This window comes from Stegastes partitus, unplaced genomic scaffold (genome assembly GCF_000690725.1).
Source record: "Stegastes partitus isolate 25-593 unplaced genomic scaffold, Stegastes_partitus-1.0.2 Scaffold1903, whole genome shotgun sequence".
NCBI classification, from domain to species: domain Eukaryota; kingdom Metazoa; phylum Chordata; class Actinopteri; family Pomacentridae; genus Stegastes; species Stegastes partitus.
In genome coordinates, this window is record NW_007579634.1 from 1 (window position 1) to 52,789 (window position 52,789).

Below are 52,789 nucleotides of genomic sequence, written 5' to 3' on the forward strand. Positions count from 1 at the left end.
CGAGCAGTTCCAATAGGGTCTTCGCACCCTTTTGGGTGCTCGGACCCTAATTATACGTCTATAGAACTAGAGCTGTTAATCGAAGAGAGTGAAGAATTAATCAAGTGTGCAACACAAACACAAGCCCTGCGTGTTCTAAAACAATAATAAGTGGGTGTTAATAGCCAGACAGGCAGCTATTGCAGACTCCAAATCAAGTTAATGAATCTATTGCAGGCAAGGTCATACCAGTGCTGTGAATCATGCTGCTACTGCTGCTGTAAACATTTTTGTGTGACCTGATGTTTTACTCCCATCTAGTGGGCAAAGTAGAGAATGTAACTGCTATCTGTAAAGGAAATATATAGTATTTGGCATTAATGCAGCAGCGTGTCATAAATCCAAACCTCAAAATGAGTAAATCACCGAGTCTTCTCCTTACTGCATTTAATAAATGTGCAATCAATTACCAAATCTGTCACTTTACATTCAAAACTGTTAAATATTTTCTGGTTGCAGCTTTACAAAAGTGAGGATTTGCTTCTTTTATGTGAAAAATATCTAATAAGACTCACATTTTTAACATTTCAAAGAAGCAGATTAGTCAATAATAATTAAAATCCCTGATAAATTTCAAAGCTTTTGCTAAAATTGATATGCTCATATACAACCTTATTGTCGGGCTTGTGACCCATAAGGCTTGTAACACCAAATGAACACAACTGAGATATATTTAACTAATAAAGTCCTTGAGAAAGTGAATCTCAATTTGCCACGTTTCAAGAAAAAGGCAGAAAACTACATCAAAATATAGACATTTATTTGGACCTAACAGAAAACAAAAACAGTCAGCTCTTGGTACAACACAGCTGTTCCATTTTAATTACATGTGAACCTAAATAGTGTCGGTCAAAAGGACACGCTGCATGGGCCGCAGCGAAAGCACAGAGACGTGACTCGTCTTTATTCATGAATGTCTAAACTGTAACTTGATTCAGATGCTTGACTCAGAAATGCATCATGGGAACAAAGCAAAACAAGGTCAACGCAGGAAGACACACTGCTACAAAGGTGTGTTATATCAGGTTACATGCCTCAGAGCAGCTTTAGCCAGTGTCCTACATATACATATATATACAGTAGCCATTTACTTGTTACAAATCTTTTTTTGTTCAGTCAATGTGTTAATTCTGTTGCCATAACTTTAAAGAGTCTCTCCCTTTAAATAATACACATATTTTCCCACGTCTGCAGCAGTGTTTTGAACTATTCAACTCCTTAAATCTACTCCTCAGGGACTTGCAGGAAACGGGTCTACAGTAGACCTCTTTCCTTCCTCTGGCTTCAGTATTGACCCAAACAGTCATAGTGCACATCTGAGTGTACAATAGAATCTGCTGTACTCACTCGTGAAGATGAACAAAACACTAATGGCTACATCTAAGAAACAGACCTATAGTATACAGAGCATTCTCATAGTAATTGGTTTTAATTCAGTTGTTTTATTTATATCAAGGCTCTCAGGACCTTGCTGGTTTTCTATTCAGCTATTTTGGTCACCAGGTCTCCCAGTGGAATAAAAGGTCCAAATTTGATGATAAGAAAGAAAACCAGCAGTTTTTTTTTACAAAGAACTAAAAACTGAAGGCAAGGATTTCCAACTTTGGAAATCCCAGCTGCTCTACTCGTACCTGATTTACACCCAGTTAAGCTAATCTAAACCTAACAGCATCTCAAAGAGTACAAGTGAGTAAAACTGGCAGTTATAGAGGTGTGTAGTAGAGGGATATGTTCAAGGCAGGTATTTGCTTTTTGCCCCATTAAAGGTAGAAATAAACTGGTTTACAAAACACGCTACGCAACTATGTTAGTGTATTTCAACTACCTGATTCATCCGGAGCTCTGCACAGATTACAAAGAGGAGGGAGTAGTCAAGGGCTTATTAGAACAGTTCCACGCCTCCTAATGGAAGATTCAAGAGTCTGTCTAAAGCAGCTGACTCTTCCCTGTTAGAAGGAGCTACAATCTCCTTGAAAAAGCACTTAATGAGTCCCGCTGATTGCTCACAGAAGAGCACTTAATCTGGCTGCCCTGACAACATGCCCCCATTTTATCTATCTCATGCTTACCCAATGGTGCCCACTATACAATTACAGCAAGCATAAAGGTTTGCTGTCCTGCTAGAAGCTAAAAACTACACTAGATTCCACCAAAGTTCTCCCTTTTATAAAAACAAATGTGACCGACAGCTTTCTTGTAAACAAACAACACGTACGCTTAGCATCTGATGCAGTTTGTATCAACAAGGATGTGCTTTATATTCAGTATGATCTGCTTTGTCCATGTGCATGTAAATTAGTGGAATATTGTTAATACATGTGCATGAAATAATCAAAGCGTTGTTTTATTCATACAAATGTTGCTGCATAGCACTACTAATGATCACAAAAATGTTTCTGAGAAAGTTAAAAGATGTGATTATAAAGTGGAAATGCTGCACAAAAGAGCTTTGATGCAAAGAGGCAAAAAGAAAGGCACTTCAGTGGTCAGCTCTAAGCGTGGCTTGTAAAGGAAAACAATGACAAGGTTCTTGAAGTGTCGTCTTTCTAGCTTTTCCTGGATGGAAATGTCCCCTCATTAGGTGCCACACAAGTGTTCCCCTGAGAAACCTCTCGTGTCCCACAAAAACAGCTGCCAAACACTTTCATCATGGAGACTGAGCCCTTGTTTTAGAGTCTGCAAACAGTTCATTGTCAGCTTTAAACAGTAGAACAGTAATCAACTGTCAATCAACCCTCAGTTTACCTGAAAAACAATTGCATCACTATGATGGGAGGCACATAGTATTGCTACATCTTTGATTAATCATTTTGTCTATGTACTTAAAAAAACAATGATTTTAAATGCCAAAAATACCTATTATGGTCTTCTACAACTAAATATTACAACTTGAAATTGCTTGTTTTGTCCATAACCCAAAGATATTTATTTTAAAACAGATTATCAACAAAGAAGAGAAGCACAAAATAACAGTTGAGGATCCTAAATGGTGATTATTTGGGATTTTTAGTTTAACATGGTTTCATCAAACTAGTTAACTATGTGACTAATAGATCAATCTACTACTCAGAAGTCCTATAGGATAGCACATCATTTCCTTGAATATATCCCTTTGCCACAAAGTAGTATAATCATCTAAAAGATCTATTTATAAGAAACTCAATAACTACTTTAAAAAGCAACACACATCAGACAAAAATCCCTAACTGTTCAAGTGCTTTACAACTGTACACACATAGCTGTATAATAAACACGGCAGCAAAAGAAAAGCATTTACAGTTTGGTCACAACAAATGGGAAAAACAATATCTTTAACAGTCATCAACAGAATGTTATAGCAACAGTTTAGTAGTGCAGTTCTGCCATTGGTATCTGCCATGACTGAGGAGTGTACACACTGGGTTTGAAAATGGTGGCTACTTTCTGTGTAACAGCCTGTGCTTCGTTGTTGTAGATTTAAATACATCCTTTCTGTCACACAGTGCTCAAGACACTTTTACATACGTTTTCCAAATATCATTACAGGTTAAAATGGGTAAATAAATGTGCAGACAGCATGAACCCAGGGGACTATGTTGAGAAGGCCTCTTATATAACAGTGACAGTGTATGCATCATCAAGAATGCACACAGCGAAAACACGCAGTAACATGTCTGATTATAAAAATAAATAGAATCAATCACACTGGTTTGTACATTCAGTAACATTTCAGTAATTTACCCTTTTCTGTTTGTCACATAAGCAGTTTTGCCATCAGAACAGGAAGGGGGAGGTTCCGCGACTCGTGGGTCCATCGGCCAAAAGCGTCTTGTTAATCTAGAACCAAACACACAGCGCTATTAATTTATTTATATCAGGACCCCAGTTGACATATGAACAAGCTTAACTTTCATGTCTTTTAATACGCTGCTGTGATATCACTGTTGTTACAGTGGAGTTAGAGAGGAAGAAGTTTTGTTCTGTTTCTAGGTGTGTCTGTCTTGGGTTAAGACACAGAGACATGGGGGAAATTCCAAATGTACGTATTTGTAGAAAGGTAAGATGCAATCGAAACCACATTCCTACAATGAAACCGTGATAAGTTGAAGCAAGGCTGACCTGTGCATATGAAGTAACGCCTTCACTTCCTTAAAGCAGCTGTGCCAATATGTAGCAATGGATTGTGGTGTGCGAGTTGTTAGTTGTGATTAACCCACAGAGAATTATCACTTAATTCTGCAGTTCCCCTCACCTCTGTGGACAGTTTTTGACATTTAGCTCTTTGTTTGGTTGTATGACCCACACCTCTATTGTTTTGGTTCACTCTCATGACTCCTGTGCCGTGTTTTTATGCCACAACAGGCAGCTGTTTTCAGTAAAAACCTCTAAAACCCCCCACTATATGATACTAACTCAGCAACAAACAGCTAGCTGGTTAACATAACAAACTATTTAGCAGCTCACGGTAGGGCCACAATCAAAACCTAAAAGGAGTGTAAATATTGGACTTACATTACACATGTAACTATACAAAGTAATGATAATGTTGCATCACATCCGCCGAATCTATAAATCAGCCAACAGTTGTTTCAGATTTATTGTAATGGGGAGCAGCATTCCACATTTTAAGCTGATATAATGAACTTAATAGCAAAGTTAACAAATGTGTCATTAACTTTTTCTGCTGTTTGGTGACAAGCAGTTACTGTACAGTAGGGATGATAGAACTTTTTACTCAAACAGCAACACAGATGACTGTAACGAGAGTAATCAGAAACAGTAAAAATTGCCAGAAGATTAAGACAACTAGCTCAAAGTTGCTATAAATCTCCGTAGAGTTGAGGGGAACTGAAGAGTCGGGATATTTTGTTTGTCCCTTTCACATACAAGTGGCCATGTGAGTTATTAAAGTATAGATATTGATTGTAGCTACTTTAATGCTTGAAATTTACATCTGAGCTTTACTTTCTCTTGAGCCAAGATAAAGTCATCACTCACTTGGAAGCGGTTCCACCTCCATGGCTTTTGACACACCCAGTCCAGACTGCTGTTTGGGTCGGGCCCCCAGCTCCTGGACATCTCTGGTTGGATTTTGGTTCTCATCCAGAGGTTTCTTCTCCTCCTTCTCCCCCTCCACTGGTTTGTAGTGGCCCCCCTCCTCTGCCACCACCTTCTCCACCTTCTCCATTAAGCGTCCTACCTGGGGATGCTCCCCAAATATGCAGTTGTTGATAACAAAGTACCTGCGCTTACATTTCTCCAGCACCCACTGCAGCTCTTTGCCCTCCCTCCGAATATACCTCTCGATGGAAATGCTCCGCAATACCTCAGCCCAGGTGAACACCACAATCGTTTGCCTCCACACATCTTCCCCAAAGAGGCTGACATGCTCCTCAATGCGAGCACGGTCCAACTCTGTGAACATGCCAACTGGGATGCAAAGCAAAAAGGCATGTGGACCTGGAGGACAAAGAGAGGCTCCCCTGACTATCTCCTGTTTGTAGCTAGGGGGGGTATCCTGGGCAGAGAACCAGCCTGGAGTGTCCACCACAGTCACCTGCCGACCCTGCACCTCCGTCTGCCTCGTGACACAGAACTCGGCCGCTCGTTCCAAGCGAAACTCCTCTCGGCCTATGATGGTGTTGCCTGTTAAGCTCTTCCCCGGCCACCTCCAGCCCACCACCACCAGACGGATTTCAGGCAGACGGTTGGCTATCTTGGCTGCAGCTGCTGCCTTTTTGGCCTCCTCTTCCGATCCAGAAGCATTTGTGGCTGCAATAAGTGAACCAGTGAGTCAGTGTTAGCATGCAGGACAGTGTCAAAGTATTTTTTCACACCTTTTTCACAGAGGTCATATCCAAGGCTGAAGAATGAATAATTTTCTACTAGAAATCGCAGTTTGAAACAAAGCAACTGGCAAATTGTAACAGCTGCAATTTAGGATATACAGTATGCAACTGGTCAGGTTTATTATCATTACGTTATTTAACTTGATTGCAGGACATGCAACACTTGATGCTGCTCCTGAGCCATGAATGACCTACCTGTTTTAATGTCAGAGATTGTTTACTGAAAGGCCCTCATGCTTTCTTATTAGTATTAATTATATTTTTATCATTACTACTTCATCTATTTGACATCAGAGTACCAGCTTTTGTAATAACTCTTCTATCGCCTGTGAAATTTAAAATATGTAATAAATGAATATTTAAAGCTAAGCTTTATACCTTAAAGGTCACACCCTTGTATTAAAAAACAAAGCAATTCATATTTTTAAAGTGTCTCATGTTGTAATCATCCATCACGTACTAAATCTATGTCACAACAAATACTGAACCAAAGCTTAAAAAGATTATATTGCAAAACCAGTTTCCTAAGTCATGTTCTCAGTATTGTATTGGTTTTGTTTTTTAATTTGTGGGCCTGAAATTTAGTAGTTTACGATTTATGATTTAAGGATGCACAAGGTTTACAGACGGATGTAAGAATTTGCCTGTTTTTTTTCTTGTAGGAATAATTAATTCGTATTTAAAGCACGTTTTTCTATAAATATAAACTGTTAAATCAATCTATTTTTGTCTAATCTGCTTGCTGTATTTCTGTGTTGTCTACTTTTGTATTAGTTGCTTATTGTTTATTGCTTTTATCCCGTGAAGCGTCTTTGAGTTCTTGAAAAGCGCTATACAAATAAAATGAATTGTTATTATTATTATCCAACTTTAGATTTGCGGAAAACTTAACAATATTGATTGGTTTGTGTAGTAATTAAGTTAATTGGACAATCTGGTCAAATGTTTTACTTTAATCCATCAAGGTAACTTCTTCAAGAGAACGACTTTCTGACGCCACTAAAGCGGAAAACGAGTTTCCACAGTAGCTACGCATAACCTCTCAGAAAAGTCACATGACGGTATATATCTAATAGCTTATAACTGTGTAATTAAAACTGAAATATGCTTTATTAGTTTTTGCTTCCTCTTTATGACAGCAGCTACGTATGAAACGTGTCAAAATCCGGTTCACAGCCTCGGAACTGGCTGCTAACTTTATGCTAACTTTATTAGCCCCGGAAACGCCTCCTATTTGTTTGTGAATTTACAAAGTTTTAAAGTAATAATACAATTACTGCCTCACCTGCCGTCTCAGTTGGTTTATTCGCCTCCATACTCCGTTTTATTCCCGGTGTTGGTCTTTCTTGGGTCCTGTGTGACTTCGGGCGGCTCGTTAGCCGGAGGACTTCCTACTGATGACAGAAGTTCTTCTTCTGCTGCTGCTCGTGTTTGCGGCAGACTGAAGCTCAGTGGAGGCGCGGTGCTGCCCCCCGCAGGTCATTTGGTGGAACTCCATTTTCACAGTTAAATTCTTACGTGGAGTACAGGGTGGTGGAAAAACTTAACTATATAATTTGTTGCTTCACGATGTTCCACGTTGAGTATTGATTTCAACTAGTGAGCTGGTCCTCCAGTTTCTGACTGCTCTGCTAACATGAGACTTCTCTCTTTGTGATGGTTCAGATCTATTTCCCATCAGGGTGCTTGACAAACATCACCAGCATATGATTCAGTGCGCAGTGACCAAGTCTTAGTCTAATAATGATGTCAGAAGTAACCAGGTAACCTTGCAAAGAACATGCATCCAGAAAAATTCTTATCTAAAGCCCATAAAACAAACTGTCAAAGATAATAATACACAAGAACAGCACATAAATACAACAATTAAAGACCCTGTTTACTGAAGATCAAGATTTTTAAAACATTTTTTTCTTTTTATATGCCAGCAGATGTATAAGCAGTTAATGCCATTACTGAGCATTTCCACAATAATAATTTTATTTGTATAGCACCTTTAAGAAAACCAATTCACAAAGTGCTTTGACAGATACAATATAAAATACAGTTAAAATATCAGACAGGACAGGGCAAACACAGGTAAAAACCAAATAATAAATAGATAACGCATGCAAACACATGTAAATACACACCATAAAATATGAAAATGTACAGAATGGATATCTAGTTTAAAGACTGGTTAAAAGGACAACATCACACAACAGGGTTAAGAGAGAAGCTGAAGAGAAAACCAAGGATAAAAATAGATTAAGATCAGGAGGTTAGAAGGAGTTACTACAAGCAATAAAAAAAAGAAAATAAATGGATTAAAGGGCAGAGAGTGATAAAAGAGAACTTTACTTGAAGACGAGTCTATAAAAGTGGGTTTTAAGAAGTGATTTAAAATAAGTTATTGATTCAGCGAGGCTTATCTCCTCAGGCAGGTCGTTCCAAAGCTGAGGGACCCTGACAGAGAAGGCCTGGTCATAGTAGTTTCTAAAACATGGATTCATACAGTCAGTGTTTCAAACCTAAGCAGTCCCTCCTGTCAGGGTGGCACTTTCTGTATCATTAGTCTTCTTCAGAATCAATTAATGGTTGTGATGCAATATTTATCTGACTACCACATTCACTAAATTATTCTAAATTAGGCTACACACTTGGAAAGAACATGTATGAGCAGAGTCAGTGATCTTAGGGCTACTTGTAGGTTTATTGCACACTACGTAGTACAACAAGAGAGGCTGCTCTCAAGAGCAACTCAAATTTGTCACAGAACATATTCAATTAAAATTCTTTACACAACATGCATCAAAGGCTCAATGTATGGTAATGTCCCTTCATGTTTAGAAGCTGCAAGTTATGTTCATTTTAAAACTTCATGCATTCTCTGTTTAGTCCATCTTGTGTCCAAACATTGTGGACTTTCACAGCATCGTTTGAGCAGCACAACGACCCAGTGGGGCTTACAAAACAGTCCTATCAAAGATATCTTGGACAGTTCTTACATGAATCCTTCTTTTGATTATCTGCTACCACTATGTTCACCTTATGTAATTATATATTTCTTTTTTAAGGTATTTTTTGTGCATTTTGCCTTTATTCAAGTGAAGTTGTGGAGAAAAGAAGGGGACTGACATGCAGCAAATCATGCCAAGGGCCGTCCAGTATCTACATTCTATCTCTTCTATCTCCATTATAAAGGATAGACAGTCGGATAATATTATTCAAAATTAGCACACAGACACAGTGAGATAACATGCAAGGGACAGTTTTATTGCTGGACAGTTTTAAAGCGACGTATTTACAACATTAATGTAAAATCAGAAATTATTTACAGCTGCATGATACAGTTCTGAACTGTGCTATAAAAGCATCAGTCGTATCCTTGTTACACTTTAGGTCTATGAAAAGCAGTGCACTCTGTACAAGTTACTTCAGAATGATTAGAGGAGAAAAAGGGAAAAGAAAATAAGAGACACGTGGAAACATTAAATGTAAAATGCAGTTTCTTGATTCCTTCACTTAGAGTTTTTAATTTAATGATAAATATAAAGATAAGTGACAAGCTTATAAGAAAAAAGCTTATTTTAAATGGCATTATGCTCTTCATTTCCCTAAAAACCTTCCACTACAATATAAAAAGTAAAAAAGAGAAAGAGATCTTCATATAGTTTTGTGTTACTTTCTCTAGAGACCATTTCATTGTACTTAAATCGCCCACGATTCCAGCATACGCATGTCGTTTTCTTCTTCTGCCTTTCTCCTGGTTGCTGGAAAAAAAAAAAGTAGGAAGCAATTAAATAATACTGTTAAATTATGGTGGAATATTTGTCAGGGTTGAGTTTCTGCTCTAATATTGATGGTAGAACCAAGTATTTTCTTCAAATATGTTGTGCTTGGCTCAGACGTAGCACCTTTTATTCTGAAAAAAATAGCCCCTTTTCAAATTTGGATTTTAAAAAATATTTATCCTTTATTTAGTTGTAGAATTTTTGCTGCATACTTAGAGGTCTTCCTTCCTCTTCTACACAAGAGTCTATCTTATCTTAAACAAGCTTTTGTTTACTCTAAGTTTAGATATATATTTGTGACTGTCTTTGTGTACAAATCCTTATCATAGGTATTTCTTTGATGTGCAAACTAGCAATATGAAACATAAAATAATGAATATTACATAAAATAAACATAAAAAAAAGTGGAGTTTATAAGTATTCTTGCTTTTCTGCTGGTATTTTTGTCAGTACCAACTACATGTCAAAAAAATATCATACATGTATGTTGTAGGTATGATTGTTAAACTGTGTTTTTTTTTATATTTTGAAATATGTACAGTCATAGGTGGAAAAATTGACCTGTTCTTTAATGTTTTAGAACCCTGCAGCATTGTGGACTTACTTGCGCGCTGACTGGGCCGTGATGAAGGCAGCTTGGCACTGGGAACGCTGGGCAGCCCGCCCATGCTCTTCATGTTCTCCTCCATCTCCTGCTGCTCCAACTCCTCCAGCTCTGCCAGCAGCTCATCCTGAAAAAACACATCCGGCAAACAGGAACTAGATTAGCAGGTGACGCACAAGAAGCGTATTTTAAAATCTGTGCAAAAAAAAAAAAAGGAAAATAAATTGATTGCACAATATCAACATGAACAGGCAGAGATGCTCAAAGCAGCGACCTCATCAAATGTCTCGCCGAAAGGCCTGGAGATGGCTTCGCTGATCTCCTGGGCCACGTCCTGCTGCTCTGTGATGTCAGCCATCAGATCGTCTATCTTGTCAACGTCCCTGAGAGTGAGAGGGGAGACAGAAAACAGATGCAACATCACTGTAAACACTTTTTTCCCCTCACATAAAGCAATGACTTTCTTGTTTTTGTCAATATTTGGTTGCTATAAAAAAAAAAAAAAAGATGGAAGCGATTAACTTTAAATGGTAGAAAATTATCACAGTGAAGAAGGTGCAGTGTGCACACTAAGCTGAGACAAAACAGGAGAGACTGTCTACACATGAACATATTTCGTCTCCAAACACTGTTATAATATGTTCATATTTTAGGATTCTTTGTATTGAATTATGTCATGCGACAGCTGCAGATAAGTATTATTAACATTTATTAATCTTATGTTTTGGTCATGTGTTTCACCTTTCTCCCTTTCAAAATGATAATTAAAAATGAATTTTAAATTAATTTGTGTTGCACACTGTTGTTCAAAAACCAAAATCATCAGTGTGCAGTTCAACAGGAGGAACTTCTGGTAGATAAACACAACCATGCTGCTGTTACCTCTGGTAGAAAAGCCATCGTTTTACCAAAGTTTCAATCCCTATTCATCTCTTGTAGCGTCTTACATGTTCTCATGGACCTTCTTCATGGCCTTGGCAGCATAGCCCATGTTCTTCAGCACCTCCGTGTTGGTGTGCGAGTTCTCCAGAGCTTCTCTCTGAAACTCGATGGTGGAGAGCGTCCCGTCGATCTGGGTGAGCTGCTGCTCCAGACGCTTCTTCCTCTTCAAGGCCTGCAGAGCAGCTGAAACACAACAGTTAGAGTTTAACTGTGTTCGACTCTTTCTGATAATTTAACGTCTGTCATTGCTCCGGTTGAGACGTATTGGGTGTGCACAGACAAAACATACCTGGTTCCTCCCTTCACATGGCAAAGTTTATTTTTAGTCAGAGGTGATTCAACAAGCAATGCAGCTAAGCAAACACTTCATACTGGCTCCTACTGTAGGTTTCCTGTGAGGCTTTAATAAGATGCTTTTGGTTTGTTGTTACAAATCTGTGACTTTCTGCTGTGGTCAGAACTTAATTTGTTCAGTGGGAGACACCTTATAAATAATCCATGTAGGCTAATAATCTTAGAGGGTGTTTATCCAGGCGTTATTTAACATCTTTAAACCCTGTCTGCAGCTCAACCTGGTTTTTGTGAAACAGGCTGCTTAAGGTCTGTATACAAATATGGATGTCAGGCTCATCAGCTGAGGTGACATAAGTTTATCCTGTTGTTTTGTTATTAAAATGACTGAAACTAATGATTGTTTCACTACAAATTAACCTGCTGATTATTTTCTTGGTTAATCGATCAGTTGTTGGCTGTAAAATGTCAAAAAAAATATTGATCAGTGTTTCCCAAAGCCCATGACGTCATCCTCCAGCGTCTCGTTTGTCCACAACCCAAACATATTCAGTTTACTGTAGCACAGGAGGAAAGAAACCAGAAAACATCCACTTTTAGGGAGCTGTAATCAGAGTATTTAGACTTTTTAAAACTTAAAAATACACTCACATGTATTAATCAGTTGTCAATTAATTTAATAGATGACAAGTAATCAATTATTTGACCTATCATGGCAGTTGTAATTAATAATAAAAGTATCTTCCAAACATAACTCTTTAATTTCGATCACAGCTGATTAGTTTTGTGTACATCAAAGCTTTTGTCATTTGACACATCAGCCTGAAACACTTGTGGTCAAGAAGTGTGACAACCAGGAAATAAACTGAGAAGTAGGTTCGTTATAAAACAAAGATAAGAGACAGAACAGATTAGATTTGTTTTACCAAAAAAAAAGTGTCGTCATTGTCCTCCATGTCCTCCATTTCCATGGTAATAAAACAAAACAAAACATAATGTCATGTATGAATATTTATTATTAAGTGCTCTTTTAGGAATAAGACATGGGCTGTCTGTTTACATGACGACTGAATACAGGAATGCTAAATTAAAAGGAAATAGTCCCAAACTATGACTTTTCAGGGGGTTAAGAACCTCATTTAATAAGTAAAATGAGTTTTGCTCAGATTTTTTGCCTCAGAATGATTAAAACAGAGACCAGGTCGCTCGGTGAGCCGCTGGAGGCCTACTGGTTCAGCGCCCAGCCTGGACTCCTTCCAGCAGGTGCACCTGTTTTTCAGACGGACAGAAAAACGTACCTCTCTTGTTTTTAGTGCCGTGCTTCTTGGCTATCGCTATTTCTTGCTCTATCCTCTTCTCCAAGTAGTCCTGCTTCTTCGTCAGCATTTCCTCGGTTTCCCGGAGTTTGTGGATGGCCTCCTGGGGTGAAGGGCCTCCCCGGGACCGGTGGTGTTTGGACTTGGATCCGGAGCTCCCCTTGAAAAAGTTCGGAAATTTGCTCATTTTTGCAATTTTCGTAGTAAACTGCGCACGGAACTAGAAAACGCGAAGTTTTAACAGCCGTCCAACTTCAGAATCACTACAGGCGGGTGTGAAACGAGCAGATTTTCCAGCTCGACGGCTTTCAGCTTTCAATTCAAACCAGCCAGTGAACGCACCTTTCACCACACCTTCCACCATTACCTGCGTGACGAGTGGATACCTGACCCCCTCCCTCTGTCACTTCTCCGCCCGGGCCTCTTTTCTCACTTTACTGCATTTAAAATACAATAATAAACTTCCTGAGACTAAACTTTCGTGTGATAAATTATGGCAGTGTTTATTTTATTATTTTATTTTTTTTATTTTGCAGTTTTGTAGATAAAATTAATTTTAAAAAATATATATTATCAAATAATTTTTAAAAATCAATTCACATCTTTATTTTAATCTGAAAAGTCAGATAAATCTTATCACATGATTAAATTGAAACGAAAAAATCTAGGTCACGTGATTCACTTCTGGGGTCAAAGTTCGTGTTGACATGATCGGCTGATTCACGGGGAGCTAATGGCTGAATTAGACATTGGGAAACACTGTCAGATCGACTCCTGCAGTCTGAAAGGTCTGTTGATCTTTCGTCCCAGTTACAATAAATAGAGCTGTTGATGTGGGACACTAATCTGACGTTTCTCTGGATGTGAAACTCGCTAGCGTCTCAGTAGCATTGTTAGCATGACAGCTAGCTTAGTTTCTATTGATAAGCAACTGTTAGCTTGCTACGTTAGCTAGCAAGCTAACTGCTAACTATGTATGTGAGTTTTGTGTAACACCAATGTTCAGTCGGTTGAGACGGCCTCTGTAAATCTACAAACATGTATCGTGAAAAAAATCATCTCGACTTCTTACTTAGTTATCCTGTGAACCAGTTTGATTCAGTTCAAAGTTTCAGAAACTAGTTTTAATGAATCAGCAGCACAGAGATGCTTTGGTAGCAGCCTGTTTCTACTATAACTGCATCTCAGACCTTACTCTGTTATTGTCAGTCTTAATGAAATATTCCACTGAACAGAATAGATAAACTGTAATGCCTAAGGATAATATTACGATGACAACTTAACATCCTCAATACACAGATGTACAAAATCAAAACCACTGATAAATCAGACAAGTTGTGAATCTGTACATGATTATTGCCTCAAAAGAATTTAAGTGAAACTCATTCTGTATAATCATTGTGCTATTTTCAGTCTGTAGTATTTTTTTTTATTTTTTTATTTTTATTTTTTATCAAGCTCTCCACATAAATCAACTCAAGGGAAAATGGAAACAAGTGTCTCAATTCAAAACCAATCCTAGATGTTGTCGCCTGTGTTGATTCTGGTTTTTACAATGAATTAATTTGCTTGTCATGTTGTTCTTATAGATTTTCTTCCGTTTGTTTGTGATTCCTGCAGTGGTGTTTTCTGGTAAGAAACTTTAACTTCCCACTTCAAGTGATTTCAAAAGTGAAAGAAGACATTGAACCCCTTAACTTACAGTCACAGAGTATTTAATAGACACTGTGCAGTATGTCATCAAAAGAGAGATAAACAAAAAATAAATAAAATACATAATCAAAATCTGAAATACTTTATTTACAGCACTACAAATATAAATAGAAATGCCAAAGATATATTTAAGAACAGTACCTCGTTTAGTTTTCAAATTTAATTCAAGAATTCAAGAAGCCTAAATAATTATACACTCCATTATAATTGTCCAACATTGAGTATTAATGTTTTTCGAACAAAATATCGAACAGTATGAATGGATAAACTTATGTGACAGTAAATGGAACGTTTCAGCTTTTGAACTGTTGGTGAGACAAATTAGAAGATTTGTTATCTTGGGAATAAGAATACTATGATGATGATCACTATTTTTTACAATTTTGTTTACTTAACAATTCATTTAAAAGCTAATTGTCTGAATAATAGACTATTAAACTATTGCTTCTGAAATCTCGTGGAGGTAAAGTATGACGTAAAAATAAGAAATACTTTAGAAACCTGTCTCATAGCTGTACAGTGAAGCGCGTACAGTGTAAAAGTTTGGTTTGTTGTTTTACACCTCTGATCATTCTAGGTATGTTTGTTGTGTCTTTTTAAATTTTAATTTTTAATCTATTTTTTTGTTTAATCTCTTACAGTCTTGAACACAGAAGCAGAGAGGCTCACTCATGTTCAGAGGTAGGCTCACTGTTGACATAATGTGCTGATTGTCTTTCTTTGATAAGATTAGGACAACTACTGATCAAGTTCCTCAACCTTGTAAACATATAACAGCTGTGTTTTATTTTCATTTTACTTTTTTCTGCAGGAGCCAGTAAAAAGGGAATCCCGACCTACAGGCGGACCAACAAGTTATCCGTGCTCGTTTGAAGACTGCAAAGGAAAAGAGTTGTTACCAGTTATCTGTCCGCAGTGTGAAAAACATTTCTGCTTAGCGTAGGTCTACCTTTCTCTGTTTTAATGACACAGTGTGTGATGAGCTGGACTGTGCTCATGTGGACTAACACTATGCTCATAATTAATCACTGGAACAGATCAACTGAATTACTTTTGTTTGTCTTACAGCCATCGTCATCAAGATGATCACAAGTGTGAGAAGCTGGAGGTCCAAAAGCCTCGAATGGCAGCAACCAAAGAGCTGGTGCAAAAGATTGTAGGTCAGTGAAAGTAGTTTGTATCTTGTCAAGCTGCCAACAGACAACACCTACTCTGTCGTTCCTCTTTCAGCCACATGGGATCAGTATTAAGCAAATCGCTGTCATCTCTGTCATAAGTCATGTTCACCTTTCAGATTGAACCAACTTGCATTTGGATTGTTTTGATGACTCTCTTTTGAATGTTTAGAGTCAAAGGATGGATCCAAAAAGAAAGGACGCAGAGGAGCAAAGAACAGTGCAACTGCAGCTAAGGTAGCACTAATGAAGCTGAAGCTGCATGCTGCAGGAGACAAAGGATTGCCACAGGTAATCTAGCTGTCATGGCTTTTGTTTGAAACATTTACTGCCATCCTAGCTTCTTAAAATTAACATAATTACATGACATAATGGATGTATTATTGTTTTGTCCAACTGTTGTTTTTTTGACTTTCCAGACAGAGAGAACATATTTCCAGGTGTATCTTCCTAAAGAATCTAAAGACTCCAGCCAGCCCATGTTTTTCTGTTCCAAATGGACTGTGGGGAAAGTAGTGGATTATGCAGCCTCTCTAGCCAGCCTCAAGAACAACAACAATGTGCTGACAGCTAAGGTAACCGACCAGGAGGAGAGTTAAAGATTATCACAAGAACGTCTAATTGCACATTTACAGCTACCACTAAACAGTTGAATTGCTTCCTCGACCTCTCACTGTGCTTTGTCCTTTCTTGACTTACCCTTTAATCAGCATTTCTATCAACCGTAAAGCTCACCTGTTTATCGTAGAAGAGTTTTCTCTTTATCTTGGTATAGATCAAACCTGAAATGCTGACGATAAGTACAAACACTTTCCTGTCTGCACCATGTCACAGCATCAAAGAGATCTCTGCTCACAGGAAGTGATTTGTATGATAATGTCTCATGTCGGTTTTACAGCAGTCACCTAAAATTGAACACTGAATAATGTTGCAATGCATATTTTCCTGTTTTTTATGACCAATAATGTGTGGTCTCTTAGTGATACTTTAATCTTTCTTCTACACAAAAATGAAGTCTTATCTGCTTCCTCCTTTTCTGCTTCTGCTTTCTGTGTCCTTTTAAACTGTTGTTTCTGTTTCTATATTTAAAAAAAAAAAAAAAAAAAGATTTCAGCTTAAATGCATCTAGAAAAACTGCACAGTGTGGTTTCTATGTTTTAATGTTACATCTTTGTTCTCTCCATTTGCAGAAGCTGCGACTGTGTCACCCTCAGACAGGCGAGGCTCTCCGGATGGATGACACCCTTCTCTCTCAGCTGGCTCACCCAGAGGCTCCTCTGTATAATGGGGGTAACGTGATCCTGGAGTACCTGGACAATGAGTGTACAGGTCTGGAGGATGTTTCTGAGTATGTGACACAGACCTGACCAATAAGCTCCACCCACTGTGTGGATGGTTGCTGTGTGCAGTTTGTATTTATGTCAATAAAAAGATGTTTTAAAATGTTGGAGTTGGGTTGTGCATGCATGAAGTTCAGTTAGAGGAAAACGTGGTGAAGGATTTAGGTTGCGTTTTGAGTTGGACAAATGACACATAACAGCTGATCCACATGTGACTTATACAGCTGGACTATAAACTTATCTTAATTATGGTTTATGCGACCCAGGTGGGACTTGAACCCACAATCCCCAGCTCCGGAGGCTGATGCCTTATCCATTAGGCCACTGGGCCAATACACAGTAACTGAACATATTTTTTCATCACATCATTATGCTGTTGCTAGGCACTTGGGGGCAAAGTAGGTCTTCTATTCTAATTCTATCTTGTGCAATCCTCTGCAGCAGATTGCACCACAAAATCAGTATTAAATGCAGAAAACAATGAGAAAACAGAAAATTAGCCCATGTTGTAAAAGAAATAGATATAAAATAATTCAAGTGACTGTTGGTAGGCAGAGGTCAGGCTAATATATATATTTAGGCAAAATATTGTTGTGTGTTAAGTCATGTCTATCGGTGCTGGAATCAGAAACGATGAACAGTGAGTATAAACATTTTAAATGCACTAAAATTAAACTCTGAATTTGCTGTTCTTGCTCAGCAGTTGTGGTTTGTCTTCACATAGCTTTGGCCTGGGGATTGAGCAAATCTTAGCCAATCGCGGTCGTTGATAGTTATATTGACAGGTGCGGACAGCCAATGACAAGAGAACGCATTTAAAAGTGGGCGGGCACATCAGTAAGCGTATATAAATAAAAAGGGGCTTGGCTATTCCGTACAGTAGATTCCGTTGTTTTGATGAGAATAGATGTGTTGTTGAGGTAATCGTCGATTCGCAGCAACCGTAACCCGTTCTGACATATTATTACGTATTTATCAGGTAGCTCTTCGCTGCTTTTTTGATCGAGTCGCTCGGAAAAAAGCGACTTGATCCTGCTGATACCGATCGCTTTGTAAAATCAGGTCGAAAGGGATGCCGCTGCAGACAGACTCCGACGGACGCCAGCAGTCTTTGGATTTAATCTCATCGCATTTAATCGGCAAGAGCAGCTTTTCTATAAATTTAAAAAGCCTCAGAATAACTCATTCTCGACCGAGTGCTTGTGAACGATGCTTAAGCTTGAGTGCGAATTAAACGCGCAGCTGTGAAGCGACGACAGGAGCGTTAGTAGTCAACAGAGCTAACCGCTAACTCGGCTAACGTTAGCTGGTCAACAACAAAGCGCGGCTCGTTAATCTCCGGTAACCAGTTCGTTAAAGAGGCCGAGTGTCTAACGGTACGGACGACTGCCCGACTTTTGAACCGGCTGTTTTCTGCCTGTGCTGACAATATTGCTCGGTAAGTGAGTTATTGTACCGACTCTGAACCAGGAAGACGGTTAGTTAAGTTGGTCAGGGTGGGGGAGGGGCGGCTGTTTCTGACAGAGGAAATTGTGTTTTGATCAAAAAATTGTCCTCACGGGGCGCTGCAGCCGCACATAGTTAAATAATTATGTTTAGACCGTTATTTACATGTTTTTATGCATGTTATTATTAATTTACTGACTATCTGGTTTTAACGGCAGCTGCACCGAGCAAACATGTCAAACTGCTAAGTAACCGTTGCCATGGTGCCCTTTGTACGGACCTGGCTGTCAGTTTTTTGTCAATTTGTTAGCAAATTAGTAAACTTAACTTTTGAGTTTTCAGTTTTAATTAGTATTTTACCTTATATTTTTGCAATATTTTATATAATAACATAAGTTAGATATTATGTCCGAACTTAGTTTTTAAACCTCGCAAGTAAGTTAATAATACTGTAGGATCGATATTAACCTTATTACTTAATTTAATGAGATATATTAGTATTTTACATAATATTGTAGGCTCTTAACTGCAATTTGTAACTTACTCAGGCAGCTCAGGACATAGTCCTGCAGGGTCTTGACCTTTATCTTTGAACTTGTTTGGTGTTAGGTTTATCAGACAGCCCTTTGCTTTAAAGGTGCTAAACAAACAATGGTGACTTGACTAATATTGACAGATTATATTTTGCATTTTTGCAGCTCTTGCCTTGTTTAAACTGTACTAAATATTGTTCTGTTGCTTCTGGGTATCCTGCTTTTTCTTTGCACTGTGTAAAGCCTTCTTTGTAAACATGCAATATAAATAAAGCTATTATTGACAAGCTATTTCTTCTCCTACTCTCACGGTATAGAAGCAGAGTAAGGCAGACCGCTGACATAGAAGCCGACGTTTAGTCCTAGTATGAATGATCTTACAATATCTATGTGTTTGCATTTTGTTTTTTTAACAGACAGCAATGAAACTGTTGGAAAACTCCAGCTTTGAAGCCCTCAGCTCTCGGCTGTGTGTTGAAACCGGAGAGTCTCGCATCCTTGGCAGGTAAGGCCAGATTCCAACAACTCACTGTAGCCATCACTGTTGCCTTTATACACTCATAGACATTTAGTTTCTGTTGTGTAATAGGGCTACATAATGTTGAAAACCACTGATAATGACATAATTTGTTTTTGTGCAATATTAAAAAAAATACAGCACTTTTCACCAGAGGACTTGTGTAACTCTATTTGGACTATATTTGTCTCTCTGCCAGGAATAAAAAATAATTTAAAAACAGCTGAAACATTTTTTTTTTTTGGAACCCTTCGCATATGCTGCAAGTCTCAAATTTGGACTGCATGCACATCTGGTTTTGCAATACTGATTTAAATTATTACTTGTGTTTTCTCATGAAGGGCCAGCGATTGCAACACACTGTTTTTTTTAGTTGGTGTCATCTCGTCTGCAGCCAAAGTTTTTTCCGTGTGACTGACAGTGTGTGTCTTTTTGCAATCAGACTTTTTGTGTCTTACAGTCGGCTGCACTTGAACACAAAACAAGCTGCAGCTGTAGGTGTTGTGTTTTTGCACTGACATCTTCAAAACACAGACACATCCCAGTAGCCCCCAGCAGTGGGGCACACATAGATCACCTCTAGAGATAAATGTGAACTATTTGCTTTGCTGCTTCTTTTGCAGAGCAGACTTACAGGCTCAACAGGAACACCAGCTGTACTTCAGACTTTGTGTTTACGACATTATGACATTTACTTTCTCCTCCCAACATAGGCATTGATTGTGTTACATTAATGCACGGCTTTGAAACGGATTAATATGATCCTCTTGCACTTTTCAAGTTGTTTACATGAAACACAGTGGTTATGTTGCACAGGCTCTGGTGATTAATATCCACTTTCCTGTACATTCTCCACAGCTGTCTCGCTCAAATAACTGTAAATATTTTGATTACTTTCACAATACATTAGATTTACTACACTTTTTATTTTTCTTGGAACTCTTTTCTACTGTTTTGCACCTAAACACCATGTCTGTATGCATGTGAAAGCCTTCTTGACCACAAAACGGATTCTTATTCTGAAGTAAACCCGCTGCAGTAGAAAGCGTTTAGTCTAAGAGACATTTCCTTTTACAGTAAAAGGTTCGACTGGTGTGATGTCATGGATAGAGGGCAGGTTCAGAGTATACCGACTGCTCATAAACAGGGTAGTAGAGCAAACAACCCCCTGCGTGTTATGCAACATCATGATAACAGGTTGCTTCACTAAAGGCCTACTTTCAGGGCTTGTACTGATAGTTAATAGACGTCTGACGGTGCTTTTTTTTTCTTGTTTTAGGTTATGTAAAGCTCACAGCAGGACATGCAGATACAGTGTAGTTACATAAAGGCCAGTGGGCTGTGGAGCTATGCAGCCCAGTCTGGGTGCAGGGTTTGAAGTGTGGGTGGTGAAACTGAGCTTCTGTCTTGGTTGTGACCTAGAGTGACGCAGATCACTGTGTCCTCTCGCACCACTCCGGTTATTTTGGAGGCTGTTGTGAAGTGCTTATTGGTGTATGTGTACATACACACGGACATAGTGATACCAGCTGAGTGCTGCTAGAGCTGCCAAGGCTGCTGGTGTTTAGGCTGCTTAGTGGATTAGTGAGGCAGCCCATCACGGCAGCAGGACTTCAGCTAAGAATGTACCCACCGGGCTTTTAGCGGGTTTATGGTATTCTCTGAAGACATGCAGAAATGAAATTAGGCAGCATAAAACATTTCTTCCTTGCTGCACAAATGTTGCGTCTCAAGTTCCGAAATGAAAGAACACAGCTGGTGTTCTGTAGTAATAAATAAACAGTGTGGGAATAGCTGCAGTACAGTACAACACAAATATGTAAGCAGGCTGCGGTTGGAGTTGTGTACAGGTTTAAAAATAGGGAAGTGTTCATAATCTTCTCTCAGCTCCCCTCATGTGGTTGCGCTCAGTGTTTTGTCGGCACATCAGCTGTGTTGTGTATGAAATACCGGTGGCAGCTATTTCCACTGCAGCGTCCTCTGATGTCCCTAAAATTAGACCAGGAGCGTCTTGATAGTCTGTCCTGAGTTGCACAACCTTTGCTCTTGTATAACCTTTGGGAGGTCGAGGGGGAAAAACAAACAACTGCCCACCACCCCGCTGTGCTCACATATCTGTATGAGCAGCATCTGACCCAGAAACATGAAGGAACTCGGAGGAAATTTTAGCACCGACTTGGCAGGTGTTTGCACTGATATGGCCTCTGGTGGAAACACATGGGCTCTCTTGTCTAACAGAGTTATGAGTTGGCTTGCAGTCAGGTTTTCTGTACTGAATCCTTAAATTATGTCGGATCCAATCAGAAATGTATATTTTATTTTGCCAAAAAACACAAACATGGCCAAGAATATACTGCTTCTCCTTGTCTTGGCACCACAGGACCTTGAATATTTCACATTTTTGATGGTTGCACCAAACAAGACTTTTTGTATTACTCATTTTTCACTTTGTTTTATAGGAGCATAATTGTTTATGTGATCTATATCTATTTGTGTCCTATTGAGTTTGAATTTGATTTTAGAGAGGTGGTCAATGGTTTTAAATAGTTGATGCACTGAAATTCCCTTAAGTGGCCCTTAGCTCTTATGTCGTGGTCTTTTTAAGCCTGAAGGACTCTTAAAAGTAATTTTTAAATGCTTCAGCTAACGTTGTTCCTCCCATCATTATGTTTACATGCAGATGACTGTTTTTAACCTCAGACTCTTTCTGCCCTGCAGGATTGAGAGCTACTCCTGTAAGATGGCAGGAGATGATAAACACATGTTCAAGCAGTTCTGCCAGGAGGGGGAGCCCCATGTCCTGGAGGCCCTCTCCCCCCCTCAGTCCACCAGCGCCACCAGCCCTTCACAGTGAGTACTGCAGCACAGTCCCAGTAGTTGATGTACATGTAAGACTGTGTGTTAAACTGTGTTGTTCTGTGCAGGCTGGGGAAGAGCAGTGAGGACGGAGAAAACCCTCTGAGTGACAAGTGTTGCAGGAAGACTCTTTTCTACCTCATCACCACGCTCAACGAGTCCTTCAGGCCCGACTACGACTTCAGCGCGGCGCGCGCTCACGAGTTCAGCCGAGAGCCCAGTCTCAACTGGGTCAGTATGTCGCTCTGCAGCCGCGCCTGAATAAGGAATAATGGGGTTTGTTGAGCGACTAATTGACCATGATTTCTCCCCAGGTGGCTAATGCGGTAAACAGCAGCCTGTTCTCGGCTGTCGGAGAAGAGTTCAACTCTCTGGGCCCCGAGCTGTGGAACGCCATCGACCAGGAGATCAACCTGCAGAGCTGTGACATTTACAGGTAGCTGGTAACAGAGTTTATCATGCAGAGAGTCCCTGTGGTGTCGAGTGAGTCTAAATTAAGAACAATTTGTGTTTTAGCTACAACCCTGATCTGGACTCAGACCCTTTCGGTGAAGAGGGGAGTCTCTGGTCCTTCAACTATTTCTTCTACAACAAGAAACTGAAGAGGATTGTATTCTTCACATGTCGCTCTGTCAGGTCAGTAACAGCACTACTACAACTCACAATGATGAATATGTGTTTTTTAAATAGATACGATAAATACACCCTTTATAGGTGCATTATAGAATATTTGAGTTATACCAGCACATACTTTGTAAGTGACGACAGAAAGAGGTCGGATCATTAAAAAATGTTTCCTCCCTGCAGCGTCTTGAGTGGATATGGCCGTGGTTGTCTTGACAATGAGTTGGACATGGAGCTGGATGATGAAGAGGAGATGGATGGCTTCACTGAGGACAGGTTAGACTGCTCATTTGACGTCAGCTTTTCTTGATTTACTGCTTTAACCCTCATCCAGACATTATTTGACATACAAAGACTACCGTTTGCAGAATGCAATACTGTGAGTAACAGTCATCGCAAAATGTTAATTTCTTTTCAAAACATTAATTAAAGTCATCTGGGGGAAAAGAAGACATATTACAAAGGTTTTAGGGAAGTTGTTTTGTTTCCATATTGTGTAAAACAAAAATACTTAATACTTATCCCAACGACCTTCCACATTAGTACCTCAAAGCCTATTTACTGCACTTTTGATTTTAGTATCACGTTGCCTACAACAATTACAAAAGCAGGAATTAAAACAGAAGCGAACACAGATTGATTGAAGTCAGTCGGACCGAATTGACAAAATTGTGAGAAAGTGGAGTGATGGAATAAAAGTACTCAGAGATATGACCAAAAAAAAAAACCTGTGGGAACCCCAGATGGTAAAAATTAGGTTAAAGAAATTCAACGTATTCTGCAGATTTCTGTGCACATGCAGCTTTTCTGTGAAGAATGTGCCGTTTATACTCGTCTCCTCCTCTTCTTGCAGGTTTCCCAGAGCCCTGTGTGTGTAGATGACGTCGGACACACCTCGGCCAAAGAGCATCCAGGCTTTTCCTGCTCCCATTCTTCGCTCCATCTACCTTTTTTTCTTTTTTTAATCTTAATTTTGTGAGATTTTGCTGCCTCATCCAAAGCCATTTTCACACTTTTAGACTAATGCATGTTTGACGCCTTTTCTCTGCCGGCGGTGAACGGTGTGCCGTGAGGTGGCGGACGTTTTGTAAAGACCCCCGCGGTAACGTCAAGCTCCTTCATTCATTTCTCCGGTATGATTTCTGACCCTGAGCTTGACGCCCTGACAGCAACAGCTTCTCCGCACCCGCCATGTTTTAAAGAGACCGCTTCATGGACGCTTTAGAAGAAGAAGAAGGTCTCGTTACGGAGGAGAAACAAAGACTGCAAATGATGTCATGGAGAGGAGTCCAGGTAACACCAGCATCGATGAAAACCGACACAAGTTTCTAAAACTCTCCCCTGGAGCCGGTTGAGACGGACTGATCAGCTGAGAGCTCATCTGTTCCTCATCGTTTGCTACTTTTGTGTTACTCTTAATGTGTGACAGTGACGTTACTGTGAGAACTTTTTTTTTTTGAACTCTTAAAAAAAACAACTTTGCATTTATTACTGAAACTTGTTATTGAATCTGTTGAATGCGAGCGCTCGTCTGTACTTGTCGGACAGGAGGGCGCGGCCGAGGAGAGCAGTGCTCCTGGCATCTGGGTTGCAGCTTAGAAAACATATCAGCTTTTGTCAGACGTTCACTATTATACAGTTTCATTGTATGTGTCGTCTAAATCCAGTATTTTTTTTTCTCGTCCCCAGTTCAAATCTCCCCTCATTCCTGAACGTGTGTCTTGACAGTGTTTTTCTTTGCTCATTACCTCGATGCAAAGGCTTCATTGAAAAGTGAATGTATAGTACAGTTTAGAGTAAAAAAAAGAAAAACATTCAAAAAAATTCTTTTTAGAAATGAAGCTCCTTTTTACGTTCCTTTCAAAGTAGATCGGAGTCCTGTGTCTTTTATCGACTGCTCTGTGCTTCGTTTGATCGGCCAATATATCGCAGATGTGAATAAACTCGTGTTTGGTTCAGAGATGTTTTGGTTCTTGTCTTTAAAAATGATAAAAATCAAGAGTAATCAGTTGAGGGAAGCATGCAGGCACATCTAGAACTTTAACTCAGACGTACTGATAAGGAGGCTCAAAGTTCAAAACAAGCCTTTATTGAAAACAAAACTGAAGTACAGTACAGGACCCAGACTAGACATCACCACACACACTATATGACCAGTTCTCTTGCTTTGTGAGCTCAAGGTAAAAGCTGTAAACCTTAATGCTGCGAAGAAGTCTGGCGGCTGCACGCTTCGCCTGCTTCCTGTTTGTGTAAAAAGACCTCGCCCCCCAAACTACGAACAAAATGTTCCAGAGACCCAGCGGCACTCCCACACCAAGATGGACGCCAGTTTTCTCATCTCTGCTATGAAACTCATGCACATCCTCCTTTTTTTTTTCTTTTTGGCCACTATAGATCTTGTAGAAGGTATACAAGGTTTCAAAGTGACACGTGCATAGATCTGTTAGCAAGTTCAAGGAATTCTTCTACCAGGTTACAGAGGGAGACGAAGGTGAAAGTCATGGGCAGATTTTGAACACATGCGGTCCTCCAGAACAGCTCTGTTAAGGCTGAGGATCAAGTATTTTAACTGTACCACGGCCAGATCTTTCTGAGTTAGCGTCGTCGTTATGCTACCAAACCGCTGAACGCTCAGGTCCGACAGGTTTAAGAGTAACAACATCCCGTAAATGTGTGGCACCTGATTGGCGGTGGCTTATTCCGATGTCTGTTTAAAAAGTACAAAACGTTTAAAGAGGAATATGGCGCCAAAATGGCTGCAGAAAATTAATAAAAAGGAGGCGGAGGCAAATCAGAGACCATCTGTTAATACAAAATGGGTCGAGATCGCAACCTGCCCCCGATGGAAAACAAGTCTATAAAGCGAAAATAAAATTAAATAAAAGTCATAACGCATCATTTAGAAAACATAGTGTTTACATTTAAAATACTGTTATTAAAACTGAGCTTTGTACTTGCATCTGAAATAACGTCGTAGGGTTAATTTAAAATTTATTTTCAGAGGTTAGATGAAGGTAAATTTCGCATGCCGACACTCTGAATCGACACCATTTGGCTCAATAACATACAAGTACAGGCTCACAGTTATTAAAAATAGGATTTCGTACTTTTACCACATTTCATTACGGCACCAATATAAGTCCTAGAGTGAGAAATACCACCGACAGTGTAGCTTATGAAACTGAAAACGGATGTAACAGATATCAATAGCTGTGCTGAGAATGAAAACGGAAAAACAACAAAACAATCATGAGAACATATCCTTGTAAAATCATTGTGCGGAGTAACAACTTAGTGCCACGACTTCCACTGAAACTGCTTTTACAAATACTGCTTGTAATCCCTTTGTTTGTCGAATTTTACCTGAACAAACTTATACAAAAGGCAAAAAAAAAATAAAAATAATAACAACAGAGCTGCACCAGATTTGGGCTCCAACGTAGTGTTTATGGCAAACTCTGATATGATTCGGTGTAATGCGACGTGATATGTACGTAGTGTAAATGTTGAGAGTCCACGCAGCCCTCCTCTGGAATAACATCCCGTTAAAGACGCTGCTCGGTTCGTGAGCAGGTCTTTCCGATTCCCACCGATCAGGAGAAGCACCAGCTCCACCGTAACGATGATTCTGTGGACGATGCTCCCGTCCTGTGCAGTCATTGAAGTCTGTCGTTAAAAAAATAAAAAGTAACAATAAGCCAGTAAGGACAAGCTGTTGCCACCTCGGAGGCGGTGCAGGTAGTCAGGCCATCGACGGCGGAGGAAGGGGCTATCTGAGTCCAGCTCTGGAGGTCATCCACTCAAGGCCTTGGCATAATCTGGAAAACATACATGTAAGGCGTAGGATGTAGTTTTTTCACTATGCGCTAAGAAACCAAGAAGAACCTCAAACTACGCTGGCTGAGAGCTCAACATGCTGCAAGTAGACAGAAATACGCACAACACAAGTGGAACAACTAGAAGCCACAAACAGCAACAACCAGAGCCAAGAGGAGCCCACATGACAACGGATCTGTTTCAAGGGGACATAAAAAAGTGATGAACCCGGCTGTGGCAGGCTCAGAGCTTTGTGACTTCTAAAGTTCTCGAAGTCTGACACCGGACCGTCGTGTTGGTGTTGTGTTTACAGCGCATGTGTTGTCAAGCTGTTGAGGATGTTTTATCTGCGTGAGTTTATCAGTGTTCAACATCCATCCATCCATTATCTATACACCGCTTAATCCTCATTAGGGTCGCGGGGGGGCTGGAGCCTATCCCAGCTGACTTAGGGCGAAGGCAGGAGACACCCTGGACAGGTCGCCAGTCCATCGCAGGGCCACACTTAGAGACAGACAACCAACCAAGCACACAATTTAGAATCACCAATTAACCTCAACATGTTTTTGGACTGTGTGGGAGGAAGCCGGAGAACCCGGAGAGAACCCACGCTGCACGGGGAGAACATGCAAACTCCATGCAGAAAGATTCCGGTGCCCCCACCGGGACGCGAACCGGCGTGTTCAACATCTCCAGACAGATTTTAATATCCAACACATCACTGCTTACCACTAAATATTTAAGACTTAAGTTGATTTAATGTAAAGTTTCTAATACATTTGACAAGAAAAACTACATTTGGGTGTTTACAAGGCTTTTCAGGAACATAGATTTCAAATGAGCTTTATTTATACACTGTTGTTAACTCACCTAATATGTGGCGGTCTCTACCCTGATGGAGCAGTTATAGTTATGACTTAGCTGACAGTATACTAGTGATGGGCAGGTGAGTAAAATAGAATTACTTTAGTCATTGCAGTGTACAATAAAATTAAGCAGCAATCCTTTCCCCTCCAAAAGTACAGTGAAAAACGAGCAAATCTAAAATCTAAAAACCCACTAGAATAGCAACATGCACAAGAGTAATCTATTCAAATCTGTATTCACGTCTATGAAGGCCTCTGAAGCTTCAGGGCTTTAACCTCCGCAGGTGCAGTGACACCTGGTGGTCTACAGAACTAACAGCAGCTCTTCCAGGTTGGTTTCAGCAGCTACGTTAAATCTCAACTGTGTTCAAGAATCTCACATATTTAATACATCTGTAATTCTCAGACATGCTGCTGTAAAATGATATGAAATTGCTTAATATGCTACATAAAATAATGAAGATAATTTAGTTGAAATATGTCAGGCCTCTCACTTATTCTCCTCTTCTTATATTACTAATGTAATGTATGCATCACTTGCACATACATTTGCAAACCTTTAAATTTCACATTAAAAAAAGTAAAAAGAAAGCACACTATACTGTGTAGTGTTGTATGTTATGTTAAACATGGCTGCATAAAAACAGTAGAAGAAGCTGGAAAACAAATTTGACTGCCAACTGCTTATAAAAAAACAACCTTGAAGAATAATATCAAAAACTTTAGTCATCTACGAGACAAAACCTAAGAAGTATTAGGGAGTTGATTTCAACTACACAAGCTGTAACCATCCTTTCACGTCAGCCGTACTGGACGTGGATCATGCTGTTCCTGACGAGGACAATAAAAGAAGCAGAAACAGCTGGTCAGTCGCTTGAGTTGATTGTTCACTATGTCAGGCTTATTTGAAAAAGGGGTTTCCATCAGCCATTATTTCCATGACCTCTTTTTAAAAAAGTTCTAAACCATCTAATGTGAGCATAAATACTTTTTTTTTTCAACATTGGGGACATTTTTCCATTAACTTTTTCTCATATAGGACTTCAAAATGTGCATCAAATCTGTTAAACGTGGTGACTGTGGCCGAAAAACTTACTGGGAAGTTTTCTGGAGCACCTGAGACTTCAGACTTCATGTCATGTAGGATTTTTCATTTGACACTAACAGCAGGTTGAAACAAGCTTTGGTGCCTCCACATACTTTATATTACAATATATCTGAAAACGGCTCAAGCTCGCTTAAAATAGAACAGCTTGTTGTGAGAAAACATCTGTATGAAGTGATTCTTCTTTTATGACGGCTCACTGTTTTCTGGCAGCAGGAACTTTATAAGAGCAATTAGAAACATCTGTATATATATATGTGACTGCGGGTCTGTTTGGCAGCAGAACGAGGGAAACTCTTGATGGGATTTCATCGTCTAATCCCTAAGTTAATTAAAATTCTGCTGACCACGTCACTCTGGATATATTGCAGTGCGTCTTACCCCTCTCCTGTAAGTGCACAGCAGGACTGTATGTGCCAGGGGTGGTCTTTGATGGAGCTCAGGGTGAGGTATTTGGAGATCTCTGCAGCAGACATGCAGTCCTTCATATCCTGCTTATTGGCAAATATCAACACAGCTGCTTTCCGCAGGTCCTGAGGGAGAGAACAGAGAACAATGAACCCAGAACGTTACTCTCTGCCACCTTTTGAACCACAAGCTCTAAACAATGCGGTCGGGTGGAAAAAATCAGTGTCCACTACGAGCACAGACTCAGATCTGTGTGGTCCGTTTCCTCACGAACATGACGGGAAGTGTTAATATGAGTTTTTACCTCATGAGCCAGCATCCTGTAGAGCTCCTCTTTAGAGATGGCCAGCCTCTCTCTGTCTGTGCTGTCCACCACCAGAATGATGAACTGCAGACAGAAATCACACTCACTGAGCTCCTTTCAAAAGACATTTACAGCAGTGAAACGCGGCACAGCGGGTGGGTATTTCCGGGGCGAGAGCCTCACAAAGGCCAGTGGTGACTGCTATGCTAATAGCCCCCTTTGAATGAGAGGAGCTGCCGAGTATGACAAAGGACCAAAGACACGTTAATTTTGAGGAGATGTGACAGACACCATTTAAACCAACGAAGCAAGAAGAAGACGCTGCGAGCGGAGGGGTGAACGGGTCAACACGTGTCATTCAACACGAATGTGACCCAGATCACGACCAGGGTGCTACATGACTGCTTGACTCTGGAATGAAAGGATGGATTCAGGTTACTCTGGTGACTGTAGGACTCCTAGTAAAGTCTGTTGTAACACATCAGCCATAAAGTTCCCATTTGTTAAATGCAAAGAAGCGTGAACAGTTAAACTCACAACAAATGTCCAGAAATGATTTTTTTTTTAAAAAGGAACAGAAATCTGTCGCATCAAACATCATCACTGTTGCAACAATAAAGGCTGGAACTAATCAGTGATTTCATAAGGTGAAGGGTAACACTGAGCCCAAAGATTCAGCTTCTCAGATGTCAGGATTTGATGCTTTGCCTGGTTGTACGTGTTAGTAACCTCATTATCTTTGTGTTTTGGACCGCTGGTCAAATAAAACAAGTTATCTAAATGTAACGAGGAAATGCGTCATATTTTCTTTTCAAATGTCAGGACTTGTTGCATTTCATGTCATAAAGACAACAAAACAAACCAACAATAAAAACAGCATAGAACAAATGAGACAACTAAAACAGAGCGAGGTCTCATGCTGGGTTAAAAGCCAGTGAATAAAAGTGGGTTTTAAGATTGGTTTTAGAAGCAGACAGTGAGGAGGCCTGCCTGATGTGCAAAGGTAGGCCATTCCAAGTTTTAGGAGCAGCAACAGAGAATGCTCGGTCCCCTCTGAACGTTCGCTTGGAACTCGGTACCTCAAGATCAGTTGACCGTGCAGGGGCGTAGGAGTGAAGAAGCTCAGAGAGGCAGGGCGGGGCGAAGCCATTTAAAGATTTTAAAACAAATAAAAGAATCTTAAAATGAACCCTAAAGTGCACAGGCAGCCAGTGGAGGGAGGCCAGGTTCATTCAGAAATTAGACACATTTGTTTATGAGTTTTTATGTTAACATTGACTAAATCTGGATTTAGACATCCTTCTGTCCGTGACAGTCGACATTTTTAATGTTAAACAGGATCAACTCATTTGTAGGTTTGATAAAATGTCAGAAAGTGGCGAAAAATGTCCAAACTGATATTTTTTTCCAACTGCTTGTTGTCTCTGAGCAGCAGATTAAAACCTAAAGATATTCAGTGTAGAATCACACCACACTTAGAAATGCAGAAAATCTTCACAACTGAGAAGCTGCAGCGAGAAAATGTGATCTAATGTGACGCTTCAACTGAGTGTCAACTAGTATTCAATCAACCAAGACGTGTGGGGAACAAGAGAATCAGGTTCTGGATGTGAAGGTATGAATGGCCACATGCGAGTTAAACCGGAGCTGCATATCCCGTGTCATGTACGGGCTTTGTGTCACGTTTCTTTGCCTTCGTCCACACATCTGCCTCTGCTGCTCTTCTTTATGCTCCCCTGTTCCTCACTCTGACCCCGGCTTTGCTTTTCAGACAGACCCCTTTGTGGAGAAGCTGACCTCTGACTTGGGCGGCTCCTGCTGCCGTCTGTGCTCTGAACAAACACACCAGCTGCTGTGCTCAAGGAAAAAAAAAGAAAAAAGAAAAAAGCTGCTGCTGGACAACACTCATCTACTAGTGTAGAAAATGTGTTTCTCACCTCTGTGTTGGAGTAGTAGGTGTTCCAGGAGGACCGGAGAGACTCCTGCCCTCCTATATCCCACATCAGGAAGTGGGTGTTCTTCACCACTATTTCTTCCACGTTGCTGCCGATGGTGGGTGACGTGTGGACCACCTCGTTCATCAGACTAAAGTAAACACAATAGTTAGCAGTGCAAAAAAAACTGTGAAGACGGGGTTTCCAAGAACTGTAATTTTACCAATAGAAGTACTTACAATTGGTAGAGGATAGTGGTTTTCCCTGCATTGTCAAGTCCCACAATGATCACCTTGTGCTCTGCAAAACAAACAGCCCATTAACTGTACTGTGGTTTTCATGATGTGCACAAAAACACTCAATTCTCTTCTCTCAGTCGCTGTAAAAACACAACGTGGCAAAAGCACGCAAGCCATTCATAGCAGCACATTCAAAGCAGCACATTCAAAATCATAAAGGCTGAACTTCCTTCCTTCCTCAGCTCGCAATCCTGACCTCATTTTTCCACACATAGTTGGAGCTACAGCGACTTCTGGCCATTCAGAAACCAGCTAGAACAACAGTGAGGGCTGTGAAAAGAGCAAACATGACCAACTAAAGGCAGGAATCAGAGCCCACACGCACACGCTAAAATATCCCAGGCTAGTGTTTTGACTCTTCTGCCCTTTGGAGGCCTCTGGCTGTCTGGGAGGAAGGAAGTCCGGTCAGAGGATTCGCAGTTCTGACGGTCTTGATGAACTATATCAGGGTTTTTGGAGGATGTCGCATGTCTATTGCTTCCGTAAAGACAAGCTGCCCTGTGACGATCCCGACAGCATATTAACTACCAAACAGCATCATCAAATCCAGAATTTAAACACCGCAATAGACTACACAATTGAAAAACAAAGCGGCTATCACTAAGGCTGCAATCAACCGTCTATCAGTGGGCTGATTGTTTTCTTTGGGAAGCTGTTAGTAAAATGTCAGAAAATGGGAAAATAAAAAAGTCACTTAGCGTTTCCAAAACCCAAGATGACATTATGAAATGTCTTGTTTTCTCCAAAAAGACCACAGAACCTAATTTTACTCTCACAGACAAGAAACTATTTCAATTATTGAAACTGGAATCTGAGATTTTTTCCTCTAAAATGTACCTAAACAGATCAACAACTATCAAAATGGTAGACTGCTAATTCATTCATCTATTTAGCGTTGCAGTTCTACCTGTTGCACAACTAAAATGTACTTTTGCAGCACTTTAAGATAAAATAAAAACACAATAAGAAGAACATTTAAAGGTTCACTAGGCAATATACTGACAATACAGGAGGAATGAAAGTGCACATTAACACAGGTTGCATTTAGCTATTTCTGACACTAAACCTCAGGACAATAGTTTATTGGATCTCTGTTGCACACCACAGAATCTCAAAACTGCAAACACCAGTACTTCTCGTCTGGTTAGTTACGTTTCTGATTATCTGATTACACCTCGCTGATTACATGTATTTAGCTTCCACTCTGCGTCCAACGATTTCACTCCACACCACGCTGTAATCTCCTTAAGTAGTGTAACTTGACACTGGGAACAGTGTAATCCAGAATTAGGGCATTAAAGCAAGGGTCTTTCTCTGCTGCGCTCAGGGCCAGGCAGCAGTGTGACAAAAAAGGAGTTAAGACCAAAACCCCCTGACATAAATCCTCTGCAGAGGAAAAATAATGACCACCGGTGGAGAACATAAAATGAAAATGCACATTAATCACCTTAAGAGCCACCTTCCATCATTTTTACAAGCAAAATAATGCTCACGTGATAAGAAAACTATGCAACTAGTATAATGTATAAGTAATCATTTGGATCACATCAAAGAAGATTGGATTTTCTTTAAAGCCTTTGGTGCTCTGTAATAGTTTACTATTAAACATATGGGGAAAAGTCTTGTTATTGTTGTTCCACTGTTTTAGGTGTACACTTGGAGCAACGATTATATGCCAAGGGAAGCAAACCGCTCCACAGAAAATGAACCTGGGTGGGAATATTTACAGTCAACAGCTTCTCAGAAAGTCATGGAAAAGTTATGAGACGTGAACTAAAGCTGATTGACAACCAGATGAATGTGCTCCTGCAGGCTCACGGTGACTTCAGATAATCATGTCGTTAGTAAACAGCTTACAGCCGTCGGGTGTAGTGTAGTTTACGTGGTTGTTTTGACGTGCGAATCAAACAAAGACAGCTGAGATGGCAGAGCAGCCCGAGTGCTGCTGAACTCAAAAAGATGTGTAGCGAGATAATTCTCCCCCATCTGTTGTTGTGGCTCTCGCTGCTCACTTCATGCTAGCGGGCTAACAGTTCACATTATCCCCGGTTGAGCAGCTAGCGGGAGGTTAGTGAGCCGTAATAATGCCACCGACACCCACCTTGGTTACAAAAGAAGCTCCACAGTTTGGCGAATATGAGGCCCATCGTTCAGCTTAACACCGACGTCTGTCCGTCCCGTCCGTCCGTCCGTCCGTCCGTGAGTAGAGCGGCCAGCAGCACCGAGCTTCTCCGCTCTCCAGTCCGCACCGTGCAGTCCGTGGCTGGCTGCGGCTAGCTAACATTAGCTGGATGATCTCTTGTCCGCAAAACACCTCACCGACCTTTTCAGCGCCATGCGCACCGGTAACATGGAGAACGAGGCTGACGAGAGGATGAAAAAAGTGACGACTTGTTATCGAGTGTGTACGGTGTCGTTACACCCTCCGCAAACCGAGCAAACACGGGCGGTGAGAGCAGCACTGTGTTGACTCTGCTGGTAACGGCTCCGCTGCTGCTGCCGCTGCCCGTTAGCTTCTGCTGCTGCCAGTGCTGCGGTGAAAAAAGCAGCCCGACTATTCAGTTATCTTCCGCCTACGTGATGACGTCGTGCCACGTTTTTTTTTCTATTTTCTTTTTTTTTGGAAGCAGCTTGTTTTCACTACTGCTTGTTTATCACTTTTGCAGAAAATTCCCAAAGGATTTTCCTAAAAATAAATGCATGTTTTATTTATAAACAAAACTGATGAGTTGTTTATTTGCCACGTCTCGCTGACCCTATACTGTTGTTTATACTGGGGTTTGTCTGGGTAATTAAATTGTTAAAGATTAAAACTCTACTAAAGTTTACGAAATATAACTTTACCCGACTATAATAAATATTATGGCTAAAACCCTACATTAGTATTAGTTATGGAGATTAACCTGACTAATTTAAAACAAAAGTGGGAACCAAAAAAAAAAAAAAACAAAAACGAAAAAAAACAAAAAATTCCCGGAATCCCTAAGAAAACAAGGGGGTAATAATTTTAATTTCAAGGGCAACAATTTGGGCCTTTTAAATTCTAAAAAAAAATTAATTTTTGTGTGCTTTGCAATCTTAGTTTTCTTATTTATGATCCGATTTGATAATTATCATGCCCTTTTTTTGCTGTGGCTTCTAAAAATGCTTTAAATCGTTTTGAAAATGCTGTCATTGTTTTTTGGTGGTTTTCTGAATGATCATGTCCTTACATTATTTTTTGTTGCTGTTTTGAACACTTACTATTGATGTTCAAGTCTATGTCTACTGATATATTACACAGTTAGTTGTTATTTTGGCTCACATAAGACAAATTAAACTCAGGTATGTCCTGCTTTATTGCTGTTTGTTTCAAATTATGTTATATTTGTTTCGTTTCATGTTCAAAATTATATTTGCACCTCGACTATTTAATTTATTATCAATGTTCGTAATTGTCATGCTTATTTGGTACACAAATAAACAGTTTGTATTCTATTCATTTTTGTCAAAACATTTTGCAAGTATTTATGCGCAAAAAACCCTTTTTTCGTAAGTAAATAAAATTATTTATTAAAAAAGAAAAAAACTGCGATTTATGAATCCAACTCGTGTCATGTGACCAAGCCGGTGACGTATACGGAAGTAGTAGCGCGGCCAACACGCCAAAACAAGAGAGATCGGATTCATGCCGGCACAGAATGTGAGTACCCGAGCAGAATCAAAAACATTTTCACGTCGAAACACATTTAGAATAAACACATAATTTACCGATCCTTCTATTAAATATGAACATGATAAGCGGGATGCTGAAAAGCACAGAGTGGTCTGAAGTATACGAGCTTTCAGACGTGCTTTCAAGTTTACATAAAGAGAGTCTTTCATTAGGTGCTGTTTATGTTGGGAATATACACTGTGTTAGGTAACTTCTCCAAATGGATTCCGTTATTTAAACATCTCACATTTGTCACGTTTAATTAAAACAGTGCATGCAATATAGGGATATACATAAAAAAACAAAAAGGACAACCAGGGTCAGTCAAGCTGCTCTCTGTTTTCTTTATTACATGTATTACTTAATTACTAAAGTGCTGCTTTTTTATTTTGTACTTAATGATTGGTATTTTCTTGCAGCATAACTGCACAGGGACATGCATGAACCAATGGCACATACCACAGAGTTATTAGTCTGGGCTAATATGTAGTGTCAGTCACTTTATAGTCCTTTAAAATGCACAAAACTCAATAAAACTCAAGGAATGTTCGAAAACTAATCATTTAAAACAGTAAAATGACCATAAAAATAGAAGCAAATGATAGATCACGACTATGTGACTGTTACGTCTTAAAAAACAGTTTCAGCTTGAGTTATAATAATCAGAGTTATGGTTCATTTTGAGTTTGCTGGTTAAAGTATTATTATTGTTATTATGTCTTTCTCTGTCTCAGGAATAAAACACAGCAATTCTGAACAGCTTTTCAGTAGGGCTGGACCCGAATAGCCAAATAGCCGACTATTCGTTCGCACCCACCCGCCACCACCCCCAAATATTCGGGATATTCACTATTAATTGGGGCCGAATATCCAGAAAACAGAACTCGTCCACTACTTTTCAGTAGTGTTACCACATATTAGACCTGTTGAACACTCTGCTTCATTTGCTTTTCTGTTTTCTGCCCACAGACTGAAGTTTCGTTGAAAGTAGAAGAAATGTCCATTTTACCAAGGATTTCTCTGAAGCCTGAAGTGACTGAACATCTTAACAGTGTCTTCTTAAACAAGGAGGTAAGAATTTGCTTTGCTGTTTTTGGAAGTTCACTTTATGGGAATATAAATAAACACTTTCTGTGGTGATGTGTGAACCTTCAGTGAGCCGGTAAATAATCACACACAGATTCCTCAGACACAATCCCCCATATTAAGTCAGCTGTGACTTTCTTAATTTTTTTCATTCAACTGTTAAATTATATTTTCTGCCAGTAGACAGTTGTCTGAATACCATTTTAAAGTTGTGAAACAGTTGTATTGCGAGCACATCCTTTAAGAAATACCAGAGTCAGCTTTAAAATTGCATGTTTATGTCACTGGAGAAAGTGAACTGAAAAACACCAACATTTCTAGAAACAGTACTTAGAAACATCCTTGGTGTCTTCAGTTGTAGAGCCACCTGTTTTCTGTTTAATACTGTGAAATAAATTATTTTGTTTCAGACAGTTAGAGCAGTATTTTAACTGGAAGAGTTAGTTTTAGAGGTTGTGTGACTAATTTGTAAGCTGTAAATCTTGTTTTAATGACTAAAAATGTTGATAAAAGCCATATGTTTGCATCTAATTTTGCGCCACTCATTCATTTGTCAGTGAACATTTCATTAAAGGTTTGTACAAACATGAACACGTTTGCTCACTTTCTTGGTTACACTAGATGGCTAAAGTGGCGCATAAGTTACAGACATAAGTTAAAGAGCTCCACATACACATACTGAATATTGATTAGAATCTTTAATTGAGAATGTTATTTCCTCATTAGCAACCAGTTGAGCCATTGTTGTCGCCCATTCTTCACATTATTTCCTCAGGGATCAATCAGTTACTGAGCATATTGACAGTAAAGCCAAATCAGAAAACAATCATCTGTGTCATCATGTCTAGAAGTCTGTTTCTGTCTGTCCAAACTGAAAACACAACCCTGGATTTTTCAAACTAAAACAGCGTTTCCAAAAATCTCCATTTTAGAGGTTCTAAAACTCTGTAGCAGTGTGGAAACAAGGCATAAATGTAGCAGAAGTTCTGAGTTTTAAATTGAAAACATATTAATGTGAATACAGGCTTAGTAGTAACTGTCTGGCTGCTGTGGGAACAATGTCAAGTTTCTTTTTTACATTTAAGACCACAGATGTTGCTCCAAAGTGCTTCAAGTAAAACAAAAAAAAACAAAAAAAAAAAGAAAAAAGATTGAAGTTATGAAATAAACCTATCAAGTTTAAATATTGCGTTTAAGACCCTGTAATGTTATTTTTGGTGAGATCGTATCTTAGTATTTTACATATTAGGGATTAAAGCCCTACAGAAAATTATAAAATGACATAAAATGCTATTTTACTGGCTATAATACTTATTAAGGCTGATACACCACAATGTGAATAATAAGAGAGTAAACCTACATAAGAATTTACAGAATTATAAATTGCTTAAATTAACCTGGAGAATTAAGAACTACAGTTTTGACCCCCAAAAATATACAGAAAAACCCAACAAATCCAAGGATTTTATGTGGATTTTTTTGGGGTCAAAACTGTAGTTCTTAATTCTTCAGGTTAATTTAAACTTTTTTTTTTGTTGTGTTCTAATTTATAATGTATTTTATTATATTACTTATAATGCAGCAAGTGATAGATCTTTGAAGCAATGCCCTTGTCTCATAACAATCTATTAAGTACTACTTCAGTTGGGTTTCATAGCTTTACTTTGTCGCCTGTCTCTCCATCTTGATCGTGATGCGTTCAGGTGTTGGCAGCTGTGGGTCACCAGGAGGCAGATTGTCGTTTCCAGAAGCTGCTCACATGTCTGTCTCACCCGCCTTCGTACACTTGTGTTCGAGCCAGCACTCATCTGGCTCCCCTGGAGGAGATCAGACACAAGCTGGGAGAAGAGCTAAAGAAGGTGAATCTAAAAACTGAATACGTTTTACAGAATTATTTGCTTCCTGTGTGTCTGTGCGTCACGCGATGGACGAGTCCTGACCGCTCAGTGTGTTGTTGTTGTTGTTGAAGCAGCAGATGGGCAGCTCGTCAGCAGAGGACGTCTCCGTTCAGATTCTTCTACACCCACGAATTACAGATGTGCTGCTTCTTCCTGTCGACGGCCCGAGGTATGTGAGGAATGCTGCAGCAACGTCAGACAAATCTGAATCTGCTCCATGGAGTTCACACGTAGCATCAGTTCAACCGCTGAGCTCGTGTTTCCTCGGGCCAAAAGCCACGTGGAATATAAAGGAGTGACTGCAGAAGTTGGCACACAGCACGATAAATGTGTTGTAGATTCATGTAGATGGTGGCTTTTTTTTGTTATTTCTTATGACTTCCGCTTTTTTAAAATTCTATTTTCAGCATTTTTATGCAGAAACCCAAGCACAAAGAAAAGGACGGTGCTAAAAGTGTTGTAATTATTGTGCATGCATGTGTGTGTGATTGATCTCTTGTGTTTTCAGGCCTGTGGAGCAGCTCAGCTCAGAGGTGGTAGTCGGCGCTCAGTGTGGCAGCGCCGTGCTAAGAGGAGCACATGTCTTCGCCCCGGGGATCGTCGCCTGCCCCAAGTGTAAGAATCACACACATACTGTGCTGCACAAAGGTTTCAGGCACTGAAAGTGAAGTAAGGATGCTTTGAAAAACAGTGTAGTCCCCGTGGAGATCAGTGGCTCTGTGGAATCTCAAAACATCTGGACTTGTGTCAGACTGTCATGCGTCTCACTTTGTTGATTATGCTCCCTGTGCTGGGTTTTTGTTCTCAGACATGAAGCCAGGGGATGTGGTGTCGGTCTTCTCTGACGTGGAGGGCAGGTGCACCCGAGGAGCGATGAGCTTTCAGGGGAAGAAGGTGTTTGTGGGAAACGGAGTTGCGGAAATGAGTCGATCCAGTATCTTCTGCACGGATGAACCTGCCAGGTACAGAGACTTAGTTTCAGATTTTAAACATGTTTCACTCTGTAGGGTTGAATATGTGGCCCATGAACAGTCCTTGATGGCTTCAGTGTAATAGGAGAAGGATGCTGCAGTAAATACACTGAATAAAAAGCAAATCAGGATCCTGGATGTGGCAGCAGTGTAACACAAATGATGCACTCATATGCACACAAAAAAGTTTCACCAGTCTTCTGAACAGCGTGTGACTGTGTGGTTTCAGAGGTGTTGGTGTTCGGATGGTGGAGCCGCTGTACCGGAGTCCTTCCTTTGATGGCGTTCTGCCCAGCCTGGCGTTCCTACAGGTATTTCTATTATTAGACTCTATTAAATCCAGAATGATGATTGGTTTAGCAGATGAACTGGGACAAAGTTGGAGTTTCATTAACTGACTGAACCCCAAAATGGCAACATTCCACCATTTATGTGAGCCAGAAACTGCTGAAACTGAAACAATCATCAGGTTTTCATCTTTCCGACAGTCGTTGAACTAATAACGAGAGATTTGGTATTCCACTAGCAAACTTCAATAAAATTAAGCTTAAAACGTCTAATCAAAATCACTTTATTTTGTTATTTAAATCATTTATACTAACCAGATTCTGTAAAAGACTAAAATTCTTTAGTGGTTGATAGTAACTGAGCTACAACCAACAGTCACATGACAACAAATCAGGGATCTTTCAGCTGAACTGCAGGCTAGTACGGAAACCCAAATAAAAATGTAGGTAGTAAAATATCTGTCTAATAAAATGTATTATCACCCTTTGTTTCCAGAGTTGGTAACACTTGTGGGCACTTGGAAAAATGTTGTACCTGCTGATTCTAGGTTTTGCAAATTTTGTAAAGTAACAAAGAAATACGTTTTTGTTTTATTCTTTTCTTTATGATTTCTGACATTATGATGGTGTCATACTGCACAAAATACATTTTCTCAGTTCGCTCTCCTTCCAGTCATGGTTGTGCTGTTTCCATAGAGGTGCAGGTCTTTAAATTGCAGTGAAAAATGGGCCCACTGTGATTAAAAATGCCAATAATGCCCTGTTGGGGTTCAGAGGGTTGCTACAAACTCAGCACTTCGTGTAATCGTTTCTAATTAAAAGCCCTCCAGCAGTTCAGTGACAAAGTGTTAATCTGAGCCGTGTGTTTTTACCTGTAAGTGATCCACACACATCGCTGCTCACGCTGACGTGATTCTATGTGGTGCAGAACCTTCCCTCTGTGGTTGTTGGACACGTGCTCGGGCCTCGACCCGGAGAACGAATCCTGGATATGTGTGCTGCACCTGGAGGGAAGACCTGCCACATCGCCGCTCTCATGAAGGATCAGGTACCACATGTCCTCTAACAGCAGTTAATATTCAAGGTTTTCCTCCCAATTACTATCATTCATCAGAATCTCACTGCAAAACTCATACTAGTTCATAGAAGCTTGTTTTCCACTTTTCTTGTTTATTTTTTTAACTTCTCAAGTGAAGTTGGAATGTTTCAAAGAACCTAATCTGTTTCAAGGATATTTTTAAACATTTATTTTTTTCTAATTGTAGTGGTGCAACTTTATTTGTCTCTCTTGTTGATATTCATTTGTGAAATATCTAAGAAAACAAATTAATCTAAATTAGGTGGAGACACTACAGGTGAGTAGAGGAAAATTTTTGTGAAAAGATATTACTGTGAAACTTAGTAAACCCTAGTTTGATCCCTTACATTAAGACAGTTTTTTTGTGTTTCAAGTTTTCTGAAATTTTATGTTTGAATAGGCAAATAAAGTGTTTAATTAAATACATGCCAATTTGCATTCATTTGCAGAACACAAATCTGAACACTGGATGAAGTCAGGTTAAATTTATCTGCTTCATTTTGTCCACATATTAGAGGCAAACGTATGTTTTTAGGAATAAAATGTTCTATAAATCAGGTCAGGAATGACGTATAAGCAAGCTTTTCTGTAAAAACATTTAGAATATCGTGAGGAATAAAGCTGGAAGGTTTGTTGTATGTACATAATACTGAAGTGGAGATTTCTGACTCAGAGTAGGAGTAAAAAATTTGCTTGACATTACCACTGAATTAACATTCATTGACATTTTAAATACAGGACTTGTAACAGAGTTGCTTTAAATGATAACATTAGTACTTATACTTAGGTAAAGAATCCAGATGTTTCCTCCACTCCTGCTCATAACTGAAGCCTTCAGTGTTTTGTTAATAACTTGTGTGTCTTTCTCTCCCACACAGGGAGAAGTCGTGGCCTTGGACAGAATCCGAAATAAGATCGATCGCATTCGTCAAAATGCACAGATGTTGCATTTGCAAAGCGTCAAAGCTTTTTGCTTTAACAGCACACAGGCGGTGAGCAGCGACTCTGCACAGGAATCTGAAGGTACAGTAGAGTTTCAGCCTTTCCTTCCCTCCTGTCTGACTCAACATAGTTAATATCTATCATCTCTGTGTCTATACAGGACCTCCCTTCCCTCCTGAGAGTTTTGACCGGGTTCTGCTGGACGCTCCCTGCAGCGGCCTTGGACAGAGACCCAGCATGGGCATGACCTGGAGCCTCAAGGAGATCTGCTCCTACCCGCCGCTGCAGCGCAAGTTATTTCATGCTGTAGGTTTTATGTCACACAGATAAACAATCTTTCACATCCTTTGTATCTTCTGCCTCCACCAGTTTGACAGTTTGTCTTGGCACCGATAGTTTCTCATGTTGGCCTGTAGGTGGCAGCATCGGACAGATTTTACATGCAGTTTGATCCACAGCTTGAAGCCACATCTTAAAGGGGAAATCCACCTCAAAATGATTTTTACTAAAGTTATTTTGTCTGACAAGTAGTTTCAGAAATGTCTCTAGTTTCCAATTTAAATAAGTGGTTTTCGATCCACTGATGCTGATATTTTGTTATTTTAACACATTATTTCCAGTCAAGTCGCTCAGGTACAACTTGGAGCTCAGATAAAAGAAGTGCCAACAGATTTACAAGTCAGATTCCTAAAAGTATTTTGGCAGTGACGCACTTTTCATAATTTCGCCTCTCTGCAGCACCACAGTGGGTTTGAATCAAAGCAATCAAGATGTGATTGAAGTCTTTCAGCTCAACACTTGAAATCAACTCCAGACCGTTTGTCTCCCTAATTTGTCAGGAAATAACGAGGAAGCGGGCCACTCCTGCCCGTGAAACTGCTTATCAGTTAACTCTACAATTACTTCTGAGTGTGTGAAAATGGAGGGACAGTGTCAGAAATGGCTGTAATTCCTTAATGGTTAATGCAATATTTTTGTTAAACCCCCTTGAATTAAAGATGAAAGTCCACACTTCAATCACATCTTGATTGCTTCATTTCAGATCCATTGTGTTGGTGTTCAGAGACAAAATTATGAAGATTGTGCCACCGTCCCGATACTTTTAGACCCGACTGTATAAAAATAATCTCTTGTGGTGACTGTTGAGTGAGAGAAGCAGCTCTAGGAAACACTTATGCAGGATTTCTCCGGTGATCGTCGTTGGAATGTGAGGTGTTTTTGGGCTGGATTTCTTGCGTTAAGTTGGCCACTGGATGGAGCCTAATGCAGAGGTCATCATTTATCCCGGTGACATGCGGTGCTCCATCAGTGTCCACCAGCGTTTCCTCAAGGTTATTCAGCATGCAGCCTGAAGAAAGATGGCTTTGTGGAAGATTTGTGTGCAAGGGCTTGAATGCAATATGTTGACGGACTCTGAATTACACGACAGGTGAAAGTTAAACCTGTGATAACCGATCACAGGCCACTGCGCAGGACATTGACATGTCATCGGCTTTTATTTGGTGAAATCATCGGCCGACAGTTGGTGTTTTACACATTCAGCAGTTACGGCGCAGCATTTAAATTCCAGTTTCTGCTCATCAGATGAATTTAAGTCCAACAGCCACCCTCTTTTAGCTCTGTTTTTGGTTTCTACCAACTCCACAGGGAGATATGTGGCTCTGTAGCTGCTAAATGTGACGTTATGTTCAGCAACTAGTGACTAACTTTGCTTCTCTGCTGTTTCGTTCTGGGTTTCAGAGAGCTGATATGGTGCCTCCACTTCACCCTGCTGCTAGTTTTTCCAGGCAGTAACTTGTTGTATTGCAACGAAAAAATTCCTTCCCCATAAATCGCCAATAGAACGGAGACAGGCCACATAAAACTGCAAACAATGTAGGATTTTACTCTTTGTGTTATTAATTTTTAATCCGTGGAGGTTTAATGTTTGCAAAATATCGCCAGCCCCGAGAAAATTCAATTTAAGTTACGTCATACCAACGTGGGTGGGGGAAGCAGCGTAGAAGACCGCACTGACACTGCAAAGCAAATCTCGCGGGAGCAAGTGGTTTTAGCTTTGCTCTGTTTTTTTGTTTTTGTCAAAAAACAAACTGCGGGTTCCAGGAATTACTGCAGCCACAAGGCTAAATTCAACAAATGAAGCTAAAAAGAAGATTAAACTGTGTTTTTATGCTACAAAAGCAAAGCAAGTCTGACATTTTGCAGTTCTTACCGGTGAAAAACAACTAGACTTCAAGTGTTGATATGCAGCAGGCTTAAATCTGCTCTGTTCTCCCAGGTCAGAGTCAGCTGAAACACTTCCTCCTGCACATATGGGACTAGATACTATCAATGTATACCTTTCAACAACAACAAATTCTTCCAAATGTAATTGCAATTTTGCTCTATCATTACCAATAGTTATGCATCTCTTTATTAATACCAGCCAGTAAAATAATCACTAAAAACTGCCACTGCGGGTTGGGAGAAGATAAAAAATCAATAGAACTCTGTATTGTGCTGGAGCGAGAATGGACACAAATTTCAGCAGCGGGTGGTATTGATCAGAAAGCATTCATGTGAAGGGCTCTACAGCAGGAAAACAATAATGTGCACGTGTTAGTGGACACACAAAGCAGGAGCAATCAGAGCAGCTACTAACTGGTTTTGGCTCGTAGGTCAGAGGAGCAATTTTCATTAAGCTGAGCTGCATCTTTGCGTTTGGCATCCAGTTGTTGTTAGCTGCTGTTCCCGTTAATTAACAGGTCCAAGGCACGATTTAAGTAAATTCTGTTTTCTGCTGTGGTGTGTTCTTTGCCTCACTGTTACACTGAAACATAATGGACTCATTATGGCCCACTGGAGGGCGGTAAATAAAAAACCTACCGGTACTTGATGGCTACTAGTCAGACTCACCACATGTAGACTTCGGGTATAAGCCGTCACGCATTTCTTGCAACTTTTTCCTCCTCGTCTGCTATCCGCGTGTTACCACTTTCAATTATCCTGTTACAAAAAGCAACAACAATCTCTGAAAATGTTCCTTTTTTTGCCAATAACTTGAATTGTGCAACAAAGCAGGTCTGTTTAGTTTTTTCTGTGAATTAGCAGTTTTGTCTGTCTCCATGCAAATGTTCCACCTAAACAATTCCCCTCATCACTGTTTTGCAGGAGCACCATCACTACATCCTGGGCTTAGCACCGCTTTAGACGACCGTGTTCGCTTAAAAAAAAAAAATCAAAATATGCCAAATTGTCCCATTTTCTTGCCCATATAGCAGAATAATAATGAGGCTAGTCTCTCTTATGTGAGACTAGATTGCTGGTGAGGAATGTAGTTTAAGGATGTTTTACCAACAATGACCACAAGAGGCAGCAACAAGCCTATTCCACATTTTTAAAGAAAAACTTTAAAATGAACACAAATTGAGAGATTTATGCTTAAACTGGAGTGTTTTTAACCTTCATTTTTTTAGTTTTACAAGACTCTGAGAGTGAAGACTTACCAGTCAGTTTGGTAAATATGTGTTTGGATAACATCTGTTTAGAAGTATCGCACAGCGGTTTTCTAGGGCTTTTTCATTGTTGACTCAGGATATTGAACACATATTGTTCTTTTAGAGCTTGGCCACTATGAAAGCAGTGAGAGTGAACCAAAACAGTAAAAATTGCAGGCTGGGTTCTGAAGCTCAAGCAAAAACTCACTTTAAAACTCTCTAAAGCTGAGTGGACCTTTATCATCACAAACAACTGCTGTCACGTGGTCACATTGTGCTACATTACTATAAAAAGTATTGATTACAGCTGCTGTAATTCTAAATGCACTCTTCCATGTTGCTGCAGGCGGTGCGGTTGTTGAAGAAAGGCGGCGTGTTGGTGTACAGCACCTGCACAGTGACTCTGGCTGAGAATGAGGAGCAGGTCGCCTGGGCCCTGAAGACCTTCCCCTGCCTCACACTTCAGCCACAGGTAAAAGCACCTCAGCCACCTGGACGGCTCTCAAGTAACCATCAAGAAACATCGCAGATTCACGCTCTTGTTTCCTGCCGTTCTCAGGAGCCGCACATCGGCGCAGAGGGCATGCTGGGAGCCGGACTGTCACCTGAGCAGCTGCGCCTCCTCCAGAGGTTCAGCCCCGAGCTGAGCTGGGACCAGACAGAAACTACAACCCCCTTCCCCTGCAGAGCCGACGGGGACACTATTGGCTTTTTCATCGCCAAGTTCCTGAAAAACTGACCGGAGGGCTTGTTTTCTCGCTCGGTTCCTCACAGGAGACACGCAAGACGGGAACAATGGTGTTTATAAAGCAGCGCTGTGTGTGCTTTGACGGGCAAGTGTTGACAAAGTGCGCACTGTGCTGTTTACAGCATCTGCCTCTTAACAGCTGCTCTCTGAAACTGCGGGCCATATAGGGATAAGCTTTATAAACACCGAGGGCAGGGGAGAGGGGCGAGAGGGGGAGGAAGGGAGGGAGGGGGGGCACGTGGGGATGGAGACTGAATGAGTGTTGGCAAATGCAGCAGTGCTAGTGTCGCCATAACAACAGTGACGACACAGCTGCCATGGTGACAGTGGATTCGCTGGATCCGGGAGCGTAGATCAGGAAGTAGCGTGCAGAAGGAGGTCATGAGAGGTATTAACAATTTAGTGTCTTTAGTAGCGCAGGAGACGACTGGGACGGCTAATTAGCACTTGTGCTGCCTGAAAGAGAAAGACGTGACGCTGGTGTCTGAATCAGAGCGCTCCCCAGCACCGAGTTACGCTCAGTTTTTCCAGTATGAAAGCACATGAAAAGGCAGCTTCTTGTCAACTCTGTTAAATATTTAACAGCTGCACATTGTTGTCTGAGCATAAATAAGTCCCTTCTGTGTATTAACTGTTGCTAATGCTTCATAACACACCATAATGCAGCTACAAGCGAACATTTCTAAATTTGTAAGTTTAATGTTGTACAGTATTTGTCAAAAGCTTTAACTTATTCTGTGGAGAAATATTTAAAATAGTAGAATTTTAACTCTCAATATTGTGTTCATGTGAGAGCTGCTCAATACCTACATTTTCAAGCCAAAAATTTCAATTCCAGTTTAAGAATTGACCACAATTCTTGCTTTTATCTCATGTAGAATATTTTAGCATCTGGATAGTTGTTGGATCCAAATCAGACGTTTAATCAGCATTTTTCAAAGCTTTCTGAGGTTTTTATGGACCAAACTGTTGGCGAAAATAACCAACAGATGATGAAAATGTTTTTGTTTTTAAAAAAAGTTCATCTGCTGACAGTACAACTGCATTAAAGTGTGTTATAAATCATTTATTACGTCTTCATATGCTGCAAACAAATGCTAAATATGGGGATTTTAGGTCTGCACACTGAGCATAATTTATAGATTTGTGCCTGCAGTGCACAAACATCTGGCCTGTTCTCTCGTCACGCAGCATTTTTGAGGACCTTCACAATGACCTCGGCTCAATCCCTCTTCCTGGGAATACCATCGCACTGTTACAGTCCACATCTGCCTGCGCTTCACCTCCCCGCATCTGTGCATTTTACTGTATGTGGATTAAAATGGCTGCTCGACTCGCTGCGAAGATGTTGAGGTTTTTGTTTTTAACGACATTAAAAATTCTGAGATCAAGCCGGCTGCATCTCCGAAGGCGCTTGTTTGTCTATTTCGGAGGCAGCTGTGTGTGGAGAAGCAGCTTCCTATTTTAGATGCATCCCCTCAGTATTGTCATTCATGTCGAGGTTGTCATGACGACTCAGGAGGCAGGCCGGTGAGTCTACCTCAATTTTTCAGAAGAGTTTCAGATGACTATTTATAGACACCGCTTCCCTCCTCTGTCTGGGTCCTCTGACAAAACACACATCAAAATCTTCTCCCGCCACATCAGTCCTTTGTTGCCAACTTTATTTTTTTTTATATTTATGCATTATGTACATACACATGTACACTGTTATAAAATCTGTAGTGCTACCAATGTAGCATAGAAATGGAGGAGTTTTTATAATTACAATTTTCAGGCAAAAACAAAGAACGTGAGGAGATGGTGTGTAAACAGAGGGGCAGAGTGCACTGGCTCAAACCTAAGATCAATTGAACTCCATTTCAGTTCCTAGTATCATGAATGAACACATGATATCATTGACTCTTGAACACACAGAGCATGCGGAGGCTCCTACAACATCCCAAACTCCTTCACTTTGCATTAAATAGATCCTGTGTATCAGTGAGGGGGGGTGAACAGATGGCGGAAAGATGATGAAAACAACTATTTGTATCTGGAATTATTTGAGTTTGTTTTGCAAATGCATCTTTTAATTTTTTTTAAGTGAAGAACATACCGAACAAAATTCTCCTAAAATGAACATTCTTTGTACTAAGAAGTGGGAGTTAAAGTGGGAATTAAACAACATTCATTAGAAAAGGGATCAGACTTAATAAAAGATGAACCATAACGGAGTTTTGGTAGTAGACCTACAGTAAGTGGCAATGTCATATCAAATAGCTTTCACTTGAAACCAATGTGAATCAGTAAAAGTGCAGAATAAAGGGTGTACCAATGTTATAAAATGTTTCTGGACCCATACAAAGAACAGTACTGCATGTAAGAGAGGAAGTTACTGTAGTTTGTCTTGTAAGGCAAGACCAAGGTGCGCCTCGAAGGAGGCATAAATATGTCAAAACCAAATGTCTGAATCGGACGCAGAATACAAAAAGGACCTAAGCAGTAAATGATGAACATAAAATTAAAGGAGCAGTCTGACACTTTGGGAAATAGGCTCACGAACTTTGTTGCCGAGAGTTAGACTGATGCCACTCTAGTATGTGTCTCTTAAATATGAAGCTACGGCTAGCAGCCAGTTAGCTGGACCACTTGTTTTTAGGTTTATTTCATAGATTGAAGAACCAAGATATGGTAATGAGTGAACTTTTGGAAGTGCTGGTTGGCATTTTTTAATTTTTTTTTTTACCTTCAGACAGCAAGACGAGCCGTGCTCTCCTACAAAGTCCTTACAGGCAGGTCTCACCACTCAGCATCCATCTTGGTAACACACCCTGGCTATTATCTCAGGTAAACAACACCAGGTCCCTGTCTGAATGAATGGAGAGAGCCATTACTGCAAGTTCAGTGGCCACAGAAGCAAGAATAAAAAACTACATGGATTTAATCACCAGTCAAATCTGATTAAAAGTGTTCAAAAAGTTCTGTGACTTTGCCTCAGAATAAGATTTAAAAGTGTTTTCCACAAAGGTTACACTCCAGCTACACATACTCACAGTTTCATGACACCTGCATCAGTGCATCATTACGACTGGCAGCATGTTTCCCTGTTCGACAGTTGACTAAGTCGAGCGCCATCTTATTTACACAATAAATAACAGCGTAGGGATGAATAATTATTTAATACTTATAATTGTTGGGTAAGTCTGTAAAGGCAATTTTGTTCCTCTACAGGAAGGCGCTGTGGCTGCTGTGTTGTGATGCTTTCGTTTTAACTGTATCTCAATGGTTGGTGCATAAATAAAGTTATTATTTATTATCTTTAGGATTTTGGAATTCTATAATCTTCTATTCTGGGTTTTTTAAGTGGCGAGTCTCTCCCCTCTAACATCTGTGTTTCCAGTTTGTGCTAAGCTAACCTGCTACAGGCTACTTACTCCAATTCATCGTACAGATACATGAGTGGTATCGATCTTCTCATATGTACTCAGGTCATTGGGCACATGTAGCTAAAACTCACGCAGTCAAATACAGCAGTTCTGCAACAAGTCACAACGGTTATAATATTACATTTTTGTATTTCATAGAGGCGTTGATTCAACTTTATGTAAGAGCTGCATTGATTAGATGTCAACTATTAAACTGATAATTTGATAAATAATTGGTTTGAGCAACCTTTAAGAAAAAAAAATCTGCCTTCTTAAATTTGAATGTTTTTTTTTTTTGCTCCTCTTTTACAGTAAAGCAGCCAAATAAAGATTCAACCAAACAATGAATCTTTTAGTCCAGATAATAATTAATAGATTAATCAACAATAACGGTGAGTTGCAGCTCTGCTTTCTGATTCTTTTCGAGGCTGCAGTTTGTGGTGCTGCTGAACTATTATGTATACTGAAAGCTGCTTCTGTTACGTAGCTTTATCCTCAACGTTATAAAAAGTGTGGACAAAACAATAGAAACAGTATTATTCCGATACAATTCAACAGAATCACATCCTCTAAAATGATCATAAAGTTGAATCAACACCTCTTTAAAACTGCGTCAACAAAAACTGAGCATTGTAACTTTCATGAAGGGAGGATTTATTGCAGAACCGTTGTGGATTCGTTTCAGCTCGGTGCCTAATAAACTGGAAACTGAGTCTAAGTCTAAGTGAGCGAATAAGCGTATTTCCCAGATTGCCAAACTTTTCTGCAAATACAGCTGTTGGCTGGTCAACCTGTGCAGTCAACCCTCGCAGTAGTCTGAAGGAACAAATTATTCAAGTGGTAGCAAGCAATAAAAATCAATAATAGAAACAATAAAAATAATAATGCTAATCACAGAAAGCACAGCTCAGTACAGAAAAAAATTCTGCTTTCGTGTCATGCTTTATCAAACACAGGTTTAAAATATGCATATTTGAGAATATTCATGCATATCCACACATAAACAACGTCTATGCATAGATACACACATACATATATTTATATATTTATATTTGTATCTATGTAATCAAAATCCTGCCATTGAAAAAGATGCAACAGCATTTACAAAGAAGTGTACATAAATAGGATGCTGTGGTTTTCGGGGTATAGCAGCACGATGGGAGAACAGAACGGTCTGGAAGAGCAGAGTCCAGATGGGCTTCGGGGGATGGGGGGGTTTGGTCTGTCACTGGTGGATGTACGAGTCTCTGGCCCACTCCCCTGCCTCGCCCCTCTTTTTGGGAGCCACCTCCCCCTCTCGGTCCCTCTCTCTGTCCCGGTCGTAGTAGTGATGGTGGTGGTCGCGTGCCGGCCGGTGGTGGTGGTGAGAGCGCTGCTTGTTGCGTTCATTATGGTCCTGCTCGCGCTCCTTGGAGCGGTGGTGTCCCGTGCTGTGGCCGGCCTCGTCCGCCCCGCTGCGGTGGTGGTGGTGGTGGTGATGGTGGTTGTGGTCCCGGTGGGGCAGCGGCTCGTAACGCTGTTGCTGCTGGGGGTGCCCCTCCCCTAGATCCTCGTCGTCCTCCTCCTCCTCCTCTTCCTCCTCCTCCTCCTCCTCTTCCTCCTCCTCTTCCTGGTGGAGGAGCTGAGTGCGTGGCTCGATATAAGCCGAGTCCTTGCTCTCTCTGCTCTCTCGGCTCTCGGGGGTCTCAGAGTCCAAAGTCTCCTGCCGCGAGAGGCCCCTGGCTCTGCTGCTGTTGTGGTGGTGGTGGTGATGGTGGTTGTGGTGCTCAGTCCTGGTGGAGGACGACCGGTGGTGGATGTGCTGGGCTCTCCTGGAGGACTCTGTCCTGAGGGGCCTCTCCTCCTCGTTGCCCTCCCCCTCAGCCTCTGCGTCGGCGTCGGCCTGGTCCAGGCTCTGGTGGTGATGGTGGTGGTGGTGGTGGTGATGGTGGTGCTGGTAATCCTCTCTGGAGCCTTTCCTCTCCACCAACGCTTTATCTCCTTTCTGCTCTGTACTGTTGCCCTGAGATTAGTGACACAGACCAGTCAGTCAGTGGGATGGCACAACACAGAAAGCATGAAACTCCACTGCAAACACACACAAACCAATATTCACGTCACTGTTGTTATGTGCTGCTTATTGCACATATTTGCTTAAACACACACACACACAATTTAAAACCATGAAATGCCACACCTGAAAGCACACACTTGCTTGTCAAATCCAGGGGTAAAACTTCAAGAAGCACTCCTCAGCCTTCATCACAGGCCTCCCCACACTTACCACACTAGCAAATACAAGTCAAGCTCACTCCTGCTCCTCATCAATATCAGCGAGTTCCTCATTCTGAGTCTTACATTGTGACGGCAGTGGATGGAGAAAGGGGTAGAGGTAAGGGATTATACAGCATTTACAAACCACTCAAGTGACCCATAAAGTTGTGGGTTATAAAAATCACTTATTGAATCAACAACATGTAGCCCACAAGACTGGTCACAGAAAACTGAAGTCTTAAAAAGCAAAGTACGTGGAAGTGAGACAAACCTGCTGAATGTGAAACTAAGGATTTCATGCAACACACTCCCACTCCCTGTCAACTTCTGTATGATCTCTAAACCTCATCCATAGTTTTACTACGTCACGTTTTACCTGTTTTTATATTACTTCAGCTTGTATTATCTGGTTAAGAGTATATTGTAGCTGCTGAATGGTCGCACACCTTCTGAGACGTATTTTGTAGTGATTGCGCAACATACGACGACAAATTTGATTTGAAGCAATTATAGCCAATTAGACCAGTTTGTAATTTCTACAAGTAGGAGCAACAAGTATCTAGCATTTATATTGTTTGCAGTCACCTCTTGTTTACACTGGGACAAACTGTTCCTAACATACTGTACGATTACCGTTTCACCATATTGTACCGATATATTTGTGCATCAAAAGCAGAAAAGATCATTGGTAATTTACACGTTGCTAGCCAGTGGTGATGTTGAGGACACTGGATAATATGGCAGATGTCAAGTAATTACTATGTCCAGCTATTTGTGCTCTAAGGCTATGCATATGATCACTGGGCTACACTTTGCTATAAATAGCTTTTAATAAAAGTGACTTACTGTTCACACTCAGAGACGAACTTATTCGCTCCTAAGTTGGCTCTTTAACTCTCTGAACCCCAAAACCAGCTGTTATCTTTAAAAAAAAATGTCAAAATTGCACCGTTTATCAGAGCCAGAAATTGTCAGATTTTTAACTCTGTGACAAAGTTATGTGTGATGTGCAGTTCCACCAGTAAAATTTAAAAAATCTAAGCTTGAAATCATGACAATTCATCAACTCTATTTACACATTCTATCTAAGAAATTTGCCAACCTAAATGACTGCACAAACCAATTCTATAAAACGGATTCTGGGAAGCAATTAGAGACTCAGCTGTAACTAACAGTCATGTGACAAGAATTCAGGGACTTTCTGGCTGAACAGTAGGCTG

At 40.3% G+C, this 52,789-nt stretch overlaps 7 protein-coding genes and 1 non-coding gene across 9 annotated transcripts in view; 3 read left to right on the top strand and 5 right to left on the bottom strand.

Annotated features, from left to right (window-relative positions):
* Nucleotides 1–778: 778 nt before the first annotated feature.
* gimap4 (GTPase IMAP family member 4) lies at nt 779–7,260 on the bottom strand. Of its 2 annotated transcripts, XM_008302894.1 has the most exons (3): nt 7,153–7,260; nt 5,017–5,790; nt 779–3,855 (listed from the first exon to the last, which is right to left on the bottom strand). In XM_008302894.1, exons 1-3 carry the CDS (start codon nt 7,181–7,183, stop codon nt 3,851–3,853), a joined length of 810 nt encoding a protein of 269 aa, XP_008301116.1. In that variant the 5' UTR covers nt 7,184–7,260; the 3' UTR covers nt 779–3,850. The 2 variants fall into 2 exon arrangements, with proteins under 2 accessions (XP_008301116.1, XP_008301115.1); XM_008302893.1 differs by lacking the exon at nt 779–3,855 and having other exon boundaries at nt 5,009–5,790.
* A 1,841-nt stretch (nt 7,261–9,101) lies between these two features.
* On the bottom strand, nt 9,102–13,135 carry chmp4c (charged multivesicular body protein 4C). The gene is made up of 5 exons (XM_008302896.1): nt 12,776–13,135; nt 11,192–11,369; nt 10,519–10,627; nt 10,245–10,371; nt 9,102–9,619 (listed from the first exon to the last, which is right to left on the bottom strand). Exons 1-5 carry the CDS (start codon nt 12,978–12,980, stop codon nt 9,558–9,560), a joined length of 681 nt encoding a protein of 226 aa, XP_008301118.1. The 5' UTR covers nt 12,981–13,135; the 3' UTR covers nt 9,102–9,557.
* A 344-nt stretch (nt 13,136–13,479) lies between these two features.
* zfand1 (zinc finger, AN1-type domain 1) lies at nt 13,480–17,128 on the top strand. Its single transcript, XM_008302895.1, has 8 exons — nt 13,480–13,581; nt 14,383–14,425; nt 15,148–15,187; nt 15,318–15,445; nt 15,575–15,666; nt 15,854–15,972; nt 16,101–16,256; nt 16,872–17,128. Exons 1-8 carry the CDS (start codon nt 13,527–13,529, stop codon nt 17,046–17,048), a joined length of 810 nt encoding a protein of 269 aa, XP_008301117.1. The 5' UTR covers nt 13,480–13,526; the 3' UTR covers nt 17,049–17,128.
* Nucleotides 17,129–17,279: 151 nt separating this feature from the next.
* trnar-ccg (transfer RNA arginine (anticodon CCG)) lies at nt 17,280–17,352 on the bottom strand. Its single transcript has one exon. It is a non-coding gene; the product is annotated as a tRNA-Arg (tRNA).
* Nucleotides 17,353–17,881: 529 nt separating this feature from the next.
* maf1b (MAF1 homolog, negative regulator of RNA polymerase III b) lies at nt 17,882–24,955 on the top strand. The gene is made up of 8 exons (XM_008302897.1): nt 17,882–18,459; nt 19,417–19,505; nt 22,236–22,367; nt 22,442–22,604; nt 22,688–22,809; nt 22,890–23,009; nt 23,181–23,273; nt 23,851–24,955. The coding sequence occupies exons 2-8, from the start codon at nt 19,423–19,425 to the stop codon at nt 23,873–23,875; spliced, it is 738 nt and encodes a 245-aa protein (XP_008301119.1). The 5' UTR covers nt 17,882–18,459; nt 19,417–19,422; the 3' UTR covers nt 23,876–24,955.
* A 109-nt stretch (nt 24,956–25,064) lies between these two features.
* Nucleotides 25,065–34,253, bottom strand: arl8 (ADP-ribosylation factor-like 8). The gene is made up of 6 exons (XM_008302898.1): nt 33,831–34,253; nt 31,670–31,730; nt 31,434–31,581; nt 29,497–29,580; nt 29,166–29,317; nt 25,065–26,815 (listed from the first exon to the last, which is right to left on the bottom strand). The coding sequence occupies exons 1-6, from the start codon at nt 33,874–33,876 to the stop codon at nt 26,767–26,769; spliced, it is 540 nt and encodes a 179-aa protein (XP_008301120.1). The 5' UTR covers nt 33,877–34,253; the 3' UTR covers nt 25,065–26,766.
* Nucleotides 34,254–36,419: 2,166 nt separating this feature from the next.
* nsun6 (NOP2/Sun RNA methyltransferase 6) lies at nt 36,420–45,900 on the top strand. Its single transcript, XM_008302899.1, has 11 exons — nt 36,420–36,494; nt 38,213–38,368; nt 38,479–38,576; nt 38,916–39,022; nt 39,216–39,369; nt 39,608–39,689; nt 40,594–40,713; nt 41,622–41,766; nt 41,846–41,991; nt 45,508–45,633; nt 45,721–45,900. The coding sequence occupies exons 1-11, from the start codon at nt 36,420–36,422 to the stop codon at nt 45,898–45,900; spliced, it is 1,389 nt and encodes a 462-aa protein (XP_008301121.1).
* A 1,643-nt stretch (nt 45,901–47,543) lies between these two features.
* Nucleotides 47,544–52,789, bottom strand: part of cacnb2a (calcium channel, voltage-dependent, beta 2a) — a 37,542-nt gene continuing 32,296 nt past the window's right edge. The window contains exon 13 of the mRNA XM_008302900.1: nt 47,544–51,318. Coding sequence (XP_008301122.1) covers nt 50,542–51,318 — 777 coding nt within the window. The 3' untranslated portion in view covers nt 47,544–50,541. The remainder of the gene's footprint in view (nt 51,319–52,789) is intronic.

Excerpts from the sequence above, each read along its gene's own strand:
- nsun6 (XM_008302899.1), top strand. The coding sequence starts at position 36,420 with ATGTCCATTTTACCAAGGATTTCTCTGAAGCCTGAAGTGACTGAACAT. Across the intron at positions 38,369-38,478 it reads TGGGAGAAGAGCTAAAGAAG|CAGCAGATGGGCAGCTCGTC; the intron begins GTGAATCTAAAA and ends TTGTTGTTGAAG. Across the intron at positions 39,370-39,607 it reads TGCACGGATGAACCTGCCAG|AGGTGTTGGTGTTCGGATGG; the intron begins GTACAGAGACTT and ends GTGTGGTTTCAG.
- arl8 (XM_008302898.1), bottom strand. The coding sequence starts at position 33,876 with ATGGGCCTCATATTCGCCAAACTGTGGAGCTTCTTTTGTAACCAAG. Across the intron at positions 29,318-29,496 it reads ACAGGATGCTGGCTCATGAG|GACCTGCGGAAAGCAGCTGT; the intron begins GTAAAAACTCAT and ends TCTCTCCCTCAG. Across the intron at positions 26,816-29,165 it reads TGTGCACTTACAGGAGAGGG|ATTATGCCAAGGCCTTGAGT; the intron begins GTAAGACGCACT and ends TATGTTTTCCAG.
- maf1b (XM_008302897.1), top strand. The coding sequence starts at position 19,423 with ATGAAACTGTTGGAAAACTCCAGCTTTGAAGCCCTCAGCTCTCGGCTG. Across the intron at positions 22,605-22,687 it reads GAGAGCCCAGTCTCAACTGG|GTGGCTAATGCGGTAAACAG; the intron begins GTCAGTATGTCG and ends ATTTCTCCCCAG. Across the intron at positions 23,010-23,180 it reads TTCACATGTCGCTCTGTCAG|CGTCTTGAGTGGATATGGCC; the intron begins GTCAGTAACAGC and ends TCCTCCCTGCAG.
- chmp4c (XM_008302896.1), bottom strand. The coding sequence starts at position 12,980 with ATGAGCAAATTTCCGAACTTTTTCAAGGGGAGCTCCGGATCCAAGTCC. Across the intron at positions 10,372-10,518 it reads TCGGCGAGACATTTGATGAG|GATGAGCTGCTGGCAGAGCT; the intron begins GTCGCTGCTTTG and ends GTGTTTTTTCAG. Across the intron at positions 9,620-10,244 it reads ACGGCCCAGTCAGCGCGCAA|CAACCAGGAGAAAGGCAGAA; the intron begins GTAAGTCCACAA and ends TTTTTTTTCCAG.
- gimap4 (XM_008302893.1), bottom strand. The coding sequence starts at position 7,183 with ATGGAGGCGAATAAACCAACTGAGACGGCAG. Across the intron at positions 5,791-7,152 it reads TAAACCAACTGAGACGGCAG|CCACAAATGCTTCTGGATCG; the intron begins GTGAGGCAGTAA and ends CACTTATTGCAG.
- zfand1 (XM_008302895.1), top strand. The coding sequence starts at position 13,527 with ATGGCTGAATTAGACATTGGGAAACACTGTCAGATCGACTCCTGCAGT. Across the intron at positions 15,188-15,317 it reads AGGCTCACTCATGTTCAGAG|GAGCCAGTAAAAAGGGAATC; the intron begins GTAGGCTCACTG and ends TTTTTTCTGCAG. Across the intron at positions 15,973-16,100 it reads GAGACAAAGGATTGCCACAG|ACAGAGAGAACATATTTCCA; the intron begins GTAATCTAGCTG and ends TTGACTTTCCAG.